Source organism: Lissotriton helveticus, chromosome 3_2, assembly GCF_964261635.1.
Source record: "Lissotriton helveticus chromosome 3_2, aLisHel1.1, whole genome shotgun sequence".
In the NCBI taxonomy this organism is placed as follows: Eukaryota; Metazoa; Chordata; class Amphibia; order Caudata; family Salamandridae; genus Lissotriton; species Lissotriton helveticus.
This window is the reverse complement of record NC_136062.1, coordinates 151543440-151615528: the sequence shown is the minus strand read 5'-3', so window position 1 is coordinate 151615528 and position 72089 is coordinate 151543440.

Below are 72089 nucleotides of genomic sequence, written 5' to 3'. Positions count from 1 at the left end.
TTCATAGGGGATAAGGGTGGGTAGTATTTTAAAAATATTATTTTTAATTTATTAAATGTAAACAATTTCTAAATATTTTGAGAGCGGGATGTTGGGTTTTTAGGGGATAAAGGTGGGTAGTAATTGAAAAATGTTGCGTTAAAATTTTAATAATAATAATGTATTTTAGAAAAAATGTACTTTAAAATTAGAAATGTATAATTTAAAAATATAAATTATAAATTTTGTGAAAATGTGATTTTAAATTGCAAATGATAATTCCTTATTAAAAAAATATTCAAATTTGTAAATTGTGTATAAGATGTTAAAATATTTTACATTTTTTGGAGGAGGAGCTTAGCGCGCAACCAAGATGGCCGCGTGAGCTTAGGGCTCCTGAGACCCTCGCAACCTCCCACATCTATCCTGTCGTTTATCCTGTCCCTTATTGATGTCTTCTAGAAGGCGAACCACGACTGAGGTGAAATCTGTTTTCAGATTTTGAATCACACCCTGGGAGCCGGAGTTACGGCGATTTGAAGATTGCGGCCTACATCTCAGTGATGCCCGGCTGTGGAATAGCCATGGTGCCCGGGTCAACATCGGCTTGAAGGGGCTGGGACGTCCGGTCCGGTTGCTTTCATTTTCAGTTTCGCTTTCGGGTGAGGCTGTGACTGGAACCAAGCTCACCTCTGAGCCTGAAGACGGCCGCCCAGCGACACCCACAAGTGTGATTTCTCATCGACCTGCCGAATCCGGAGGACATTTGGCCTGTGCCCCCTGGCTGGGGCTGCCACCGCCCGAGGGACCCAGGGGCCGCCATCTTCCTTACTCGTCTCTCCTATTTAAGTTAACTTATCTCCTGCAATGACGGGGAAACCGGAGGGCGAAAAACAGAAACTTAAGACCACTCGGCGGGGTGGCTATACCCAGACTAACATCATGGATCGCTATGCCCAGGCTAAGGGATCCCCCGGTGGATCTGGTAGGTCGCAGGAGGACGCTAGAGACCCATCTACTCCGGCCAATGAACTGACCCTGAAAGATTTCATGGCCGCCATTGACGGGATTAAATCCTCATTAGGGCAACAAATGGAGACTCTCGCCCATAAGCTTGATACTGTGGCGATCGATGTCAACCTGATTCGCACGGACCTGGCAAAAACGAATGAGAAGGTCAAATCACTGGATATCAAGACTTCTAGTCTGACGGGTGATGTCGCTGACCTACAGACGGAGGTCTGTCACCTAAAGACCACTAGTGATCTTCTCACACGTCGTCTGGAGGATTATGAAGGAAGGGCGTAACAGTGTTCGTATTATTGGTGTCCCAGAGAAAGCGGAGGATCCTTCAGCTGACCTCTTTGTTGAGAACCTTATTGTTAGACACCTCGCACCTAAAGGATTGAGTAAGTTCTTTACAGTGGAACGGGCTCACAGAGTTCCGGGTGGCAAACCGAAATTGGGTGCCCCGCCGCGGCCTATTATTGCGAAAATTTTTAATTTTCGTGATAGAGACGCTATCCTGCAGGCCTCACGGTTGGGTGGACCTACGAAGTTCGAAAACACGAATATTAGCTTTTACCCGGACTTCACCCAATCTGTTCAGAAACAGCGACTCGGTTTCCTGGGGGTGAAACGAAGACTGCGTGATATGGGACTCAAATATGCCATGCTGTTCCCGGCCAAGTTGATTGAACATGCTGAGCGAACTTATTGTTTTGTTCGACCAGAGGTGGAGGCCAACTGGCTGTACACTCTACCTAATCAACATCCATCGGAGGAGCGATCTGGCGGAGCAGAGGGCGGACAGGCGGAACAAGAATAGTCGCCGGCTGCTTGGTTCCTGGGATATTTCGTGGACCTTGGACTGTGGTTCGATAATCCTGATATGTGATTTAATGTACATTTGGGGGGTTGCGGGGCTAGTGGTGAGTCCTTTTTCCTCCTCTGCGGGTCTTTCTGTAGTTTAGTTCAATGTGGGGGCGACAGGCACACTGCAAGTTTGGGTGGCTTTTTAGTCTAACGCAGGGGTGCAGGGTGGGGGGCTTTGTAACGGGATGTTGGGGGGGATGGGAGGGTTTGTTGGGGTGGGTGTATGTTTTCTTGCAAGCTACTGTATCCTTAAATCGTTTCATCAGGGTGTTGAGTTCCTATTGGGGTTGGATTTCTTTCTTCTTCGGGATGGGGGTAGAGGGCTGAAACTAATGAGTTGGAATGTGAATGGGCTGGGGGATAGGATAAAACGCGGGGTGGTGTTGCAATTGTTGAACCGTCTCTCCCCTGATGTGGTCCTTCTTCAAGAGACGCACTTGATTGGTAATACTTGTCATGCTATGAATAGGAGGGGTTATCGTCTGGTTGCACATGCTGGGTTTTCCTCCGGCTCTAGAGGGGTTGGAACCCTCATTAAGAATTCTCTCCCACTGGAGATAGACTCAGTTGTTCTTGATGATAGAGGGCGCTATGTCGCTCTTACGGGAAGATGGGAGGGCCGCACCCTCTCTCTGGTCTCGGTTTATGTCCCCCCTGGCCTGCAATCAACTACGCGGACCTGGGGCGGATCGTCCTGGCTCTCCCTGAGGGGCCACTGATTCTGGGTGGTGATTTTAACGCTGTAGTTTCCGGGATGGTCGATCGACACCCGCCCAGGGATCTAAAGTAATCACAGAACTGGCTCCATGGATTCCTTAACACCTTGAGTCTAGTAGATTGTTGGAGGTTGTTACATCCTACTCAACGGCAGTATACGTTTCATTCGGGCGTCCACGGTAGCCTCTCCAGGATCGACTGTGTTCTGGTACTGGCGGCATAGGCTCCTTCTGTCACTGAGGTCAAGCATTTGGCTTGGGGAATTTCAGATCATTCATTAATATGGCTGCGGATGGATTACCCCGAGGGACGGGTTACCCCGATTAATCCTTGGTGTTTCCGAAACCCTACAACTTGTGCTGCCCTGGTTAAATCTCTTGAACTGTATTTTTTGGAAAATGAGGGTTCTGTTTCATCAGCGATATCGCTTTGGGAGGCTTTCAAGACCGTCCTTAGGGGTCAGGCCCTGTCGTTGATAGCGGGTGCTAAGAAACGGAGAGATGAGGAGGTGGTTATTCTTGAAACAGAGATCGCTGACATGGAGCTTGACCTGGAGCGGGGGGGTCACCTGTGCTAAGACCCATGTTTTGCGACTCAAACAACTTGAGTATAGGACATTGGTTACCGACGCGGCTAAGGCCATAAGTAGGGAGCAGCAGGGACGTTTGTATGACGTGGGCGACAAAGCTGGTAAATTGATTGCATGGCTGGATAAGAAAGATCGGGCCAATCGGGTGGTGCCTGTGATAGAGACAGATGCTGGTGTTCGGATCTCTGACCCTAAGGAGATAGTTCAGTGTTTTGCAGATCACTTCAAATCTGTGTACTCCTCGGTGTCTGACAGACCAGAGGAGGACTCACACCTATTATTGCGAGATATTGCATTACCGCGTGTCTCTGACATTGATAGAGATCAAATGGATGCCGCTATAACACCTGATGAAGTGGCGCTTGCGATTCGCTCCTTACGTTCGGGAAAGGCAATGGGTCCCAATGGCCTGCCTATTGAACTTTACAAGTTGCGCCCTGACAAGATGGCCCCCTATCTCCGGGATATGTTTTTGGAGTCTCGGGAATGTGGCTCTCTTCCCCATGATCAGCGTTTAGCGACTATTGTAGTGATTCATAAGGAAGGGAAGCCGAGAGATAAGTGTGCGTCGTATCGACCTATATCCCTTTTAAATGCGGAACCTAAGATCCTTGCAAAAGTATTGGCGAACCGACTGATTACGGTAATTAGCGACTTGATACATCCGGATCAATCCGGTTTTATCCCGCATAGAAATACTGCCCTGAATCTTAGGCGACTGCACGGTGTTCTCGCGAGAGCTGCGACGCTGCGTGAGCCGGCCATCTTGGTGTCGTTGGATGCCACGATGGCTTTCGATACTGTGGAGTGTCCGTATTTATGGGCCGCGTTGGCTAAGTTTGGGTTTGGACCCGGTTTTATCGGCTGGGTGCGGCTGCTCTACGAGGACCCCCTCGCGCAAATTGTTGTGAATGGCCGTGCCTCGGCTCCGTTTAGTCTTGGGAGGGGAACTCATCAGGGTTGTCCTTTGTCACCACTCTTATTCGCTCTAGCTCTTGAACCCCTCGCAGCGTGGATCCGGTGGGAGCCCTCGATGAAGGGTATTCGGTGGGCCCCGGAGTTCGAAGACCGCATCTCGCTTTATGCAGATGATATCTTATTGTATTTGACTTCGCCCCGGAAATCCCTGATAGTTTTGTGCGATGTTTTGAATTAATTCGGAAGAAACTCAGGTCTAATCATTAATTGGACCAAATCCTATTATGTCCTTTCAGGCGATGTCCCTCTTCTCCCAAATAATTGTCCCATCCAGATAGCACACACGGGGTTTAAATACCTCGGTATCTACATTTCATTGGACCCCATGACTCGGTTTGAGCATAACCTCCTCCCTCCCTTGTCTAGATTGAAACAAGATGTCGCAGGTTGGCGTAAGCTTCCGCTTTAACCGTTGGGTCTGCGGCTCTTTTTAAAATGATGTCTTTGCCTCGTTTTCTCTATGCACTCCAAAACACTCTTGATGTCGTTCCAGCTAGCTATTTCCGTGGAAGCTGATTTGGGATGGTAGACCTCGTATTGCACTTGCTAAACTGACGCTCCCATGGTATGATGGGGGGATCGCTCTCCCTCATATAAAACGTTACTATTGGGCGTCTCAATCGGGAGCCATCAATCATGCTACGTATGGTTCCGAATTGAACCCCGCCTTTGCAATGGATAGATGGCTGTTACCTGGGGGTAACTACTACAGGGTACTATATTCTGGATCAGTGATCAGGGACTTGTCGGGACCTACCAAGACGGCAGTGCGTCTGTGGCGGGATGCAACTAGTTCTATGGGGTGGAGAGACCGCTTGACTCGGGCGACCCCGCTCTTTGGCTCTGATAAACTGGGTAAACTGTGAAAGACCAAGGGATTTGATAAGTGGGATCTCATCGGTATCAGTAAGGTGGGAGACCTCTGGGTGAAGGGCCAGATTAAATCGTTTGACCTGCTCAAGAAGGAGTATGAACTAGCTGATTCAGAGTACTTCCGTTACGCACAAGTTCGACATGCTTTGAGGTCGGTTTTTCCAGTGGGGGAGATAATTCCGGAGTCGTCCCCGCTGTTGGACGATCATGTGCCCGATAGTACAATTTCCTTAGTCTATAAAAAACTAATAAATTATAGCTCAGATCTCCTTTTGTATCTTGGTGACTTGTGGACCCGTAACGGCCTTGAACTGGATGACGAGGACTGGCAATCTGCGATCTCCTCTCCCAAGGAGGTTGCGATACCGGCTCGACTCAGACTGGTTCAACTTAACATTCTTCACAGGGTATACGTCACGGGCCCACTATTGGTACACATGGGCCTTTCTGAAGAAGGTTTGTGCAGGCGAGGATGCGGCCAGGTGGGGACATTTCTTCATATTATCTGGGAATGTCGTGAGGTTGCCGCCTACTGGAGTGGGGTACATGATGTGATGAAGGACGTAACGGGGATTGCCCTTTTACCAGAGGCTAGGCGATGTCTATTGAATGTCTGGGAACGCACGGATTATGATGCAGCCCAGATACAATGGGCGACCCTGGGGGCCATGATCGCCAAACGCGATATTGCTCAAGTGTGGGGATTCCAAAAGCCACCTACTGTTGCATTATGGAAGGAAAATATGGATTGGTGCATGTTCCGAGAAAAAACAGTCTATTTGGCCCGGGGCCGGCCCCGGAAGTGGTGTAGAATATGGGGACCCTGGAATACCTACCGTGGAGATATTTGTACACCGCCTATTGCAAATAACACTGATGTCCCACCTTCCCCCTGACCACGCATTCTGACTGTTTCTTTACATGTGTATTGATTTTCTTTTTTCCCTCCCCCCTTCCCCCCTTTCATATATAGATTGTTGATTTTAGTTGTAATGACTTTTCCTTCCCCATTTGAATTGACACTTTGTGTAATATATTCTTTACCTTGCTGTTCTTATATTTTCAATGAAAAGAAATATAAAAATATATATATTTTACATTTTTAAAATAAATAAAATGCATTTTGAAAAATATGGTAATTAATTATATTTGAAATTTACAAATGTAATTCTGGAATATATGAACATATTATATATTTGTTAGAAGTTCAAATATATTAATGTAAATTTTATAGTGAATTTGATAAAAAATTTAATGTAAATGTAGATAGGTATATATTTGTAATATTTAGAAACATTTTGTACATATTATAATTTTTTAATATTTATTTAATTAGTAATGAAATGTTTTCATATAAAATAATATTTATATTTTGAATTTCTAAAAATACTAATAAAGATTTTTATATTTGTTTTTTCATTTAATTTGTTTTTAATTTAAAGAACATTTCAATTCATTTCCTATATGTAGTTTTAAGGATATGTATTTTTAAATAATGTAAATGAGAGAGTGTATATTAAATATTTATTGCTTATACGTTATATGGATTTTGAATTAGAATAGTAAAAGATTAAGACTTAGGGGCCGATTAGAAGGGCGGGCGGACTTTAGTCCACCTGCCACCCTAGCGGTTCTGAGACCGGCCGCCAGTGGTGCGGCGGTCCAGCACCTGCAATTAGGATGCCACTGCCACAGTGGCGGTGGTATCCTCTATTACCAGCATTGTGGCGGGTGGTGCACACAGCACCGCCTGCCACAATGCTGGGAATGCACTGTGTGCATTGTCATGCACAAGGTGACAGGCATCGCATGGTGAATGCCACCTTGTCCATGACAATGTAGGGGGTACCATAGGTACCCCCTATGTGCACCCCCAACCTGCCATTAACCTGGGGTCTCGCAACGGGCCCCCGACAGCAAAATCCACATGCCTTTCCATGGCGGCTGCTCGCCACAACAATGCTAATATGGATGACGGTGTCAAGCAGACACCACCACCGTGTCTAGCCCCTTTTCCGCCCGGTCGACCAGCGGAAAACCAGTGGACGGTCTTTCCATCCGCCGGGGTCCCCCACCATATTAATATGGTGATGGGGAAATGGGTGGTCGACGGAGGGAAATGTAGGGCGGGTCCACACCGGCATGCGGGAGGTGGCGATCCGCCCTACATCATAATCAGCCCCCTAATATCCCAAATTTTCCCTGAGTTTCATTGGATTTGGAGTTAGAATAGTAAATTATAATGGTTTAATATCCAGGAATTTCGCTGAGTTTCATTGGATTTGGAGTTAGAATAGTAAATTATTATGGTTTATTATCCAGCACTTTCCCTGAGTTTCATTGGATTTGGATTTAGAATAGTAAATTATTATGGTTTAGTAGCCAGCACTTTCCCTGAGTTTCATTGGATTTGGAGTTAACATAGTAAACTATTATGGTTTAATATCCAGCACTTTCCACTGAGTTTTATTGGATTTGAGTTAGATTAGTAAATTATTATGGTTTAATATCCAGCACTTTCCCTGAGTTTCATTGGATTTGGAGTTAGAATATTAAGTTATTATGGTTTACCATCCAGTACTTTCTCTGAGTTTTATTGGATTTGGAGTTAGAATAGTAAATTATTATGGTTTAATATCCAGTACTTTCCCTGAATTTAAATGGATTTGGAGATAGAATAGTAAAGTATTATGTTTTACCATCTGGCACTTTCTCTTAGTTTCATTGGATTTGGAGTTAGAATAGTAAACTATTATGGTTTAATATCCAGCACTTTCCACTGAGTTTTATTGGATTCGGAGTTAGATTAGTACATTATTGTGGTTTAATATTCAGCACTTTCCCTGAGTTTCATTGGATATGGAGTTAGAAAATTAAGTTATTATGGTTTACCATCCAGCACTTTCTCTGAGTTCCATTGTATTTGGAGTTAGAATAGTAAATTATTATGGTTTACCATTCAGCACTTTCTCTGAGTTCCATTGTATTTGGAGTTAGAATACTACATTATTATGGTTTAATATCCAACACTTTCCTTGAGTTTCATTGGATTTAGAGTTTGAATAGTAAATTATTATGGTCTACCAACCAGCACTTTCCCTGAGTTCAATTGGATTTGGAGTTAGAATAGTAAATTATTATAGTATACCATCCAGCACTTTCTCTTAGTTTCATTGGATTTGGAGTTAGAATAGTAAACTATTATGGTTTAATATCCAGCACTTTCCACTGAGTTTTATTGGATTCGGAGTTAGATTAGTACATTATTATGGTTTAATATTCAGCACTTTCCCTGAGTTTCATTGGATATGGAGTTAGAAAATTAAGTTATTATGGTTTACCATCCAGCACTTTCTCTGAGTTCCATTGTATTTGGAGTTAGAATAGTAAATTATTATGGTTTACCATTCGGCACTTTCTCTGAGTTCCATTGTATTTGGAGTTAGAATACTACATTATTATGGTTTAATATCCAACACTTTCCTTGAGTTTCATTGGATTTAGAGTTTGAATAGTAAATTATTATGGTTTACCAACCAGCACTTTCCCTGAGTTCAATTGGATTTGGAGTTAGAATAGTAAATTATTATAGTATACCATCCAGCACTTTCTCTGAGTTTTATTGGCTAAGGAGTTAGAATAGTAAATTATTATGGTTTCCATCCAGCATTTTCCTAAATGTTTTTTTGGGAGTTGCAGTTAGAATAGTATATTATGACGTTTAAAATATTTTTACAGTGTATTACAATATTGAAAATATAATACACCTTGTTATGTTTTTTCATATTTTATTGGGATATTGTAACACTTATTTAGACATGCTTAACAAAGTATATTTTATTACATTGATATACAAATGTAATTGACAGTTCTTAAACATTTTACTACTTTTTTTGGTATACATATATAATGGTAAAGTAAAATAGTATAATTTTTAATATTAATATGCAGTATGGTTTGTATTGTTTAATATTTTTTATTGAAAAAAATTAAATATTTGTAATCAACTTTTATTACATTTGTATATCATGATTTATAAAAGTGCAGTAGTAGGAATATATATACATTGTACATTTATTACATTATGTTTTATTTTATAGCATATTATATTTTATTTTAATAAAATAAAATGCAGTATGTCAAATAGTTTTTACATTCATATTTTGAAAAGTACAGATATAGTTTTTTAACATTTGTAATATATTAGGAAATAAAGAGTGTATGTAATAAACATATTTTTTAATATACATTAATTATATTATAATTTTTAGTAATAAAAGAATGTATAATGTATTATTATTTATGAAAGTTAAGTGTTGTTTACGTAGGGTAGTGATATAGGGCCATATGTAGGTTGCCAAATACCGGTCAGTAAAGCCGAAATTCGGTAAATTTTGGCTTTACCGACCGGTAGTTAGCCCTGTGAATGCCATCGATAATAACGAATCGGTAAATAATTACAGATTCCTTATGTACCAATCAGTGAACACCGAAACAAACAATACCGAATCGGTAAATAAGGAATCGGTAAAAATCCCAAAATGCGATGTAGTAAAATGCAGTGATACCGAATTTGACCAAAATTCGGTATTAACGATTCGGTATATACCACTGATCCTGAGCAGGTGCTAATCAGGTGCCGTGCTTAAAACCAGCCCCAAAATGCAACAGTGTGAACACAATGGCGGGCCTCTACCTCATAGCAAGGCGGCTACGTTTGAGAGCAGCAGGAGTGAGGATTTGGAGACGGGAAGAGCAGGTGTAAAGACTGCGTGTCACATTGTTCCAATTGACTGAACCAGAAATCCATGAGAGGTACAGGCTGCACCCACATACCATCCTTGACATAATACGGGACCTGAAACGATATTTGAGCATCAGACACCAAGGGCGCATGCAATACCCACCCATGTACAGGTGCTCTGTTGCCTGCACCTCCTGGCCTCAGGAAGTTACCAGGGTGTGATAGCTGCAGTAGGTGGTGTGTCACAGAGCTGCCTATCCAGATTTTTCAACACCTTCCTGGACGCCATGATGGACCGAATGCAACATTACATAACCTTCCCCAGTACACAGACGGAGCTGCAGAAGACCAAGCTGGATTTCTACCAAGTGGCGCAGTTCCCACACGTCATTGGCTGCGTCGATGAGACCCACATACCAATCTGCCCACCTGCAGCAACAGAATACATTTACCGCAACCGCAAATCCACTCACTTCATAAATGTGCAGGTGATATGTGATGCAAAATTCATCATAACTGACATTGCGGCAAAATTCCCAGGGAGTACCCACGACTCGTACATATTTAGGAACAGTGGTATCCATACACGTCTGGCTGCTGGTGAATTCGGAGAAGGATACCTACTAAGTAAATCAATGTGACACACCCTGATGTATTCCTTGGCTCAACTTATTGGTTTCACAAATTAATGGCACTTTCATTTGCATTTCGGTGACAGCGCATATGCCCTCCGGTCCTACCTACTCACACCATACCTCAACCCAACCACACCAAGGGAGAGGAGATACAATGTGGCACATAAGAGCACACGCAACATAGTGGAGCGCACCTTTGGACTGTTTAAAAGCAGATTCCGTTGCCTCCACAAAAGTGGAGGTGCATGTTAGTACTGCCCCATCAAATGCTGCAAAATAATTGCAACATGTGCAATGCTCCATAATCTAGTCACAAAAAAAGGAACTGCAGTGGAACTAACTGACTCTGAGGACGAGGGCGAGGACAATCCCCAGCCAGAGCCCTGCACAGCTGGTGTTGCAGTAGAACAGGATGGGAGACACAGACGGGCAGAGATAACGTCCAACTATTTCTGAGTGAGTAATGAGACAGAGGCAGTAACAGTTTCTGTGCAATGGTGTTTAATCAGCACACCACCAGGATTGAAAGCAGTGTCCATAAAGACATGGGTTACATCACCCATCTAATGATTGCCAAATAGCAGTAGGACCTATTTTCTGCGCCCACGTGCTGCATGTCCATGTTCCCTGGCCACACTGTCTGTAGTGTCAGATTGTTCCTGGGCAGCGCTGTGGTGTTCGCTGCACCTCCTGCCCTCCGTGGAAGAGGGCGTAAAGCTACCACGGCTGGTAGCCTCCTCACTGTCCCCCCCTTCCATTGTGGACGCCTTCATGTTCTGCAGCAGTTCCAATGCCGAGGTCATCGAGACCATGCCCCTGGCCACGTCCCTGCTACAATGCGCCATCTCCTCCTGCATGGCGATAGACCTGCGACATATGAGGAAGGTAGCAGTGGCCAGCCGGTTCACTACCTTGGAATAGGCCTGGAGTCTCTGCCTCTCCCTGCGCCTACAATGACATTCCTGCTCCAACTGGCTGCATGGGTTGCTACAGAGGTTACAATTGCCATCATGCCCTCACACATGTTGTCACCCATTAAACTTATGCCCTTTTCAATCCTGCACATGTGTTTGTTCATGTGGGCCACCTCTCTGTTCAATGTTCGCAGCTCCCTCCATTGCAGACACTGTACCTTGAGCATGTTGCCTACCAGTCCAGAAAAGACACGTTCTTCCTGTTCAGAACCTTGAGGACTGGCTGGCCTTGCCCTGCGGCGTCTTGACGAAGTGTGGGCGACCTCAGATGGAGTACCAGCCCTCACTATGTTGCCCTCCTCATGGACTGGAGACTGTTGGCCCCCTGCGCCCTCCTCCTCCTCCATCTGCTGGAGGGTGGCCATGGCATGCCTCCTGCCTGACTGTGGTGGTGATTGTTGCAGTGGTGATTGCGTATGAGGAGATGGCAGCGTTCCCTGTCGCTGTGGTGATGTCTGTGAAGGAGTAGTTGGTGTTGTGCGGAGCTTGTGTGCCCTGCAGGCAAACTCTCTTCATCATGTTGCCTCCCCTCTGGCCTGGCTCTCTTTGTTCTGATCCCCTCTGCAGCACTGCGAGATGTCTCGCCTTTAATGACAGAATGTAGATGTACTCACTTATCTGGCTGCATTTGCATTGCATTAAACATCATGGCTAAAGATCTCAGTGACTGTCCTGAGCTTGCCAATTACTTTCACATGCTATTGTTTTTGCTAGGCTGACTGTCCTATACATCAGTTCGCTAGGACTACATCTCCCACAATGCATAGCAGGTAATGAGTAAGACATGAAGTGGAGTGGGAGCCCCTATGCCACTATGGGGATTGGGGTTGGGGAGGGGGATAGCACCGCATGCTGGGCAGGCATCTTACCTTGTTTCCTTGCAGCTCTGGCAGAGTTGTCTGCGTCTCCCACGCCACTCACACTCTCCGGCTGGAGGGTGGACTCTGCCACCAGTTCCAGTGGTGTTGGTGCAGGTGCTTTGTTCTTCCCTCTGCCAGTCTTGCCAGCCTGCCTCTGCCTCTCAGCCATCCTTGCCTTCGCCATCTTCCTGAGGTCGTACCACCTCTTCTTGATGTCCTCAATGGAACGCTGGGTGACACCAATTGCATTAATCTTGCTCTGTATCCCACTCCAGATCTGTCTCTTCTGAGGCTCGGGCACATGGAGGGACTGCTTCCCAAAAAGCTTGTCATGGTCCTGACTCACATCCAGAATTAGCACCTCCAGCTCCTTCTCGCTGAACTTCATCTTCCTTTTCCTTTCAGTTGCATCCTTCTCTCCCTCCTGGATTGCCATTTCAAAAGTTTTTTTTGTTTTTTTTGTAGTTGTTAGGCTATGTAGCTCATGGATCCTCAGCTCACCTGCCTGCCTCAGTGCAGCTGCCTGGGTGTGGCCACTTCCTGTTTGGGAGGTAATTGGATGACACAGGATTGGCTGATTCATCAAATTATGAATTTTTGAATTACCGAATCGGTATTTACCGAATCGGTAATGGATTCGTTAATTCCGATTCGGTATTGCTGTTTCGTTTTTTTTTTTTACTGATTCCTTCCGATTCGGTATTTTTTACCGAATTTTAGCGAATCGGTAAATTTTACCGATTTTTTACATACATCGCATTTTCCGATTCCTTAATACCGAATCGGTAATATTCGGTATTAAGGAATCGGTATTCATAGTTTACCTACATATGGCCCTTAGTGATTTATTTATGATCGAATGTTTTTACAATGCAATGTTATTTTACCAATTATTTTACTATGGGGTCGATTCCGATTCGGGAAAAACCACTCCGAACAGCCGTTCGGAGCGTTTTTCCCTTACGAATCGTACCCTGCAACGTCCCCCGTACGTACGACGGAGTACGATTCGTACCAGGAGCTGGACTCCGTGCGAATCGTACAGAGACCGTACGACGCAAATCTCCGTACAATTCTCCCTCGGAACCCACTGTACGCGACATCTGTACCATTCGCGGCTGGTTTTTATGACCCAGCAAGTACGATACGTGTCGGGTACGCACCGTACGACCTTCTGAAAACAGCCGTAAAAGCAGAGTTCACGCTGAAACAGGTACGCAACGGCCCCCCGGGTACGGTGCATACCCCCCATGATCGCAGGGGTATGCACCGTACCCCTGCGATCATGGGGGGTATGCACCGTACCCCGCGATCATGGGGTGTACGCACCGTACCCCATGTTCGCTGGGTGTACGGTGCGTACACCCCATTATCGCGGTGTACGGTGTGTACTCCCCATGATCGCAGGGATACGGTGCGTACCCCTGCGACCATGGGGGGTACGCACCATACGGTGTGTATGTGAATGTGTGCTTTTCCATACGAATCGCACTTACCTGACGTGGACCGTGCGAATCGCGTCCTGATACCCCGGTCCAGATCGTACTCATCGGGTCGTACAGCATGTGTACGAGTCGTACGGTTCACTGTTTCAGCCTTGCAATACGTATGGATTGCGACGATTCGGACGGATTGACGGAATACGGATCGTACTACGTGACTCGGACGGACGGGTACGAATTGTATGGTGATGGCTCTGGATGAAAATCGTACGGACGTTTATTTTCCAGGATCGGAATCGGCCCCTATGTGTGTTTATGTTTATTATATGTTGTTATTGCTATTTGTGGGTTAATATATTTGTTATGGGTGGGTGTTGTTTGCTTTTATTTACAGGTTCCGGCTTTGGTGAACAAATGGAATTGTCCACATGTTTTTTTTTTTAGATAAATGAAATTATTGTTTCTTGTTTTAAAACAAGTTGCTATACATTTCCTTTTTATTTATCGGGTTGTTGGAGCATTTTTTACAGTTAAATAGTTTTGGGGTTTCCTGGTTTAGTTATCGAGAGGATTGCTGGTTGGATTTTTTTTCTACAGTAGTATTTTTCCATTTTTTTGGGGTATTTTGTTACTACATGGATTATTTTTGCCTTGGATTGTTTTTCTTTTCATCTATTTCGTGGATATTCTACAGCTACACAACCGTAAGTTATTTTTAACATTATTGAGGGTGGGCAATGTCTATTTGTGAATTACATTTTTTTATTAGTTATATTATGTCATATTATATTGAGTTGTATAGAAAATGCATGACATAATTTAACTAATATAAAAATAAAAATACTTTGTTTTTGTGTTTGATGTGTTTTTAATGTTTGCTATTTGTTTTATATTAAAGTATAGATTTTGCTATTAGGCCTATGTATTCTAGACCTTGGATATTTTGATACATCCTTGCTTTTTGGTCGAGGTATTCGTACATATTAATTGTTTGTTTACCCAATTTTAGTCCTATTTTGGTTAGAGCTCTTGGTAACTTTGTTCTTTTTTATTGATTATATAAATGTGTGTAGTGTTGATTGTCCTCTCCCTATTGTGGCAGGAAGGCATTATGCCATCCTTCTAAAGTGTTATTAGTTTTTGCTTTTTGTGCAATAGTGCTGGCATAGACATTCCACCAGGGAATTTGACATTTTGGTTGTCTACGGTGACCTGAATGATGCAACCTCCCCACCCAGGTGTTCTCAAAGTAATCCAACTAGGGAGTTAATTTTTTTTCATAAATGCGTTAGAAAGGACTGTCTATTAACAAGCTATAATAATTTGCTACTTCTGTTGTTGGCACGCATGCTAGTGTAAATAATTGCTGTTAGTAGAGTACTAAATACTAAAAGAAGATTTTTGGAATTGTCTCCACATACTTTTATTAAAGTGGTAGGAACACCCTTGAATTGCAGTATGTGGTTACATTTTTAGAATAGCTTGTATCATAGCTAGTTCAAAATCTATTATCCTTTGGAGATAATAATTATCAGTTAATTCTTTTATTGTTGTTAATAGTTCAATATAGGTGGGATTATTTTTATTTGGCAGCAATGCATAAATGAAGGGAACGCTGTTTTCCTAAAATTCACCATGAATTGTGTAAAGTTGGTAAAATGGTTTTGGGCTCACTTTAAAAGTTCCGTCCATCATCCATGTTTCACAGTGTTTCAATGTTTGCAAGTTATTATTAGTTGCAAAAACAAGAAATATTTTATCATTACTTTGGTTGTCATACATTAAGAATTTGTCCTCTTTGTGGGTAATAGTATATTCAGGTAGTATTTCAATTTCTTGAAAGGTTTGGGGGGTGGGTAGAGTTGGATCGGAAGCTCTTTTAGTTTTAGCTATTAATCGTTTCAGGTTGGGGATAGAGGGCAATTGTCCTGTGACATGGTCTGGTACTTTTCTCAACACATTATTCAAGATTTCAGTGCTTGCTTTTGGGAGCATGTGCTTGCTTCTTACATTGTTTCTAAGACTACTCTTACTTCTAATTCTGTCACATTGTGTGGATGGTTGTGCTCTATCACATTCACAACGTTGTTATCTATAGTTGTCATAACATACAGTTGAACAGTATTTGCTACATTTTCAATGTGTTTTATTATCTATCACCTTTTCCTGGGTGTAGGTATAACCCATGTAGCTAAGCATTAATTTTCCATTTTGCGATGTAATAAAGCTTGCTCCTTCAGCCATTTCAAGGGTATATCTGTGAAGACATATACATATGTGTTGAGTAAATATGCTTTGGTTATATATAAATGTGTTTTATTAGTAATTTAAAGAAAATACTCACATTATTGTTCTTTCTGTTTTGTTGATGGCTTTATTTGTTGTTTTATGAGTTTCACAGTTGCATTTTCTGTAGATGGGGTAGAACACTGTTTATGTTAATTATTTTGGAGATTATTTTTAGTTTCTTTATCTTAATAATTTCTTTACAGTGAAAGTATACTTACGTTTTGTAGTAGATTAATTTTATTTGGTGGATGTTCTTTGGGAGATGCAGTTTGTGGAAGCTGTGATGAAAAATGTATAAATTAATTTTGTATTATCTTTGTAAGCTTGTAACAAAATTAGACAATATTTTATTTCTAGGTAAAGTTTGTTTTTAAATAGTTCATGTTTTCTATCATGTAGAATTAAATAAGGTACTTAATCACATTTGCATTTTATTTTATTTGCTGTTGTGGGTAGGAAGTTTTGTTTTAATCTAAAAAGAAGAGAACATTTACTTAATGTAGGGAGTTAAGTAAAGCATGTTGAGGAATTTATATTAATTAAAAAATGCTTTTTCTTACCTAGGTTGTTGTACAATCTGTTATAGTAATTTTTGTAGATCTTGTTTCTCTCTCTCTCTCCAGCAAAGTAATGCTCTTTCTCCCTGTTTGGCCAATAAATGGTAATTTTCTTTAAGATAGGTGTTAGTTTTTATAGTAGTTAGTTAAGAACTTCTTAATTTTAATTGGTTTGTGGTCTTTTAGTTTAAATTCATTGGTTGAGATAAGTTTTTTGAATTAGTTAGCAGTTACTTTTTAATTAGATAATTATATGTGTTGGTTGTTAGATGTTTATAACATATTTTTTGTTGTAATTATTTAAAAATATTTGCTAAAACGTTTATTTTATAATTTGAATAATTGTTGTATTGGATATGTAGATGTGAATAAATATGTGTTAGTGAGTATATGTATTTTTTGTGTGAATGTATATGATATTTTTAAATATTATTTGTATTGATATATTAAATTATTATATCATTGTGTTTATTTAATGTTGAATAGTATTGTCGATATTTTTTGTATAAGTTATACATATATGTGTAAGTCGATATTAGTGTTATCGATATTTTTGTTGTGTTTCTTTTTAATTTAACATTTTTGATGTTTTTGTTTTCGATATGTTTGTAGTCTATATTTTTGTTAACGATATTTATTAAGGCGATAATTAAATATAGATATTTGTGTAAAAACTTGTTTATGTATAGGATGGCGATATTTTTATATGATATTTTCAACTCGATGTTTATGTACGTCGGTGTTTTTGTGATCGATAATTTAACAGTAATCCATGGTTCTGTACTGAGGCAACAAATGAGTGCAAAGGTAATGTGTTTTATTTACATGGGAAGGCCACCATGTAAATGCGGGGATGCTCACATCAGAATGCAAGTGCACACACGTTGTGCATGCACATTCAACATTACATAAGAAGCAGTTCAACTAGATGCAGCCCCTTCAGAATCATATGTAAGCAACCCAGTATCTTCACCTTACCAGTCAACCCAATCCGAAGATCCTTAATCCCTACTTTTTGCCTACAAACCCATGATGGAGGAGGATGTTTCAAATGTAGACCACAAAAGACTAGTTTGCCACTGAAACCATAATTATTGGCACAGTCTCTTATGCGATGAAACACATATACATCACCCACTCTTGAAACCATCAATGGGCCCTCAGCTTGTCTTTAATTACTGATGGAGTGGGGTTTCTTAAATCTCAATCTCTAATTCATCAAAGAGAATCCCCCATTGGTCGTATAGACCTTTGATTGTTGAGTGAAGTGTAAGAAAGTAGCTAACATTGGCAGAACATTTATAACACAGTGAAACCAATGTGTCTCCACAAGAATGACAGAGAGGATGGTGTCCAAACCTTAATAGTGAAATAACAACTTAGTTCAGGTTACAATTTCAATTAATCAGCAAAACAGGAGGAAAAACAGTGCAAGAATATACATATTTAAATGATCAGTGTTAGATCGGTCAGCCTTAAGGATGTCTTCTTCCCAAACCTTTTGCCATCACACCTCCTATTTGTTTGCCTTAGGACTCTGCACACTTTGCTCTGCTAACCAGTGCTAAAGTGCTTGTGCTCTCTCCTTTAAACAGGGCGAAATTGCTTTACACCCAATTAGCATATTTAATTTACTTATAATTCCCTGGTTAAGTTGTACTATAGGTTCCCAGGGATGTAAATTAAATGCTACTAATGGGCCTGCATCACTTATTGTTCCATCTATTTAAGCAGCCTTTTAAAACATGTCTCAGGCCTGTCATTGCAGCCTGTGTGTGCACTTTTAAACTGCCATTTCGACCTGGCAAAATAAACCTTTTGTCAGGCCTAAACTTTTCTTTTTAATACATATAAGTCAGCCCTAGAGTAGGCCCTACACAGCCTTTTGGGGCAGGGTTCATTGTATATGAACATTTGGACATGTACTGTTTAGTTTTAAATTTGTACGTAAATGCGTTTTCAACTGCTCCAAGGCCTTCGTCTCCCATAAGTTAATATTGGGTTATCTTATTACATTTAATACTTCATAACTTTTATTTGGGAGCAGGTAGGAATATCATGTTTGATGTTTAAGGGATTGTATTTGAAAACCCTCCGTAATGATCAAGCCAGATTTAAAATCACAATTCTAAAAATGTCACTTTTAGAAAGTACACAAGCAACGTGAAATTAGAGGATCTCTAGTTTCATCCCTGTGCAGGCACACTTGTCTTTGTCTTATTTGGAGAATAAAGACTTCCAATCAGAAAGGTTTTTTAAACTTTGCTTTATATTTCAGTTCATATTAGATTTAAGTTCCCAAATGTATTGTATAATAAGTTCAAATTCATGATGGAAAATTTTACTTCAGGCAATGTCTTTGTAAACGTGTCCAATGCATTTCGGGCATTGCTTTCATGCCCTTCGTCAGGGATTAGACACTGGAAAAATAATATGAGGAACTGTTAGTGTGTATCCTAACAGTGTCGTTCTACATTACACATTATATCAACAAACGATGTGATTAAACATGAACATAATACATTATAAAGTTCATAGTGCTAATACATGTACGGTGGTTCAAAGTAACAAATAATGTGCTCCGATGGTATGATTCTGAATGGACATGGGCTACTACGGGTAAACAAAAAAGGTAACGTGTCACTTACGTGCCTGTCTTGGAAAAATAAATCGGGTTCTGTAAAAAAGTGAAAGTGACGCGGTCAGTACTTGCTACTGGAGTCTAATGGCAGAGCATTCGAAATTAGCGGTAGTCGAGTTCAGTAACTGACCTGAAGATAGATGTAGCGTAGTTTTGAATCGGGTGTTCGTCTTCACGGGACGCCGGTGCAGCTGGTCCTGCCCGCGTTTGAATATTTAGAGAATGGCTAATCATGTGACTTGACACGTGTAAACATGATAAAAAGACTATGCCGGTCTGTACCGTGTGCGAAGAAATATTGTGAGAACGTATAGGGTTATCACAAAAAGTGTGATAAAGTTGTGATAAAGTTATCCGGAACTTGCAAAAAGTACAGGGTAATGAAGGCTTACTGAAGGGTGAAAAATTAAATAAATGGAGGTGGATAAGGTGCTCGGTGAAAAAAACGAGGGGTTTGAGGTGGATTCGAACAGGGGTAGGGCGATGACGGATAGACTAAATGCTAACGTGATGTGCTAACAAGGTGTGCTAATGCTGTGGTGACGAGGACAGGGGTCAAAGCGGGGATATGTAGAGGTGTCTAGATGTTTAATGGACAAACACAGTATTCACGAGTTGCGGTCTGTGGAGCAAATAATTAAAGATAACAAGACAGTTCAATTCTTTCATTGAGGCCCATCGGTTTTTGAGTTGACAATTTTTGGATCCAAAAGTTCTCTCTTCTGAGGAGGTATTTGTTGTTGTCTCTGCCCTCCATTTTTTGTACAGTTTCCAGGACGATGTATTTAATTTGGGAGACGTTATGTTGCTCCTTAACATAATGAGATGATAATGATGACTTCACGTTTTTGAGTCTGATGTTCGACTTGTGTTCAGTAAGACGCACTTTGATGCGTCGTTCGGTCTTTCCGATGTACATCTTGCCACAGGGGCATTTGATCCCATAGATCAGGTTACTCGTGTAACAGGTGGCGTTCACTCTAAGTTTGATTGCGTTACCTTGCATTGGATGATGGATGATGTTCCCTTTAATTATGCTGTTACAATTCCCACAATTCAGGCAGGGTTTGGTTCCGGAAAATGTTACAGACGGCATTGGTTTGTGCTGTAAGATTTCTCCCAAGTTCTTGGCCCTTGTGAACGCAAATAATGGTGGTTGCCTAAAGGATTGTTTAAAATCAGGTTCCATGTTTAATATTGGCCAATGTTTTAATATTGCGTGTTTGAATTTGTTGCTGGCTGTTGAGTATTTGGAGACGGCCACAATTCTAGTTTGCTCTGGTTTTGTTTTGGGGGTCAGAAGTTCCTGTCTATCGATGTGCATGACCCTTGTTTTCATGAATTTGAACTTATTATACAATACATTTGGGAACTTAAATCTAATATGAACTGAAATTATAATGCAAAGTTTAAAAAACCTTTCTGATTGGAAGTCTTTATTCTCCAAATAAGACAAAGACAAGTGTGCCTGCACAGGGATGAAACTAGAGATCCTCTAATTTCACGTTGCTTGTGTATCCACTGACGCCGTTGGGCCCTCGGCGCCACCTGGCGGAGCACCTTAAAATTTCTCTACACAAACAAGCATTTTCAAGAAACACTGGTCAAACAGCTGTGCATCTATCCAATTCCTATTTTCGTTATCCTACTTTTAGAAAGTAGGCACTTTCTTGTCCTAACCATTTGTTGAATGTAACCTGTTCCTGGTTCACATGACTAGGTACTTGGCACTTGGGTTTTGTGTATTCTTCCCACACAGTATCACATTGGAGGGTCTGGGTGTTGACAGGATGGGGCATCCTATCTTGAAGGAGGGGAGCTGTCACCTACCACACTTGCACTTCAAAAGCACTGGCCTAGCTCACACACAAAGGAATTTACACTAGTCTATTCTCCTGACCCCAGGCTGACTGGGACCAGGATAGAGAGGCAGGAAATTCCAGATACTTCTGTAAGGGAAAAACTCCAGACGTTTCTCCCACTTTAAACAGAGCACAAGGTATAAAGATGAGACCCTCAAACCCCTTCTTTAGTAAACTCCTGGACTTGTGGGTACTGCAGAAGTAGGACTGCCTTGCTGCCAGATGATTACCCTGCTGCTTGAGACCTGCCATGCTGTCTGAGCGGGAAGACTTAACTTGCACCCTTCATCCCAGGATGAAGGGTCAGCTTACTGACTTATTGTTCTGAGCTACAGGGACACAACCCACTCCAGAGGTCTCTACAACTGCCCAGATGACCTGCTGTATTGGACCTGCCTAAACTGGCAACTGGTCCTGCCTTATCCCTGCTGGCCCCTACTGAAGTGAGTTCCTGATCCCCAAGTGGTGCCGCTTGTGTATTGGACCCTTGATATGGCATCAGTTGAGCTCATCCTAAACGAAAATGAGAAATCCCAATGTTTTGGGCACTTCATGACCACAAACTGACTAGCTTGTGCCAAGATCTTGCTGCCCATGCAGACCACCAAGACAAAGCTCCGGTGAATCCCCTGTGGACCCATATACTGAGCAGATAGTAAAAGTACATTTAACATTATAACATTCCACGATCACCCCCTGTCCATATTTATTTGTCAGACTCCTTTTAAAGTTAATATCTCTCCTCCGGGCTAAGATGGCCACCCCTCTTGGTCTCGTTCCTTGCGTATTAAAGGCTATAAGATTATACCCAAGCTGTTCTTAGCAGCCTCAACATGGGTCTCCTTCTGGCAGCAATGTAGCGTTATTCCAAACGAGAGTAACGTCCCCAAATGCACTCAGAAAACAAATTCCTTAGTTTTTTTTGTTCTTGTAAATAAAGTTTTATTGAACAGTTCATAGAGACGTTTCTATGAACTTTTCAATAAAACTTTATTTACAAGAACAAAAAAACTAAGGAACGTTACTCTCATTTGGAATAACGCTACATTGCTCATTTCTTCTCCCGCTACTCAGAAGGGAGTACTCAATAGCACCACCATACTTACAAAAAAGTGGATTACTCTGAACTCACACAAGAGTACAACCGTTCTTTCTGTTTCTATTTCTCCTTCTGGCAGAAAATATTTGCACGCAGGGCTTTTAGGTCCTCTGCTACCTTGAGCATTTTAACATGATCATTTAAGCCATATATACTCAATTTTGCACTTTGCAATTTCATCATTTTGCCATATTTGCTATTTTCAAGGCTCAAGTGCCCTCATCTTAGCCATTTGAATACAGCTGAAACAGTCAGCTCCTCTTTCCTTCCATAAAATCTTTTGAATCTCCTCAGGCACCACTCTGCCTTCTCCCCTCCCTGAGCCCAACTGCCCCTCTACACCCTTCCACCCCCCAAATTTAGAGGCAAACAGACCAAGGATGGTCTGGGTGATGAATTCTGTGCTCAGACCTCCCACGTTGCTCAGAGCCACAAAACTGCAAATACCCTTATGCAAGAAAAGCAACCCTCAAAAATAACCTATGTTCATCATGGTCCCTCCTAGTGCATACCCAAAATTTTACCATACTGATCATAGGCTACAAAAATCTCTATTGCACCATTTCGTCCATGTATTCTTTAGCCTCAATCTTCGAGCTGAAAAACTCTTGTTTCATTATTAAAACTAATTTTCAAGCAAGCTGGATTCATTAGACGAACTTCAGCACCGAGTGTCGGACATGGTTGAATCAGCTGTCTTAACCTCCATCGTCTTTCTACCATTACATGGCAGACGTCGGCCTTGAAAAAAAAAGAATGTGCTTCAAAAGTACGCTTTGAATCTGGACAAGCTTTTGCGAACACTGCTTCATGAAGCAAATAGTTCACAAAGTAAACGATTATGGCTCTTCATGGATTCTCCTAACTGCGGTTGTCCTGTCTTTTTCAACATAAATGGATAGTGGTGTACTTGTTGAATTTCCATTTCCCAGTTCCATTGCTGAAGCTCAGGGAAGGCCCACTTCATCAAATTCAATATGTAGGTCCGGATATCATTCGCTTTAGCCCATTCTTCAAAACCTAAAATTCTCAAGTTGTTATGTCGTTGCCTGTTTTCATAGCCTTCTACCTGTCATTGTAGGGCGATGATTTGTGAGCCTTGTGCCCTTGTCTGGGTTTGAGCCTCAGTAACTTATTTTTCCAGCAGCTGTCCATTCTTCATTAGAGGTTAGTCTCTCTCACTTTTCTACACAAGCTTTGGTCACTTTCCTGACTGCCTATTGCAATTTTTTCATGGACAGACTGGTTTTCTTGCCATCTGCCCGGGTCTCTTCTTGATGTTGTTTTATAGATTCATAAATCAGCTTTAGAGATGGCTCCTCAGCTCGCACTACCATTTGTGCATCATTATCCTTCATATCGATATGTTCCTGGCTTTACTAGTCCACATACATTTTCTGTGCACCTGAATAATTCAATTTTAAGGCAGCGCCTGGTTCTTGTCTTTTTGATCCTTCCGTGGAATGCCCTTGCTGTGCCCCTTCCTTGCTCTATCTGGAGAGCTTTTTCCTTCTCACAGCAGTACCAGGGCCATTTTATTGGCTGCCTGGGCTTGAGCTAGAGGTCAATAGGATAATCCCACCCTCTGATTCTGCTGAACTGGGGTCAGAATCGTCAGTAGTGAGAAAAATGTATCCCTAAGTCTTGGGAATCTTCTGGCCCTCTAAAGCCCACTGCCCTCTCTACCAATGCTATGTTATGTTATGTTATGTTACACATATTTGTATTGCGCACAGCTGCCCCAGCTAAGGGGCGTCCTGGCGCATGGCAGGAAATATGCAACACCTACAGGGAACACAACAGATAAAGACAAGGGAGTTTATTAAAACAGAAAAGTTTTTAAAGCTTTGCGAAAAGCTAAAAGGTCATCTAATAACCGCAATTCAACAGGAAGGGAATTCCAAAGCGCAGCTGCTCTGACCCGGAAGGATCGGCCACCAGCCCGGCACAGCCTGTATCGAGGGGTCACGGCAAGAGCTTGGCCTTCAGATCTCAAGGAACGGGTAGGTACATACCAGGACAGAAGATCTGCAAGGATTTGAGGACCCCCTCCCCTCAAAATCTTGAACGCCAAACACAGCACTTTAAACTGAATTCTTGCCCTGATAGGCAGCCAGTGCAATGATCTCAGTGTGCCGGAGGCAGAACTCGTTCGGGGTAGGCCAACAATGGCTCTCGCCGCAGCATTCTGAACGCGTTGGAGGCGGGTGACCTCAGCCAAGTTGGTCCCTACCAGGAGAGAGCTTGCATAGTCCAGGCGAGATAACACAGTAGCCTGGACTATCAGCTGCCTGGTACGATGGTCAAAGAACTTCAGAATGGGACGCAGCGACCGCAAAATGCCGAAGCAGCAGGCCGCGATTTTCTTCGAATGGCCCACAAAACTAAGAGCAGGATCCATCCATACTCCCAAATTCTTTAGTTCAGTGACCGGACAAGGGTCCGGCCCCAGTTCAGCCGGCCACCACCTGTCCCCCCACAGTTCCGCCCCCCTACCGACGATCATGATCTCTGTTTTTTTAGCGTTGAGCTGGAGACAGTTGTTCTTCATCCAGCTTGCCACCGCCCTGAGTCCACTCTGAAACCTGGGGGCATCCCGGTCCGCATCCCCGCTGATCGTAACCGCTAGCTGAGTATCGTCGGCATATGAGACCATGGTCATGTCCCATTGCTTGACGACCTCAGCCAGCGGTCTCACGTATAGATTGAACAACGTGGGACTCAGCGAGGAGCCTTGCGGGACCTCCTGTTTCAGAGGATGGAATTGGGACTGGAACGGAGGCAAGGCAACGCTAAAGAAACGATCGTCAAGGAAGGACCGGAACCACTGGAGGGCAGGACCGCCCAGCCCAATTTCCTCCAGGCGATGCAACAGGATGGGATGAGAGACAGTATCAAACGCGGCGCTCAGGTCTAATAAAACGAGCGCCGCAGTCTGCCCCACATCCATCACCGTGCGAAGATGTTCCGCCATGGAGAGAAGGGCGGTCTCCGTGCTGTGACCAGCACGGAAGCCGTTCTGGGTGGGGTCCAAGATGTTAGCCTGGGTAAGGTGGGTCGACAGAACTTTGTTGACGTGGGCCTCCAACACTTTGGTTGGCCAAGGAAGCAGGGAGATAGGCCGATAATTTTCTGGCTTATCTGGGTCAAGTGAGGGTTTCTTTAAGATGGGAGAAACCACTGCCCGCTTCCAGCTAAGAGGAACCGTGCCGGACTCCAACGAGATGTTAATCAAGGAGTGTACCACGGTCCGTCCCACGAACGACTGATCTCTAAAAAGAGTCGAACTAAGCGGGTCAGCGGGGGACCCCGATTTAATCTGCTTAGCCAAGATGTCGAACCCTTCAGATGTCAACGGAGGCAACGCGTGCAAAACGGTATCTCCATAGATGTTGATCGGAGACTCCACTGGAGGCCCTGTAGAAGGGAAGGTCTTATAGATGTTATGGACCTTATCCTGAAAAAACAAAGCAAGGGCCTCACAGTGAGCGATGGAACCAGTTGTCGGGGCACAGGGTCATTTAACTAAAAGATCCTTCATCAATTTAAAGATGGTTTTAGAGGGATTGGAGCTGTTGCCTACTTCGGCAGTATAGTAAATTGCCCGAACTCGGCAAACAGCCCGATGGTAAGATTTGACGGAGGCGAGATAAATAGCTTTTTCACAATATCGTACGCCTTCCGCCAAGCCCTCTCTGCTCGCCTACAGATACCCTTGAGTGCACGTAAGGCGCCATCGTACCACGGACTAGAGTCCCTAGAACTGATCTTACAAGCGGTAAGAGGAATAAGGGTGTCAAGCGCCTTGGAGATCCAAGCACAGAACCCATCGTAACCTGTGTCAATAGTTACAAAAGGATCTAATGGCTCCGCGGCGAGGACACGATGAAAGTCCTCCAGCCGTAATTTACTGCAATGCCGCCTTACGACCAGTTTTGCAGGGGGGATAATGATCCTTCCCGGCAAGGGGGTACAAATGGCAACCAAAGAATGGTCTGACCAGCCAAGGGGTGAGACGGCAGTGACAGAAGCATCTGCCAAGTTGGTGAAAAAAGGGTCTAAATTGTGGCCACCAGTGTGAGTGGACTGACGAACCAATTGCACCAACTGAAGGGCCTCCAAGTCCGCAAGAATGCCACTGACCGTAGGGATGTTAGGTTTATCGAAATGTAGGTTAAGGTCCCCCAAGATAGAAAAATTGGGACAGCCTACCACCAAGGAGCTAACCACATCAGGGAAGGCCGCTCTAAACGCCACTTCGCTCCCAGGGGGACGATAAACCACCATCCCCGAGAGTGAAAAATGTGGGGTGACTAGAATCTTAAACACCGCACTTTCGCATCCCGCAATGGTCAGGGCCGACCAGCTGCAAGTAAAGCTGGATCGAATAGCAAGAGCAATACCCCCTCCCCTAGTAGATCGATTAAGGGTGAAGACAGAAAAGTCGGAGGGGAATGCCAGATTGATAATGGCCGCATCGTCATCCTTCAGCCACGTCTCTGTGATGGCCACGATGTCCGGGGCCTCTTCCTGTAACAGGCCATACACGGCCTGATGGTGTAGCACCAGAGACCTGGCATTGAGACTGAAGATGCGGAGGGCATGCTCAGGGCGATTGCTACCAAGATCCACCACCTGGTTAGTAAGTAAAATGGGGGTAGGAAGATCCAAAGTCCACCGGCAGCAGGCACAGTGGTAGGGGCCAGCTAAAGGATGTAAAGGAGGAAGGCTGCAACTTACAGTCCGACGTCCCAAGTCCCGCAGAGTTTCGCTGGAATATACCAACATGGCTGGGATCGACAGCCCCCACCCCGCACTAGCAGGGCCTAGCCCGAGTCCTGCGCGTCCTAAGCGCGGACGGGCGCAGACGGGCAGGACTCAGGCACGACTCCGGCTAAGCGACGGCGTCCCACTGCGCGTTCCCGCTGCGCGGTGAGGACGACTTTAAATAGGCGTACCCTGGAGCCGAGCGAGCGTCAATACGCTCCAAGATGGCGCCCGCCAAAAGCGCCAAAGCCCCAATCCAAGATGGCGCCTAAATCCGAAGAGCTGGACCACCCTCGGGACCCGGACCCGCCAAAGCGGCGGTGCGTTTTGCTTTTAAATGCGGTAAGAGGGAGGTGGGAACTCTTTACCCAGGTCCTGCCGAAAGCAGAGAGAAAATAAAGATTAACGCTGGTATACACCAACAAAAATAGGAAATTTAAAAACACAGCGCTCGTACAACGCGCTAAAACCAGAAGGTAGAAGCAGTACCTGACCGCCGTAGAAGTGACCGAGTCCGCCTTAAATAGGCGTACCCTGGAGCCGAGCGAGCGTCAATACGCTCCAAGATGGCGCCCGCCAAAAGCGCCAAAGCCCCAATCCAAGATGGCGCCTAAATCCGAAGAGCTGGACCACCCTCGGGACCCGGACCCGCCAAAGCGGCGGTGCGTTTTGCTTTTAAATGCGGTGAGAGGGAGGTGGGAACTCTTTACCCAGGTCCTGCCGAAAGCAGAGAGAAAATAAAGATTAACGCTGGTATACACCAACAAAAATAGGAAATTGCGTTGATATTGGGATTAATCCAGCCTGGGGGCTGCAATGCTAGTGCCATCTGTTTAGTTTCTGTACTGTCTACAGCCTGCTCTCCTTCCTCTGGTAACATACACCCCTGGAAAAGCAAAGTGTCAGTCTGTTTAGAAATGTCGCTATTTCCTGTCCCCTGAGCTATCTCTCGAAATGGGGTGTCTATCAATCGTGGGGGCCCACTTCACCCACCACTGGCAAAACAAGCATGTTTGGGAGCCCTTCCTTTCCCTGGGTTATGCACACAAATTCACTGAGCTGGGTATTAACCAGTAGATTATCTCCCTTCATATCCAACAGCTTTCTCCCGGGCTCATCCAAAGTTCCTGCCTTCAGATTTTCAGCAGCTGCTGCCAGAGACTGGAAGAATTCCATAATTGTCAGTTGCTGTTGATAATCTGATTTCTGTCCCGGCACACCTTGGTCAGTGCTCTCTGTATCCGTAGGAATTACAGCTTCTGAGTCCTTTCTGTTTTTTAGTGTGGTTTTACCGAGAGACACTGCCTTCCCAGTCTTAGAGCGCTGAATGTGAGAGGAGCTCACATTTGCCAGTACCACTGGTGCAGTCTCAGGGATCTGATTCGCATCACACAAGCCCCTTTGAGTGGTATCCTGGTTCTAGAGCCGATCGAAGCTTTGATCCTCTCGGGTCTCACAGCCTGCACGCCCAGGAGTTAGGCAGTCGCCGAGAATGCTCATTTTGCTCCGCCGGCGAGCTGGGCTCCTGCTGCAGTTACACCTGGGCTTTAAAGGATTTGACTGGATACATTGTGGGAATTGTAGTCTCAAACCTCCAAGATGCAAATCAGAGCTTCTGATCCCTTGGCTGGTGTTGTGGAACCTCAAAGATCCACAAAGAAACATCTGGAGAAGAAGGACTGCCCTGCTGCACCCTTAGAGCAGTAGCGTAACATAAGCCCCCGCAGCCGCTGTGGGGGTGGGGGGGCAGAGCTCCAGGGAGCCCACTCAACAAAAGTGGTAAGTGGTGGGCCGGGGAGGTGGGCCTCGTCCATGTACTTTGCAGGGTGCCCCTCAAGTTTCATTACACCACTGCCTTGGACTTCACAAGTGAGTACTTCACTCATATGGACTGTACCTGTTGCGCTCACAAGGCTTCACAACAAAAGGGCTTTCCCTGTCTTAAAGAATAAGGAGTGGACTCCCTGATCAGCAACCCATAACACCAACAATAATAATAACTCCAACTGACATGCTTCACCTGGATTTTACTTGGAATGACCATGTGCATTGTGAGAAGTGTAGTCCTAGAACCCAAGAGGTAAACCAGAGCTTCTGATCCACTTTCCTGAAACAAGAAACACTCCTGGAAGTCAGTGTAAAATCTTATATCATGGGCGGCCTGAACTCTTGACGTTGTCCCGGTACAGCATGACGTTATTTAACTCTTTGAGTGATATTTGCTTCTAAGCGCTAGTTTTACTTTTAATCTCTCAAAATTAATATTTCCAGTTCCCTACATCCAGTTTCTGGCATTATTGTTTCATTTTAATCATGCATAAATATTTACTATTTTTATAAATTAGTGCTGGATTTTTATTGGATATTGTTTCTTACTTATTTACTGGTTTGGTGATATTAAATGCTTTACACACTTGTGTCCTAAATTAAGCCTGCCTGCTCATGAGCCAAACTACTATGGGTTATGCAAGGATTAATTCAATGAGACTTGACTGGGCCTTATTTGCTATATTGGTGTTATTACTAGCTGTAGGTACCTACCTGTACCTACTAATAAACCACATTTTAACACTTATGTACAAGATTAAAAAACAAAACAGAGACAAAAAACTACAAGAGTCCTGAAAAGCTGGGCCTGGTTGATGGTTTTGCACAAGGTAATGGGCCACCAGGCAAGTATGTAACAAGTTTAAAAAAAAGTTTTGGTTGGTGATTTTCAGTCTTAATTCATGGACTCAATCAAAGGGTTAGTCAGTAAAGTGGTGAAAGAGTGGAGAATGCATTTCATGTGCAGATGTTAAAATTGAGCCTAGTTGAACTGAGAAGACAAAATGAGGCATCACTGTAGGATCTTTTCTTCCCATGCAAGCACAAGCATTGAAGCACTTTCCTAGGTCCCTCAGGTGAACTATTGCTTCAGCTTGAGCTCAGTGTCCTTGGGAAATTTGCACCCATAATAATAAAAATAACTGAAATAGAGGTACTTCCACTAGCCAAACGCTCTGTAGGCACAGCTATTACACTACCAAAAGAGGGGGGAAGAACAGACCCTCACCACAGGCCATCCATGAAGATAATAAATATACTTGAACATCAGTCCTTCACAAGAGACTACTACGGAGACACTGGTCACAGTGGGAGGCGGTTCCATTACATCAAATAGGCAGCGGCACCGGACATCGGGGGCTTTTTTACTCAGGTGGTGGATAATGAAAGGAGTACTGAACCTATGATGTAGTTCAAGTTCAGGAATTTGTATAGCGCGCTACTCACCCAGAGGGTCTCAAGGCGCTTGAGTGAAGGTGGGTGCATTACTTATCGAATAGCCAGGTTTTTAGTTGTTTTCTGAAGGAGAGGTGGTTCTGTGTGAGTCGGAGGTGAGTGGGGAGAGAATTCCAGGTTTTGGCCGCTAAGTTGGAGAAGGATCTTCCTCCCATGGTGGATCTGTGGATGCGTGGAATTGCGGCGAGGGCTTGATTGGATGATCGTAGTTGGCGGGTGGGTGTGTAGAAGGACAGTCGTGTGTTGAGGCATTCGGGTCCTAGGTCGTAAAGGGCCTTGTGTGCGTGGGTGAGGAGACGGAACGTTATTCTCTTGTTGACGGGGAGCCAGTGGAGATCCCTCAGGTGACCTGAGATGTGAGCATGGCGGGGGATGTCCAGTATGAGTCTGGCTGAGGCGTTTTGGATGCGTTGGAGTTTTTTCTGTAGTTTGGCTGTGGTCCCGGCGTATAGGGTGTTTCCATAGTCCAGTCGGCTGGTGACCAGGGCGTGGGTGACTGTCTTTCTTGTTTTGGTGGGGATCCAGCGGAAGATTTTTTTAAGCATGCGTAGTATGTTGAAGCATGAAGATGAGACGGCGTTGACTTGTCTGGTCATCAAGAGGGAGGAGTCTAGGATGAAGCCCAGGTTACGTGCGTGATCTGTAGGTATGGGTGCTGTGCCCAGGGCCGGTGGCCACCATGAGTCGTCCCAGGCAGAGGGGGATGATCCTAAGATGAGGACTTCCGTTTTGTCCGAGTTAAGTTTTAAACGGCTGTTCTTCATCCATTCGGCTACTTCTTTCATTCCTTCGTGTAGATTGGTTTTGGCGGTGTTTGGGTCTTCGGTGAGGGAGAGGATCAGTTGGGTGTCGTCTGCGTAGGATATGATGTTGAGGTTGTGTTTGCGTGCGATGGATGCGAGGGGACTCATGTATACGTTGAAGAGGGTGGGGCTGAGTAAAGATCCTTGTGGTACACCACAAATGATTTCGGTGGTCTCTGATTTGAATGGGGGGAGGCGGACTCTCTGGGTTCTTCCGGCGAGGAACGAGATGATCCAATCCAAAGCTTTTCCTTGTATTCCAACGTTGTTGAGGTGTTGTATGAGTGTGCTATGACATACTGTGTCGAAGGCGGCTGAGAGGTCGAGTAGGATGAGGGCAACTGTTTCTCCGCTGTCCAGTAGTGTTCGGATGTCGTCTGTGGCTGCGATGAGGGCGGTTTCGGTGCTGTGTTTGGCTCGGAAGCCGGACTGTGAGGGGTCGAGGGAATTGTTGGATTCGAGGAAGGCGGCGAGCTGATTATTGACGGCTTTCTCGATGACTTTGGCCGGGAAGGGGAGGAGTGAGATGGGGCAGTAGTTTTTGAGTTCAGAGGGGTCCGCTGTGGGTTTCTTCAGAAGGGCGCTGAGTTCGGCATGTTTCCAGCTTTCTGGGAAGGTAGCGTAGTTGAAGGAGCAGTTGATGACATCGCGGAGATGGGGTGCGATGATGGAGTCTGCTTTGTTGAAAATGTGGTGAGGGCAAGGGTCAGTTGGTGAGCCTGAGTGGATGGAGTTCATCAGACGGATGGTGTCTTCAGTAGTGATTGGGTTCCAGGCGCAAAGGTTTTGGGAGTGCTGTTTTGGTTCGGAGGTGAGTGGTGTGGGTTGTTCTTCGGACCGCTTTTCAAAGCTGTTATGAATGTCGGCGATTTTGTTGTGGAAGAAAGAGGATAGAGAATCGCAGAGGTTTTGGGAGGGAGTGATGTCGTTGGTGCCGGCGGTGGGGTTGGTAAATTCTTTGACGATGTTGAATAGTTCTTTGCTGTTTTGGGCGTTGTTGTCAAGTCGATCCTTGAAAGCTGATTTCTTGGTGGATCGGATCAATTGGTGGTGTTTGCGGGTGGCGTCTTTAAAGGTGGTCAGGTTGTCAGTGGTTGGGTTTTTTTTCCAGGTTTTCTCGAGGGCACGACATAACTTTTTGGATTTCTTAAGGTCATCATTGAACCAGGGGGCTTTTTTGTTACCTTGTTTGATCTGGTGGTTTTTCAAGGGTGCTAATTCGTCAGCGCTGTGGGTGATCCATTGTGTGAGTTTGGTGGCAGCTTGGTTTGGGTCCGATGATATGGTGGGGGGGTTTTGGTTAAGTGATGTGAAGAGTTGGTTGGTAATGATTTTGTTCCAGTTCCTTCTAGGAATAGGTTGTGGTGGGATGTGGGACGTGGTCTTATTGTAGCTGAAGTGAACGTAACTGTGGTCCGTCCAATGGAGAGCTGTGGTGTGATCGAAGGAGATGTGTTTGCTGGAGGTGAAGATGGGGTCGAGCGTGTGTCCGGCTAAGTGAGTGGGGGTGTCAACAAGTTTTTTGAGTCCGAGGTTGGCCAGGTTATCTAGGAGGGTGGTGGTGTTATTGTCATTATTCTTTTCTAGGTGGAAGTTGAGGTCTCCCAGTAGAATGTAATTCTCGGAGGTGAGGGCATGTGGGCTGATAAAGTCGGCGATATCTTCATTGAATTGTGTGCGGGTTCCTGGTGGTCTGTAGATGAGGGTGCCTCTAAGTGTGGTCCTGGGGTCGGTGTGGATCTGGAAGTGAAGGTGTTCGGCGGTCGCGAGATTATCGTCGGAGCTGGTCGTGATTCGGATGGTGTTCTTATGGGCGATGGTGATGCCTCCTCCTGTTTGGTTGGTGCGGACTTTTCGGATGATCTTGTAAGTGTCCGGGATGGCTATGGCAATGTCGGGCGCTGAAGAGGCGTTCATCCAGGTTTCTGTAAGGAAGGCGACGTCCGGCGATGTGGTGTCGAGTAAGTCCCAGAGTTCAGTGGCGTGTTTGTGTACCGAACGGGTGTTCAGCAGGATGCATTTCAGGTGGTTAGAGTCGGAGTTGTGTTTGGAGGAGGGGGATTTGGCGTGCGTCCTGATGCAGGCGAACTTGCAGGAGTGGCAGGCGATTGGTCCATGGGTGTGTCCTGGGGTAGCTACGCAGCATTGTGTGGTGCGACCGGGGTTAAGGGCAAGGAGAGTAGCAGCGTCATACGTTATGCGGGAGGGGAGGGGTTTGCGGGGGCCAGGGGGTCTGGCGCTGGGCGCGGTCCAGGCGCGGACGGGCATAGACGGGCTTACCTTTGGCGCACCTTCGGCGCGCATGGGGCGCGACCGCTGCGCGTGAACGCTGCGCGCAAAAGCATCTGTCATAAATGTATAGTGGGGGGGAGGGGCGAGGGAGGGTCAGCTGGGAGGCGGGTTTGGGGCGGAGGGGCGGGCTGGAAGGCACAGCAACAACAAGATGGAACAAGATGGCAGCAATAATAAATAAATGGAGACCGGACGAGGTTGGGGTGGGCAGGGGCGCAGGCACAGTTACAACAAGGTTACAGCACACAATGCTACAAAGTAAAAGCTCTACTCGGCACACAAAAGCTCCTATATTCAAATGCAGTAGCGTCTATGAAGCGCTACGATACCAGCCCCAGTAATCGCCACAATAGGAAGGACAATAGCGTAAATGGAGCGCAAACGATACCAGCACCAATCCGTTTAGCTGATGAAGCGCTACGATCACAGTAGGAGCCAGGGAGCCAGGAGAGCGAGGGGAGCGACCGCAACTGACGGAGTCAGGACGGTCACAGCGCTGTGCTCAAAGGGATTGGCCTAACCTTTGCTGTGGGAGGGAGGGTCAGCTGGGAGGCGGGTTTGGGGCGGAGGGGCGGGCTGGAAGGCACAGCAACAACAAGATGGAACAAGATGGCAGCAATAATAAATAAATGGAGACCAGACGAGGTTGGGGTGGGCAGGGGCGCAGGCACAGTTACAACAAGGTTACAGCACACAATGCGACCAGTAAAAGCGCTACTCGGCACACAAACGCTCCTATATGCAAATGCAGTAGCGTCTATGAAGCGCTACGATGCCAGCCCCAGTAATCGCCACAATAGGAAGGACAATAGCGTAAATGGAGTGCAAACGATACCAGCACCAATCCGTTTAGCTGATGAAGCGCTACGATCACAGTAGGAGCCAGGGAGCCAGGAGAGTGAGGGGAGCGACCGCAACTGACGGAGTCAGGACGGTAAAGCTCTGAAGGTCAATAGCTCATTTTGTTTGCAGACAAATCCTTTGTCACGTTCAAACGTGCACTGATAGCGAGGACCCCAAATGAGAGATACTACTGAATCACCATATGCTGATTGAGTCTGTCACAAGCTACCATGGGGATGTGTTTCATTCCAGCTGCTGCTCACAATGGTGATGTGTTTCATTCACACTTCCATGTTAAAGTTAGAGGGCTACCTAGAGTCGGCCGACACTCTTTAATGACAGGGGTAGGTGGGGGGATGTGTGTATGTGTGTGCGTGTGCCCTCTTGCCAGTGGTATGTAGGAGGGTTGGATGATAGCATCGGCTGGGCTCCTCTTTACTGGTGGTTGTTACATCTGATTGCTGTTATGTTTTCTCTAATCAGAAACAGAAGGATGGAGGCACTGTACACTTAAGGTAAAACCAATCACTTATGTAACAGTTTGCGGCACTGCCCCTGCTCATGTTTCCAGGAGCGTTGTTAGGCTGCTAGTTCCAAGAGTGACATACATAAAAGGAAATGGGATGCTGCCGCCTGTACATGACCGTGTCAATTACATGCATTGTAATATAGAATATTAGTGCTGCATGCACAGGACCATTTCCATTCAGTTCACTTCATGAAACAACCATTTTTGGAAATATGTATGTAGTGTCCATGAGAGGTAAACATTGGTCTATTATGCATTCCCTCCTCTTCCCACTTTAGCTGCATGGACTATCTCATATATGCCTAGTGCTAAGCATAGATGTAAAGGGTATATTCACTCATCTCCTTTACTACTTTTGTGTACCCTGAGCGCAGATTCGCTCAATCTAGGCAAGGCACCTCGATTGACCAAGGCAGGAGCAATGTTTCCATCACCACAGTGTACACTCTGCACACTGGAAGGGGTAGGGGAAGCTGGGAAGAGGATGCTCTTCTTTTTGTAAGCTATTTAAAGGTGCAGCATGGGCCCATCTTCTCAACCAATGTTTCCCCATTGTTGAGATCTTTGTGGAGTCTTTGCAGTAGTCTCTATGAGGAGTCTTTGTGCAATCACTATTGCTTACAGTACCTTAAAAATTGCAGACCCTTTTCATAATGCACTCTGCTGTGAATATTACTAACTTTGGTAAAGTGGTTTCGAAGGTGCAAAGCAAGCTATAGCAAAGTAAGAGTAGAGACCAATAGAGAAACAGTGCTCCATCATTTACCATAGCTGCCTTCAGGATGAGACTAGAGATAATGCCTGGGTCACCAGAAGCAAGGGAGGGCGTAGGGTAAGGGAATAGATCACTACTACAAGGTTACATGTTGCCTCATGTTGGCGAGGAAGTGAAGCAGAAAATGCCCCTTCACCTAAAACGACAAAATCCCTTGCAAATCTGACTGCCCTTGGAGATGGAATGACAACCATTTTGCTTGTTTTCTTCACTATGACAGAACAGAACCTCTCTACTTCCATGAGTGAATGAATGAAAGCTGTGTGTAAAGCTCGCTGATACCCTAAGCAGAGTGCCATGACACAAGAGCACCAAAGGAGCTTAGTTGTCTGAGGATTACCAGGTTTTGATTTTTTTTCCAAACTTGGTGTGATATGACATGGCATACATCTCAGGGGCAAAAGCATTCCAATGTTTAGTCAGCTGCAATGTCTGAGAATGATCCTCTACCCTCTCTTGCCTTTCTGCATCTTGGAAATTGAAGAAAGTTAGCAGGAGCCAAACATAAGCATCCAAAAAGAACAAGGCATATCAAGTGATGCACAAGACCAATGTCATGAATGGTCTATTACAAAGGGTCAGAGCCTTAGAAAATGCTTAGCCACAGGAAGCCAGTGCAATAATACTACCTGTAATTGGTGAACATGGAGGGAGCCCAAGAGTGAGGTGAGCCACATCATTCTGTACCCACTTCTGTCCCAATCTATGCTCCGTACCGTAGTCTCGGCCACCATACTTTCGAGACTGGACTACGGGTATGTTCTTTACCTGGGCCTACCAAAGACACTAACTAACAGACTGCAGGTGGTTCAAAATGATGCAGCACGACTTATTTTCAAACTCCCACGGAATTCTCATGCTTCTCCGTTGCTCCAGAACCTGCACTGGCTGCCAGTGATACAAAGGTCTGTTTTTAAAAGTCTCTGCATAGCCCATAAATCTATCTATGGTCAAGCCCCTGCATATGTTAAGGAAAGGTTGGAGATCTATCGGCCTGAAAGAAGACTAAGGTCTTCGGAGGCTCAACTGCTGGTGTGTCCTCGGTTCAAATTAGCCACAAAAGGTGGCAGAGCCTTTTCAGTCTTGTTGCCGAGGATTTGGAACAAATTACCTGAAGCCCTGCGTAGGGATGGTAACAGGCTCCATTTTAGAAAAACCCTAAAGACCATTCTGTTTAGGGCAGCGCTGAATTTAGTTTAGTCTTTCCCTTTCATGATGCTGAGTGGGCTGTTATGTTTTTATGGTCAAAGCGCCTTGAGACCTGTCGGTGAGTTGGCGCTATACAAGCACATATTAACAATAACAATAACAATAACAACATCATTCTGTACCAGCAAAGAATGAAGTAATACAAAATGGCCAGATAAAAAGAATAACAATAATCTAAGTTGAACATGATAAATATTTTGAATGACAGTTCCACAGCAAACAGTTGGCTTAAGGGTAATACGTTAGAAATTATTAGAGATGAAAAACGCAAGTAGAATCAACCAAACTAACCTGACCACAAAATAATAGAGATTTGGCAAAAATTATTCAAGATTACAAACCAAACAGAAGTTGAAGGAGGAGAACATAACTCAAGAGGCCATGAAGCAAAAGTCCAAACTAATGAGGGATACCCAAGCTGAGTACTTCTGTCTTAGGAGTGTTCAGTATTGTGGAATTGAGTTTCATCCAGGTAGCAACTGTAAACATGCAAGATTGAAAATTCTCATGGACAACATCCAGTTAATCATTAAAGGATATTGTAATCTGGGTGTTATCAGCATAAGACATGAAAAAGAAGCCAAAACATCAAATGAGTCAAGAGCAAACATGCTCACTGACGGAGATGGGTAAGTGAATCTATTCACTCTCACCAGTTTCAGAGTGTTAAAAAATTGAGATCACTCAGTTACTCTTAGGTCCTGATGAAGGCCACCTGACCCGTATGTGCAATTGTTGGCCGAAACATGTCGAGCCCCTATGAGGTGCAGTGGACCAGTAACTAATTCACCTTAGCACCAGCATTTTTTTTAAACCATATCCCACTCCTGATCAATACAGCATTTTTCAGAGGAAAGGAGATATTTTAATCACAACCTAGACAGTCTGTCTCCTGGTGGAGAATGGTTAATCACTTGGAGAACCGAACCCTGCAAGTGATGAAGACCCAATGATGATACTATCCACCTGACCAAATGAGCAGAGAACAAATATATACCGTGCACTGTGGATGTGTGGTTGAGGGTTTACGATACAATTCTTGGAGGCTCTGATACATTGATAAAAGTGATTAATTCCTTTTTGATTATAAGATTGTCATTTTTGGAAGTTGAATGAATCTCTGCTCCTACCTTCATCCTATTTCTTGAAGCCATATGATGTTGACAAACGAGGGCAGATTGAGTGAAGGTAGCACAGATAGCAGCAAGCATACAGAAAGTGGGTCACAAGAATTCTGTGAGGGAATAATAATAAGGTGATAGATCCTTAACAATTTTTTAAAATGTCCATGTTGAATTTCAAACGGACTCAATTTTAGTTGAATAGAGTCGAGCTCCAGATCATCTACTAAAGGATATGTACTTACTAATAACTGCTCTGTAAGTAATTTGTCAAAGTCTTTGTAAACTAATTCCCATCTACTTCCTAATACATTGCATTGGTGATTGCTCATTGTGAGCTCCTCAGTAAATCAAACTACAAATGGAGTCCATCTATGAGCCCTATTGTCTTGAGAGGAGCAATGTAATTTTGAAATGCTGTAATGAAATCATTAATGGAACTGACATCATTACGAATCTCACCATTTAAGCCCAGATTGGAAATATTAGAAACCATGCAAGATTTAGGTTGTATGGGGTTACGTTAGTCTATAATCTAGACAATTTTGGGTAGGATTTGTCAAGAAGATGTGGCACAAAAGGTGCAAAGGTAAAGGAGAATGTAATTCCATAGTGATCTGTCCTATTGTAGAGAACAGGTTAAGCTACTGTTAAATTGTAATATATACAAAAGACTGAGTCAAGAGTATGTCCTGCAATATCCGTGGTAGATGCTAATAGTTCTTTCATGTCAGAAAGTGCTAATCTTGTGTCCGGATCCAATATTTCCAAAACATCTCCATATTCATGGTTAACCACACACAATACAATATGTTGGTTAGCCATACACCCGGAAAATGGTATCTGGGAGAAGAGAGAAAACAGAGATACTGAACATTACTCTCTGACTCAGCATTCTGCTGGACACTGATATCTACATAGTGTATATTGAAAAACAAGAGGAATTTCTTTAGTACCTGCTCACTATGTTGAATCATCTGTTTTTGCTTTAGCAATGATATTCTTTCAAAGTGTCTCCATGTACCAGACTCTTTGTGTTTAGTGGAAATGCTGATGTTCCTAAAACTAGAGCACACATAATGATCGGTTAATTGAATGTTTCAAACATTTGATACAGCTCTAACATTTCCTGCAGATAAAGCAACCCCCTTCTGTGGAATGGTGTGGCTCACTGGTTAGAGGCGGCAGACCCGGAAACAGAGAACGGCCCTGGACGAGGGTTCAATTCCCGACACGGCAGGGTTGTGGACCAGGGTCAGCGGACTCAACAATTCTCGCCTCGGTGCCTACTCTAGCCAGGGATCACACTCGGCAGTTCTGGGCATTAAGCTTGCCTCATCTCTACAACGGCCCCCCACAGACGCCGGGGATGCCTGGTTTCACCTTGGAGATACCCAGAAGGGACCATCTCACAGGAACGCCAGGACGTGTTCCCCAGCGGTCTTCAGCGCCGGGACGCTTACGGGCAGCTGTGCGCTTTACAAGTCCCACACATTTACATTTACATTTACATTTACTTCTGGTTCACCGTGGTGTTATCACTGTGGTCATAATACATGTTAAACTAAAGGTTGTCTTTTCACAAAGTATACATTAACGAACATTCAAGAGAATTATAGAACTTACACTGATAGCACTCCTCACTCACATTTCTCTACTTTCAAGAATAAATATATTTATTGCACATATCAAATTTAAAAGGAAAATGAGAATGATTCTGCACCGGCACACCACCACCAAAGCCGCACCAAGACCGCCCTCCTGATTACGAGTTGAACTCATGAAGGCGGACGGTTCTGTTGTCGTTCACACAGTGGTGACCACCGCAATGGGAACAGCAAAGAATTTTGACGACATGGCATGCAAAGGCTATGCTGTGCTGGGACAGGGGGCACATATTGTGCCCCTCTGAATGCATCCTAAGGTGGGCGGGGAGGGGGCCCTCTAGGTCACCCTTTGTGTCCCTACCACCAGCATTTTTGCGGCAGGCTCACCGCTATGAAAAGGTTGGCGGTGGAGGAACTCGAAATATGCTTGTTGGGACTTGCCCCTCAGCCACACCACTGCCAAGGAATGGTAGTTCCATGGTGCAACTGGTGTTCCATCATGGGAACAATGCAGAAAGTCGTAATCCGGCAGTTGGACCACTGCCACCGCGATTCTGGCAATCCATGGACCACCAGACTCGTAATGAGCCCCTAAGATCCCCAAATATGTAATGTTCACTATTTAAAAAAAAAATCTGAATTAGTACTTCAGGCATTAAATTCACATAATAGCATGAATTAAATCTGTAGAATATAGCATTCAAATTCGGGTTTTTTTCAATTGTTTTGCAGCAAACTCCCAGCCTCCGAAGATTTCAAAGTCAAGGTCCTGGATGCAGCAACAAAGTATCACAAGTGCCTAGCACGTACACTGTGCATTATGAGGAAACTATACCCAATGAGTTCAAGATGATGGTCACCATTTTCAGCAATGTAAGAGTTCCGCAGATTCGTGGAATTTGTAGTTTGCTATCAGTTACCCGTGTGTCCACCAGGGATGGGAAACAGTGCTCATCTAGTGTCAGCATCACTGACAGGCCGTTCCCTCCCCCCATCTCTCCCCCAAAACAATTCAATGTGAGTTTGGAACATTGGGCTCATGTGCCTGCTGAGTGTTACTGGAAGAAAAACCACAGATCACGACAAGGGAGGACTAATCATGGCATCAATCAAGGAAGCACATTCTGTTATGCTAGGCTCTTCCAATCACAAATTGAAATCACCTAGTAAAGTATAATTGGATTAGTGCATAACCATGGTGCTATTACAGATGCCTTGATAATCCAGAATTTAGAAATGGAACCAGGAGGGTGAAAAACATGAGTCCCAACAAAAGAAATTGAAAAAGAAGCACCGATGCAAATGGGAAGACTTTTTGCCCTGATAACAGGTTGGTGGGAAATGTTTACAGCATTGTGAAGCTATAGATGATGGCAAATCCACTTCCAGGATTAGGAATATGGTCCTGCCACATGATTTTGTTTCCAGGTGGAATTGCAAAGGCATATCGTGTTTTTGTGTCTTGTATCATTGTAAAAGGTGAAGAATCTGATCTAGAGGAGTTGGCCTAATGAGAATAAGGTTTAAACCCAGAAAACTGATGATGATGCAGTGTTTCAGTAACCTTAGCTATACAGACAGGCTCAAACTTGTGGGTCTATCTAAGAAAAAGGGATAGCAAATCATCACTCAAGAAATAGATATGCATCCAACAAAGGCAGCAATTAAATAATCTGTGAAAGCTGGACACATGACACGGCAAACTTCTTAATAAAGGCTAGAACATTTATTGGCCTCACAACCTGCTCTTCATGCAGGGGTGCAATATGGTATCAGATTCAAAGAGATGGAGGATCCCCTGTTTTATTTTCAGGGTAGGGGAAATTCAAACATACAAAAAAGCAAATCCCTGTTAAGATAGTCGCAGGCTAGGATTGCTGTGGGAGTGCTGAACAGGGGTATAGGACTAATCTAATACTAAGCTAGAATATCTGCTGGACACAAAAGACAATGATACGGGGCTTCAACTTATTAACTTCACACAACATATAAAGTAAAAAACGCTAGTGCTGGAATAATTAAAAGTTTGTACACAATTTATTAGAAAACCTCCCACCTGGGTTACAATCTAAAACAATTTTATTTGTAGCAGCATATACAGAGATAAAAAACAATTTTAAAATTTGGCAAATTTGTACAGTCAAAGTATTGTAAAAAAGTCGACGCGGCGTTTCGGTGTAATTGGTCTTGACACCTTCTTCAGGACACAAACATTTGACTTCTTTATCTATGAACAGATAACAAGATTTAACATCACAGTCTATTGTCATTACGTTTTTCTGCAAGCCCTGTCTCTTATTTATATACACAATCTCGATTAGGCACTTTTCTCAAAATTACTATGCTACCCCATTTTTTTAAAAAAATAATCAGCCTCTCAGTTACTTCCAATACGGTGAGTCAAAAACATACATGGTTTAGATTTTAAATATAACCCATGCCCTATGGGTGGTAAATGAAAAAGAGCAAGAACTGATCTACCTTTTATCTTGATTTGAGGAGGCTTTTCAATTGCCTTCACTCTTATATGGTGGTCATATCACCAAGGAATCTTCATAGTATTCCATACATGAACAAACGATCTAAGTGCAAACAGTGCAAAAAATGGACGGTGCCACTCATTAATAATAATAATACTCATGTTCCACTTGCCTCAATTCATTCGGCAAACAATATGTTAATTTACCTTATGTTGCGGACCGGGGATTGTCTATGCACGGAGGAACCACCGAATTTAATACAGGGTGCTCAATATAGCTCATCCCCTTAGGTTCTTTGTCTATAAGGACTCGTCCTGAACAGGAAAATAATTGAATTAGGGGACTCCTGTGTTAGAACGATCGCACACATACATATGTCAGGTCCTAATTATGTTACTCACCCCATAAATGCGGGTAGGAGTTCTGGTTCGAACTGTCTGAGAATTCTCAATTATTCTGGTCTTCTCTCTTGTATAGCCCGGAAGACATGTACACTGCAGACATAAACATTAAGAAGGGATATTTAGCTCTCATTCTGAAGAACACCTGGGGTTGATGTTCCTATCTCATCCTCCATTAGTCATGCTCCTATTGTCTGCATGTCGCAAATCTGTTTACATTTGTAAGGCATTATGACCATATTATGTTAGCTTAAAGCATGACACTCGTTTTATATAAAGAGCGTTCTATATGGGCAAGCTGTCCTGGATCCCAGATTGTCCTCTTCTCCCTCTCATGCTTACACAACGCTAAGTTTAAATCAAAAGTTTAACTCAAGAAGTTTAAATCAAAAAGATGGCATAATTTTCACATGTAGTGAAAAGCCAGCGGGGCTGCCGCCTACTCCGTGTCATAAATGCGATCTATTTCCTTTGATGTTAATCATTTAAATTACGACCCAAGGATGTGGCGCCGAAGGAATTTCGGCTCCAGTAGTTTATATCGACACTGGTTGAAGCAATGTTAAGATTTAGTGGTGTTGGTAGCCCCTCTATTATTGAACATTGCAAAAGACCAAATCGGCCTGTGTTTATTATTTATGGCTGGTTATCTATTGTAGAGCATCAAAGGAAATAGATCGCATTTATGACTCGATCCTAATTCGAACGAGGGCAGTATATTATATCAAAAAATTGTATCTTTCGATCCGCCCGTAGAGTAATTGAACACATCACAACTACTTCCGGGTGAGCCCGATCCGGAACTGAATAAGAGTGCTCCGTAGGTTTCTGCTCCATTCCTTTCGATTGATGCGAGGGAGCAGGACACGGAGGAACAGGGAGGCCGACCAGAACAATTGAGGTATGTGTACAGACGAGCCCTTAGGTTCTGACACGCAGACACGGAGTAGGCGGCAGCCCCGCTGGCTTTTCACTACATGTGAAAATTATGCCATCTTTTTGATTTAAACTTCTTGAGTTAAACTTTTGATTTAAACTTAGCGTTGTGTAAGCATGAGAGGGAGAAGAGGACAATCTGGGATCCAGGACAGCTTGCCCATATAGAACGCTCTTTATATAAAACGAGTGTCATGCTTTAAGCTAACATAATATGGTCATAATGCCTTACAAATGTAAACAGATTTGCGACATGCAGACAATAGGAGCATGACTAATGGAGGATGAGATAGGAACATCAACCCCAGGTGTTCTTCAGAATGAGAGCTAAATATCCCTTCTTAATGTTTATGTCTGCAGTGTACATGTCTTCCGGGCTATACAAGAGAGAAGACCAGAATAATTGAGAATTCTCAGACAGTTCGAACCAGAACTCCTACCCGCATTTATGGGGTGAGTAACATAATTAGGACCTGACATATGTATGTGTGCGATCGTTCTAACACAGGAGTCCCCTAATTCAATTATTTTCCTGTTCAGGACGAGTCCTTATAGACAAAGAACCTAAGGGGATGAGCTATATTGAGCACCCTGTATTAAATTCGGTGGTTCCTCCGTGCATAGACAATCCCCGGTCCGCAACATAAGGTAAATTAACATATTGTTTGCCGAATGAATTGAGGCAAGTGGAACATGAGTATTATTATTATTAATGAGTGGCACCGTCCATTTTTTGCACTGTTTGCACTTAGATCGTTTGTTCATGTATGGAATACTATGAAGATTCCTTGGTGATATGACCACCATATAAGAGTGAAGGCAATTGAAAAGCCTCCTCAAATCAAGATAAAAGGTAGATCAGTTCTTGCTCTTTTTCATTTACCACCCATAGGGCATGGGTTATATTTAAAATCTAAACCATGTATGTTTTTGACTCACCGTATTGGAAGTAACTGAGAGGCTGATTATTTTTTTTAAAAAATGGGGTAGCATAGTAATTTTGAGAAAAGTGCCTAATCGAGATTGTGTATATAAATAAGAGACAGGGCTTGCAGAAAAACGTAATGACAATAGACTGTGATGTTAAATCTTGTTATCTGTTCATAGATAAAGAAGTCAAATGTTTGTGTCCTGAAGAAGGTGTCAAGACCAATTACACCGAAACGCCGCGTCGACTTTTTTACAATACTTTGACTGTACAAATTTGCCAAATTTTAAAATTGTTTTTTATCTCTGTATATGCTGCTACAAATAAAATTGTTTTAGATTGTAACCCAGGTGGGAGGTTTTCTAATAAATTGTGTACAAACTTTTAATTATTCCAGCACTAGCGTTTTTTACTTTATATGTTGTGTGAAGTTAATAAGTTGAAGCCCCGTATCATTGTCTTTTGTGTCCAGCAGATATTCTAGCTTAGTATTAGATTAGTCCTATACCCCTGTTCAGCACTCCCACAGCAATCCTAGCCTGCGACTATCTTAACAGGGATTTGCTTTTTTGTATGGTTGCAATATGGTATCACCTGCAAATACCTGGAAAAGCAACCAGGTTGCATTCTTAACCCAGATTCGGCATGAAAGGAATCAGAGTAAAGGAATAATGTCAGAAAAACGCAATAAAGTAGAAGTAGAGTAAAATAAACGAAATCTATTTCATTAAAAATTAAAGTGCCCTAAGCAACAAGCTAAGAGATCCTACAATGGACAGAGGTCGAATTAAAGGCCCGACAGAAGTTTAAAAGTAAAATTCCCGCTACATACAGCAACTTGCCATACAGAACAATAAAAGATATGCAGAAGGTCAAAGCGCACAGCCAAGATTTCTACCTTTCAGTTGCAGAGGGAATAACTACATTTCCTATCCTAGCTCTTCTCAGGGAGCCCCTAAGTGTGTCTACTACATCAAATGTGTTAATCTTGAATGGTTGCACGGTCCATATATCCCTAGAGATAGTGGGCATCCTTTATGAGGTTTTGTTGTAGGACAGCGCCACATGGATTCTATTTGCGCTGTCCTACGTCAAAACCGTATCTATGAGATATGGTGCATTCCTGTCCATTTCCTCTGAGCTGGTGCACAATAGACTGCCATGCCCCAATGCAGGCATCCTTGCACCATGGTGCAGGGATGATTAATTTTGTGATGGAAGGAAGGTGAAAAGCCTTGTAAATATGCCCAGGCGCATTGCGCTACCAGAATGTAAAAAAGGTGACGTCCCAGCGCAAAAGAGCTCATAAATGAGGCTCAGTGTTTGAAGCTAATGCGTTATCCTATTTAGAAAGCATCCAAGTACGTAAAGGTCCGGCCTCCCACCTAACACTCTAAAGGTATCTCTCATACAGTGCAATTTCTGTCATAAAGTACTTCCATTCCTCGTAAATATTCGTATGCGCTTGCTTACATCATGTTATAGAGATTGTCTTTGTTAGTGCTAATGCAGCATTTGTGTGACTTTTTTGCAACCTTCCTGTTCCCCTCTTCATACTCCAATAGGGCTAACCTTTCCAAACTCTTTTGTTTCCAATTTGCGGCAGCCCCATTCCACAAGTCTAAAAGTCCCACCTTTTCGACACTTTCGCCAGAACTATAAACTATCTTCTAGGCTTAGTGAGGATTCCAATACAAGTGATCTGTATATTGTAGAAGATTAATTTTAACTTTGCGCCTCTGGCGCTCTTGTGCAACATGTCAAGGATCTCTTTCCAGTCCTACTTCCTGCAGAGCTTTATTTTCATTTTGCTCTTAGGGGGGTCATTAGATTTTCTACTTCTTACTACAAAATTGTATAAGCCCTTGATTTGCTCTTCCTCAGCCTCCCAAACCTTCATACATAACTTCTAAAGGGGAATGTATTTGCTATGCCAGCTTCATGTTGTATAGCCTTCGGTGGCAATTGAAGTCTTTTCCAAAATTCCCTTTGAGATTCAGTTTTCAGTTCCTCATATTTTGTTATCTACCCCCTTTCATGGAGCGTAGCTCAATTTCATACTGTTCCTTCCAGTATTATTAGCTACTGTCTTACTGAAAATTGGCATCTATCCGTATTCTAATATTTGTTTGTTTGGTGCGGTATTTATTTATTTAAGTATGTATGCATGTATGTATTTACTTATTTCATTTGTAGTGCAGAAAAAGATACTTTTTACAGCAAATGCTGTACATTACAATAGCATCACAGAACTTAAGACATTGCCAGGTTTAGCTCAATACATAGAAGAGTCCATAGATTTGGTTTGATGATGGATGATGAGCAATCACAGGACAGTGCACACATGTATCATATGAACATAATTACAATGACAGATTCGTGTGCAGTGAATCTGGAGACAGGTTAGTTAGGGACATTGTTGTAGGATGAAGAGTTCCATGAGACAAATGTTTTATGTTGTAAGCAGTGAGACAATACATTTCATCAAGATGAGATAGGCAGAGTATGCTTTTTTCAATTTTAACGACGTTTATAGGGTTATTCCTATACTGATGACACACCTGTGCAGTGAACTTGTTAGAAATAGGGGTTTCTAGTTGGCAGAGGTATGCACCTTGTCCAAGTAGGGACCTTTCCGACAAGCCAGGGTAAGAGGATTACACTTCTGAAATAACCCTTGCTCACCCCCTTGGTAGTTTGCCGCGAGCAGTCAGGCTTATCTAAGAGGCAATGTGTAAAGCATTTGCACATAACACACAGTAATACAGTGAAAATACTACAAAGGACAACACACCAGTCTTAGAAAAATAGACAATGTTTATCTATGTAAAAAAAGACCAAAACGATAAAACTTCAACATAAAGTAATCAAAATACGGATATTGCAAGAATTACCTTAAAATACAGTTCCTTGAAGTCAGTAGCTCTGTCTGAGGCTATCACAGTGGTGTTAACAAACAAATCCTAGAGTTCAGGCTGGCTACAGCGTCACAGACCAACTATGGTGTCAGGAAGCCCTGCACACATTACCTTGGAAATGCAGGGCATCATGGCCCTTGCAATGAGATCGGAAGAAGCGGCGTTAGGAGGTGTCAACTTCGGTGGTCGGTGCAGGAGTCGTGGGGCCCTTGAAGTCACAAGCGTTGCAGATCGAACTCCATAAGGTTGAAATCAGGAGAGCTGATGTCGTCAGGCATTGGGACTGTGGTGTGAAGTTCTCCCGGTGCAGTGTGAGGTACCCTCAGGTCACCGGGCAGGCAGTAGCTCATTGACGGCATCCAGTGGCATCGGTGAGACCAGGGCTGCAGTGTGAAGTGAAATGGTGCTTGTCGCAATGCTGGTAGGTCATGGTCCAAGCAGCGTCGTTGTTGCTAAAGTGCTGTTGTTGGCAGACGGTCTGGAGTCGATGGTACCGGCATCCGTAGGCCAAGGCTGGGGTGTGGGCCCGGGAGTTGAGCTGCGTAACTTACAAGCAGTGCTCTCAGGTCATGGTGCAGGCAGTGGTGTCGATTTCAGCGTGGAGAATCATCGTCAGGAATACCAGAGCAGTGATGTGAATCGAAGCAGTGTGAAGTGCGGTGCCCCCAGGTTACGGTCCAAGTTGCAGCTCGGTGACGGTGTCAACTGAAGTCGTCTGTGATACCAGGATTGCGGTGTGAAGCGGCACAGTGCTCTCTGGGTACCTGACTGTGGCACTTTAGAGAACTCCTACGCTTTACCTCTGTCCCTCCACCCTTCTGCTGGGGAACCTGACTACCTTTGGTGTTGTTTCCCTCTCCCACTTGCTTTGGAGGCAGACCGCTGGATGAGTACCACGGTCCTCACCCATGGGTCCACCTCCATTGTAAGCTTCCGTAAATGAAACAATTTTGTTTGGATCTCCAAGTGTTTTAAGTATACTGGGGCAATTTCTCTTGCATCTTAACTCTGTCGGGACTGTGATAATACTACTATTAAGGTTTTGTTTGTATTTAAAGGGTCTTCTACTCAGATACTAACCTTGGCACTTTTTCCTGATGATGATCTCATGTACTTATTAGACAACAGGAGACCGAAACATCGATTGATTTTAACCACCACAATCACTAACTATAAGTATTCATAAATTTCTCTTTAAAGAAAACGTTCAAAAAACAAGGAGGACATAACGATTGGGTGATTCACTGTCTGTCTTGGATCACTGTCGGTGGTACTGCAATATTTTGGTGATCCTCATCTGGATCCCCTGTCTGTCTTGGATCACTGTCGGTGGTACTACAATATTTTGGTGATCCTCATCTGGCAGCAGGGTAGGGTGATCTGTTTGACCCTGTCTTCATGATTTTAGTGCATTAAGTATTAAATAAATTGTGACTTTTTGTTATTGTCAAACAAGTACAACAATTTTTACAATTATTGTGAACTCTTGGGGCCCGATTCACAAAGATAAACTGAGATGAAAGTCTAACTTTACGCCTTTCAGTATTCACAAAGGGCATTTACGAGTATTAAAGTTAGTGTTTTGTCTCAGTTTTGATCTCAGAAAAACTTAAGACCAAAACTTAAGTTTATCTGAGACAAAAGTCTAACTTTACTACTGGTAAATGCCCTTTGTGAATACCGGAAGTTGTAAAGTTAGACTTTCGCCTCAGTTTACCTTTGTCAATCGGGCCCTTGATTATTATTTACTGCATTGACTGGTGTAGAGCAGATATTTCTACTGTAGCTTGAGACCAGAAACCCGAGTTTTAAGTTACTCATTCAGGAGGCATTGTGTGCTACATATATTAACCCTAATGATAAACAGTCTAAATATCGACTTTTTTATTTTGACAAGCAATAATATTGAGTCCAAAATTTTGGAGGGACAGAATATGGAAATCAAGAATATCGACGACCAGAATATCGAACTGAAGGTAAGAAATATCGTTTTTGTTAATATCAAAGTTAATAATATCGATAGCAAAAATATCGATGTCACTAATATCGATATTAATATTAGTGTTATATATTTTATTTTATCTCTTCATTTTCATAATTTTTGTGAAGTATTGAACTAGTTTTAAAATATATGTATTACATTTTTGAAGTTAGTGATAATTTATTTAAGTAAATTATGCGTTTTAGTACCGTAGCGGGTTGTGGGTTTATAGGGGAATATGGTGGGGAGTAATTTAATTATAGTAAATTAATTAAAGATTTTTTAGGAATTATTAAATATTTTTAAATAAATTTAGTGTTTTAGTTCTGTAGCGGGTTTTGGGTTTATGGGGGAATAGGGTGGGAAGTAATGTAATTGTAATTAAGTAAATATGTAATTTTTTTATTGGTATTGAGAAATATTATGTTTATTATTAATTGGTAATTAATTTTTATTAAATGGTGAATAATTTTGATTAATTGATTAATTGGTAATTATATTAAGTGTATTAATGTATTATTGACGTGTGTTGTGAGGTTATAGGGTAATAAGGTGGGAAGTAATTTATTTGTAATTAAGTAAATATTTTTTTAGTGTTGAGTATTGATAAATAAATTATTGTTAATCAATTATTAATTGGTAATACATTTTTACTAATTATTTAATTTTTTTAATAATTATTGATTAATTATTAATTGGCAATTAAATTGTATTTTTATAATGTAATAGTATTTATCAATTATGTATTGTTAATTCATTATTTATTGCTAAATGTTTATTAATAGTTATTGTTTTTTGGTTTAGATTTTTTTATTATTTATTTATTATTTTTAAGACATTTTTAATAATCATTATTTAATTGTAATTATTCTAATTGTTAATTAATTTTTAATTGGTAATTATTTTTAAATAATCATTTATTGGTATTGTCTATTAATTTGTTGTAATTTATTAATTAAATTGTTATTTTTTTCAAAAAGAAAATATTATTTTAATTATTAGTAAATAGTTTTGACCCCTATGCTATCCAACACCTTTCCTACTGTTCCACCCTCTGGAGTTGGAATAGTAATTTTTACCCCTAAGCTATCCAACACTTTCCCTACAGTTGCACCCTCTGGAGTTGGAATAGTAATTTTTACCCCGACGCTATCCAACACTTTCCCTACTGTTGTACCCTCTGAGTTGGAATAGTAATTTTTACCCCTATGCTATCCAACACTTTCCCTACAGTTGCACCCTCTGGAGTTGGAATAGTAATTTTTACCCCTACGCTATCCAACACTTTTCCTACTGTTGCACCCTCTGGAGTTGGAATAGTAATTTTAATCTCTACGCTATCCAACACTTTCCCTACTGTTGCACCCTCTGGAGTTGGAATAGTAATATTTACCCCTACACTATCCACCACTTTCCCTACTGTTGCACCCTCTGCAGTTGGAATAGTAATTTTAGCCCCTACGCTATCCAGCACTTTCCCTACTGTTGCACCCTTTGGAGTTAGAATAGTAATTTTTACCCCTACGCTATCCCAGATTTTCCCTACTGTTGCACCTTCTGGAGTTGGAATAGTAATTTTAATCCCTACTCAATCCAACAGTTTCCCTACTGTTGCACCCTCCGTAGTTGGAATAGTAATTTTAATCTCTACGCTATCCAACACTTTCCCTACTGTTGCACCCTCTGAAGTTGGAATAGTAATTTTAATCCCTAGACTATCCAACACTTTCCCTACTGTTGCACCCTCTGAAGTTGGAATAGTAATTTTTACCCCTACGCTATCCAATATTTTTTGTTTTAGTTAATGCAGTGTCTTATTTATTTAAAATTAGTTTTTAAAATGTATTATATATAGTTTTGATATTTTTATTTATATTATTGTTGTATGTGTATGTATGTATTTATAATTTATAATTTTTTTTTTACAATTTATAAGTTATTAAAGTAATTAATTGTAAATAGTATTAAGTAAGTATATATATTATATTTTATTCCACACAAAGTCTTCTGAAAGAAGGGCTCGCACTCGGAGGTATAAACCTGTGTTGTTTATTCGTAACGCGTTTCGTCAGTGAAACTGACTTGATGACACGAGAATCTCATGTTAAAGGAGAGCTTACATAGCTAATACCACAGAAAACGGACTGTAATCAGAAGTCATTGCAACTTTGGCGGTCATTGCTGAGTGTACATATTATTCACAATATTTTATCAATTACTGCAACATCATGAATGAATTCAACAAAGTAAAATTCTCATGCCTTGCCTGAAGTGTGCGCCCTTGTACACCTTTGAAAGTATTCCCAAGTGGTGAATTGGAAATGCGCAAAGGCCAAGACAGATCTATGAGGAAGCACTGACTATTGTGTGACTACTTAGTTGCCCGAGGCGTAGTGCCCTAAGTGTAATAGCAATAAAATTGGCAACAAAGTACATGCCTGCATGGACAATAAAGTTTTCAACGAAATGAAAACAGATGAGGTTCGCATGCGCAATGTGCACAATTATCGGCACACGTGAAAGTAAAACCTAATGGCTAAGACCAAGACAGCTCTATGGGGGCATGAGCAGGCAATACACATTGGAAGTGCACACAGATGCATTTCTAGCGGCATAGTGCCCTGAAACTTGACGACATAAATAGCATTATAGTGTATACCATTTACATACACTCCTCAGGGTATACCTGTCTAGGCAATACAGACAATTGTAAATGTACAGATATCCTTCTATGCAATCACCATAGTGGTGTAAGCATTAACAGATACCTCATAATTTGGCAGTTGACCGGATTGCAGATTTAAGATGCCGAAAATTAGCATCCAAGACTCTCCCATGTGAAGAAAGTGCCAAAAGTGAAAAATAACAGTGCCATAGAATAAAGATAGAGATGTATCTTACCTGAAAATAGACCCACAGGACGGGGAAGAAAAGGGTAGGGTGACCGGAATGGATGAGACAGTCCGCTTTGAAGGTAACCCTTCCTTTCCTCCAGTGGAAAAAGAGAAAAGAAAAGCGATGTTAAAACCTGAGGTGGTGGTACTATTACATCATAGTGTTTGCCACATAGATAAAAACAAATCAGTCGGTATGAAAAATATACATTTACAGCAGAGACACATTAGGCATATAGAAAGACATAGTTCAATCGTTACGTAAATGTGTACTCAGTTCCTCGTCCAAATTATGACCTTTAGGATATTTAGTTTCAAGTTCTAATATCCATCTTGATTCTCGTTTACGAAGTAGTAAGGTTATGTTTCCACTCTCAGTCCAGTATGGACTTGTTCCAGAACAAAATAACTCAGCAGTGAACTATTAGATAGATGAAACAGTTCAAAATGTCTGGCAATAGGGTAGTTTTTATTCTTCCTGTTGATGGCACGCATGTGCTCAATCACTCTCTTCTTGGCCATGCAGGTGGTGCTGCCTACATACTACTTTTTGCAGGGACATATAAGCACAAAAACACAATGTGTCGTGCTACATTTAAGAAATTGATTGATATCTTTTGGCGTGTTATATCCTGGAATAGTCACCGTTCTTGTCATAGTGCTATTCCGACAGGCTTTACAATGGCCACATGGATGAAAACCTTTAAGGTTGGTGGCATTGGTGATAGACTTGGGTGTTATAACATTCCGGACAGGAATGTCCTTAAGATTGTGTCTCTTCCTGTATGTTATTAATGGTCTGCATCGGAAAGTATGGCCAATAATGGGATCACTAGTGAGTATATCCCATTTGTTTGCTAGTATTTTATGTATCTGTCCTGAGTTCCCACTGTAAGTAAGAATGACTCTGTTGGATTCTTCAGTGGTAGTGGTGTTGTGAGTGCTAGTGTCTGGCAAAGTGGTCAATGTTTGGGCATGATCTATTTTGTTGACTCTGTCAATGGCTCTGTGGAGGACCCAATTAGGGTAGCCTCTTTCTCTGAACCTTTGGATCATGATTTCCTTTTCTAATTCAAACGCTGTTTCAGTACTGCAGTTCCTTCGTGCTCTCAGCAGCTCCCCATAAGGGACACTCCACTTGAGTGGCTGCTGACAGCATGAAGCAAGGTGTTCACTGCTGTGGTTTTACGAAAAAAGCTGGTTTGGAGGGTATCTCCTTGAGGTCGAATCAGGAGATCAAGGAATTCTATGGTATGCCTAATCATGTTACTGGTCAGAGTGATGTTATATTTGTTGTTGTTCAACTTCTGTATAAATTCAGTGGCCATGTCCTATGTATCAGTCCAGATTATGAAAAGATCATTGATATAGCGAAGCCAAATCTTGACTTTGCCAGAAGATGAAGTAAGGGTACTGTCAGCTCTGATATCCTCCTCCCGTTTTCCCAGGAATAGGTTGGCAAAGCTACGGGCAAAACATGTGCCCATAGCTGTGCCAAGGGTCTGCTTATAAATGGTACCATCAAACATAGAGATGTTATTAGTCAGGCAGTGGTGCATCATTTCTAAGAGCGTTTTGGTGTGTTCTAAATACTCAAAAGGTATATTCTTAAGGCAGTGGTGACATGCCTCAATGCCCTGTATGTGATCAATGATCTTATGCAGGGAATTTACATTGAGTGTCTTCATGAGGTCTTTGGCTTCCCATTTTATCTCTTTTAGTTTAGTTAGAAAATCTTCACTGTCCTTTACATGCCAGTCCTACAACATACTCTCGAAGAAAGTGGTCTACATACTTTGACACATACTCTAGGACACTTCCTATGGATGAGACAATAGGTTTCCAAGGTGGATTGGTGTCATTCTTATGAATCTTCGGTAATAAGTACAATATGGACAATTTGGGGTGATCACGTTTGAGAAAGCAATACTCTTCCCACGTTATGTACCCTTTTTCCTCCCATTCTTTAAGTTTATTCCAAGTATCAACAATACTGTTATTATAGGTGTCATCTTCATGTGACTGTAGTCTAGATTTATTCTCTGTTATATAATTGTTAACAATTTCTTGCTCTCTGCAGTTGGACAGTTGATCTTCCAGTGCTCCTATTTCAGACAGGATAAGTTTCCTGTCTTCCGATGCATATTTAATTAGTATATTCAACATTTTTCTCGAACTGTTGGGTGAGTTTTCTTGCCAATCCTGTAGCATGCCTGGGTTCTGGGATTCGTATGAGGGCATAATATAAATACGGAGTCCCCTTGGTACCATTGACTTATCTACATAATCTTGTAACAATACTGCTTCCCACCACTTTGCCGTTTCAGATTTTTTCAGTTTTTCCAAGCGCTTTAATTCGGGTTTGAGAGATGTATCTGTATTGTGGCTGGGTTTCACTGTGCTTGTTCCTATGCCTGGTGACCGTGCTAGCATCGTCGCTGCCACTGCACGGCGGTCTGCTTCTGTGTTCATACTGGAAAATATTTTGAGAGTCAAGGTGCACTATTGACTGCAAGTGTACTAACAAGGTTTGCACCCAGCGGGAGGCAGTTTCTCAACGCAATCGTCTGGTTTTCGTCCCCTCTATAGATTAGAGGTTCCTGTTGCCGCTTAGTTGTATATTTGGATATGGTGGAACTATTATCTGTAGGCTCACTCGCACATCGATTTCCACTATCTCATATCCACATTAACGAGGCGGTTGATAACATAAGATGATCTGCATACTGAATTAATAGATGGAAGCAAAATTGCAGTATGATTTACTGAATGCTCATCCAATAGAATAGTATCCGTGATGTAGTGACGCTAACTGACTAGGCTGTGTCTCCCAAAGCAATGAGGCAAAATGGGGCCGGACAGGACATGTCTGCACCCAAACGATTACCTCCCCTCTCGCGCCACACGCTCCCCAACTGGGAAAAAGAGACACCTACCTTCGGCAGCACGTGGAGATCGTTCTAATCCTGAGCCGTTGTCTGTACTCGTCTGCAGATAACTTCCATAGATCAGCAGCCGGCCGATTGACTCCTCAATGAAATGTCCACAATCGACCAGATTCCTGGAGTCACTGCCCGGTAGACTCGCCACCTGTCTACGGGCCACTGACTCCAGGAATCTGGTCGATTGGGGACATATTATATTTTATATGTATATGTTTCTTTTTTTTACATTATATGTATTACTTATAATTTTACATTTATTTTTATCTATGTTTATTTTAGTTATATGTATTATTTATTTAATTTTATATTCTTTTTATATGTTTTTAAAAAACGATATTTTTTACAACAATATTTTTTTTCTCGATTTTTTTGTACTTTTCTAAATGTAGTTAAGACTTCAATATTTTGATGTCGATAGTCCACCTCCGATATTTTTTACGTCGATATTTTCGATGTTGATATTCTGTTAGTGATTGAACCCTGATGATATTACAATAATTAATATCAGCGAGGTTCAGTATAACTGGACAATTAATAACAGCACAGCACAGCACAGAAAAATGTCTATTTTAGATATCCCCTATTTCAGGGTGCTCACATGGTAGGCCAACTGGCCATTTGCCTGAATTGTAGTGAGCAACAGAGCTGGTGAGTCGTCAATCTGCTTTTTTAAACGTCTTATAAAGGTGGGTTACAATAGTGCATTTTAAAGCACAACTTACATATAAATTTGAGGGAAAAGCTATAACTCTGTAAAGACATTCATTAAGTATTCAGGTCCTTTGATGATTTTCAAGCCAATGAAATGGGATGGTCCTCGTGAGCTGGCCTTTAAAAATGTGCTATGGGAGCCTCCATATGTCAAACATTACTTCCATAGCCAGTAACATCATTGTATCACAACATGCTCCTTTAGAATAAAAATGGCGTCCAATTTGAACATGCAAGAGTTATGCCATTGTTGCCGTCCATATAATATGGGTGACCAATGTGTCCAAACTTACCTCTAGTATGCCAGGGACAGCATTCTGCCATGAATACCCTCCTCCCACATGCAACTGTTGTGCTACCAAATGCCAAGAATTATCTCCAAACAGCATTTTGCCATGGGTGACACATATGGCAAGAATTTCTTCCAATATGCCAGTCAGCATTTTCCATAGCTGCCCCATGCCATTATTTAATTCAATTGTACCAGCAATTCTCCATTGGTATCGCATATGCAAATATTGCCTCCCACGTACCAGTGCGCATTTGGCCGTGAGTGCCTCTATAAACTAAAAATCACCTTGAGTGTACCAGGTTAACAGCAGACTCGCAATCATAGCAACACATTCACACTCACTTACATTCACTTATTCATACTTATCATCACTCACACACACTCACTCTCACTCACTCATTCTTACTAACTTGCACTCATTCCTTTACACTGACTTTCTTGCAGTTGCTCTTACTCCCACTCTCTCATTCACACGCACTCCTACTCTGACTCATCATATTGTCTCACTTGAACTCACTTTTAGCCTCACGCATTCTCAATTATTCCCATTCACTCTAACTCTCTTTCTCGCTTAGTTACAATCACTCACCAACACTCACTCTTATCCTCATTCCCCCCTCACGATCGCTAACACTCCCTCAGAGAGTCATTTGTATTCAATCTCACATACGCTGACTTGCAGTACCCCTAACTCAATCATTACCTCCTCATCCTATCTTCCTCGCCACAGTAATTACCCATGAGCCTCCGGCTCCACACAGAACTCCAAGCATAAAAACAGCGCTCTAGTCTCCCTCTCACTCCTCCAAAATGGCCCCCATTGGCTCCAGCCAATCCCATTAAGGGACACATAACACACAGCACGACCTGTTCTTTTTCTCTGCACTTGTCCAAGTGCTGTGTTCCCTGCTGGTCAGGTGAGTGGGGCTGGGGTCCTGCTTGAGCAGTCCCCTTATGTCCTGGGTATTAAGTTTGGGGGATGTAGTTTAATTGGGTGTTATGTTTTAATGTTTCTTTTCCCCCTTCTTCTGCCTCCATGCCTCTTGTCCTGCTTAGTGGACTTTCATGGCATTTTATTCTTTTTTGGCCTTAGTCATTGTGTTATGACGTACGGAACGCCTGGAGTCCTGTTTTGCCGGTTGTTTGGGAGGTGAGTTTTCCTTCCTGGCCGCGCGTCCTGCTCAGCGGACGTAGCGCGGCCGGATACGCTTGCTGTGGGGGCCGGAGGCTCCCGGTCTCTTGCCTACCTGTTTCCGGGCCGGATGCGCTTGTTGTGGGGACCGGAGGCTCCCAGTAGCGTTCTTGACCGCTGCCGGCTTTCGGCATTTTTTCACTGGATGAAGGGGGAGCGCCTTTGGGTCTCCGTTGCTTCTGCCCCCGCGACGGTCTGTGGCTGCGTTGCGCGTGCGCGTGGCTCTGCATACGGCATTTATGGTATTTTGTATTTGCCATGGGCTGGTTTATTGGTTGCCTAGCAACCTTGGGTCCTTTTTATACCGGGCGTGTTGTCTCTTTCACTGCCTGTGTTTGTTCCACTCATCCCTCGTGTGTGGCTGTGATGGAGCGCGATTCTCTGAATGTTCCTGCTCCTGGTTCCTACGATGGGGCTTCTGGTTCTGGGGTGGCGATTCCTTCTATGGAATTGTTGCAGCAGATGATTAATTCTGCGGTGGCTGCTGTATTACAGGGTCTGGTGCCTGTTCCTCCTGATAAACGGGCGAAAGTTAATGGGGCTGCTGCTTCTGATTCTGACGCTGAGGAGGACATTGATGACCGGGGTCGCTTTGTGCAAGGTGCCGACCTGAAGGAGGTGCTGGGTCACATTCGCGAGAACTTGGTGTTTCCTGCCTCTGTAGTGCCTCTGGATGACGATCTGTTTTCGCAATGTCGGCGCCCTGAGCCTGATACATTGTCTTTACATTCTTCTGTTTTGAAAGTCTTGGGTAATGAATGGAAGGATGTGGACAAGGGTTAATTTCCGCATTTTTTGAGTAAAAGGTACCCGCTGCAGGATTTTGCTGTGCAGTACCCTTCCTCGGTGAAGGTGGATTCTTTGATGGCCAGCATGTCTTCTCATGGGGCTGTTGTTTCAGAGGGTTCTTCTCCTGCTGACCCGGTTGACCGTAAAGTGGATAGTGCGGTGAAGCGCACTTTTGCGGCTGCAAAGTTTTCTATCCGGCCTGCTGCCTATTCATCTTACGCGATCCAATATTTGCTGAAGGATTTTCAATCTGTCACTGAATTGTTGGATCCAGGGGAAGATGTTTCTTCTACTCTGGCGATGATGGAACAACGGGTGCCCTGCCATCTGATGTTTCCTTTGATTCGTTGGGGGCGGCGGCGTCAGCGGCTGGGTCGTCTGTGGCTGCGAGGCGTCAGTTGTGGCTTCGCTCCTGGAAAGCCGATGCTGCACAGAAGAGTCTCCTGATGAAGATCCCTTTTTTGGGGTTCAGCTTTTGGTTCCCCTTTAGATGGGATGGTGAAGGAGACGGCGGTGGACCGTGTACTCCTTGCTCCTGAACGGACAGGTCGCTTCCGTGCCTTGGGTTCGCAGGGGGCTTTTGCTCCTTCTAGGAGGTGTCGGGCTGGTCAGCCCTTTCGTGGTGGGGAGGCGTGGCTGGGATGCTCCTTCCTTTGGTGAATCCCGGTTCTCCGGTGCTTCTGCCTCCTCCTCCTCTCATGCTTCGAAGTAATGTCTGGTTCGCTCCTGGTGTGGGTCCAGTTGGGGGTCTCCTCACTTGCTTCGTGGAGTCTTGGCACGAGACTGTGTCAGACCTGGGGATGCTTCAGGTGGTTTTGGAAAGTTTGCGTCTTGGGTTTACCCGGACTCCCCCGGACTGTTTTGGCTCCGCTCCTTGTCCCAGTGTCCCTCTATGACGGATGGCGCTTTTGGAAGGCATCAATTCCCTGGTGGTCAATAATGCAGTGATTCCTGTGCCCTACGATCAGTTGGGGTTGGGCGTGTATTCCATTCTGTTTCTGGTGTCCAAACACATTGAGGTTCTCAGGCCTGTGATGGACTTTTAGTGGGTCAATACTTCCATTCCTCACCAGACGTTCAATATGGTTTTGCTACTGTTGTTCCTTCCTCTGGTGTCTCGGGGTGGTTTCCTGGCCTCGTTTGCCTTGAGGGATTCTTGTCTGCATGTACCGGTTCGCCCCGGCTCTCCGAGGTTTCTGCGGTTCTGCGTCCTGGGTCGTCACTACAGGTTCCTGGTTTTACCTTTTGGACTCTGCTCTTCTCCCGGGATTTTTACTGAAGTTCTGGCTCCTCACATGGGGAGGGCATTAGTGTTTTTCCTTGTCTGGATGATCTTTTGGTTTCTGCTTCTTCTTTTTCTGGGGCGGAGTTGCAGGTCCAGAGAGTGTACCTTGTCCTGGAGCGTCACAGATTCCTAATGAATGTGCCGATGTCCTCCCTGATTCCTGCGCAAAAATTGGTTTTCATTGGGGCTCTGTTCAGAACTCAGTTGGGGATGGTGTTCCTGCCCCCTGCTCGGATTCTGTCGCTGATGTCGGCTGTGCGGTCCCTGTTGTCGGGGCCTTCTCGTCCTGTGGCCCTGTGGTTACGGGTTCAGGGGCTGATGTCTGCGTCCTTGTTGACCGTTCCATGGGCTCGCCTTCACATGTATCCCTTTGTGTCCCACGTATTGTTGCTTGGGTCCCCTGTTCCATAGGTATGGGTGTTTTGGTCCCTGTGTCCCCGGAGGTTCGGGTGGTCCTGGAGTGGTGGTTGGACGAGGGTCATCTGTCCGGGGGCCGCCCGTTTCTGATTGTTCCCTCCCGGGTTCTCACTACCGGTGCCTGTCTACTGGGGTGAGGTGCTGCTCTGGGGGATTCAACGTCTCTAGTGATTTGGCCTCGGTTGGTGTTGTCTTCCACCTACACGGAGCTGAAGGCTGTCCTGTTGGTTCTGTTGGAATTTTTCAGTTCTTCTTCAGGGTCGCCTTGTGCGGGTCCGGACGGACGATCAGGTGGTGATGTCTTTTGTGAACCATCATGGGGGGTGCAGGGTTCACTCCCTGAGTTGCCTCTGCCGTCGAATTTGCTGTTGGGCGGAGGTGAACCTGGAATCCCTATCTGCCGTTTACCTGCCTGTTGCGGTGAACACTGTGAAGGTTTGTCTGGACCGGGTGTTTTCCTTCCATGGAGTCTTTGTCCCTCACGCGGTTGATGTTCGGGAGCTTGCAGGAGATGTTTGGCTGTCCGATTGTGGACCTGTTTGCCTCCCGGTACAATGCCAGGATCCGCTGCTTTTGCGCAATTATGCCTTGCCGTGATGCCTAGAGGGTGGACGCACTTTCGTTCCTTTGGCTGAGAGGCCTGTTGTATGCCTTTCCTCCTATTCCCCTGATTCCGAAGGTCTTGCAGAAGATCAAGAGGGAGGGGTCGTTTGTCCTTCTGGTTGCTCCGGGGTGGTGCCGTCGTCCTTGGTATCCCCTATTGCTGGAATTGGCTGTGTCTCCGGGCTGGACGTTACCGTTCGTGCCTTATCCTCTGTTGGGTCCTCTTCTACCTCTGCCTGTGTTCCGGTCCCTGGGTCTGCGGGCCTGGCTCTTGGGAGGGGATTGCTGATGCGGGCAGGTTGTTCTTTTGCGGTTGCTGGCGTCATTCGGCAATCTCGGAGGCCTTCTCCTCTTGAGTCCTACGCTACGCATTGGGATTACTTTGCCTCTTGGTGTGTGTGTCACGAGCTATCATTAGGTTCTTTGGACCCTGCTCGAATTCTGGATTTTTTGAATGATGGTTTCCTTTTGGGCTTGGCCATTTCCACTCTCATGGCTCAATGGGCCGCAGTTCGGGCGTTTCATGTCCTGCCTTTGGTTCAAATTTCTCCTTTGGTGGCTCGACTTTTTAAGTCGCTTTCTTTGCAACGTCCCCGTCCTGTCTTCTGTTCTCCTCCTTGGGACCTTCCTCTGGTGTTGCGTTCCTTCGAGTCGGCTCCTTTCGAGCCTTTTGAGTCGGTGGACCTGAAGTTCTTGACACTCAAAGTGGTGTTTCTTGTCGCTATTGCATCTGCCAGGCGTATTGATGAGCTGGGTGCCTACCTGCGGTCTGCTCCGTTTTTGGTAATTTTCTCTGATCGTGTGGTTTTGCGCCCTCATCCTACGTTTATTCCTAAGGTGGATTCTTGTTTTCACCGGTCTGCTGCAGTGGTTCTTCCGGTTCTTTGTCCTGATCCTTCCTCGGCTGAGGATTGCCTTCTCCACCTGTTGGATGTGTGTCGTGCTTTGTCGGTTAATTTCTCACGCACTTCTTCCTTTTGTAAGGTTGACAATTTGTTTATCAATTTTGGTTTGTCTCGTCGGGCCTGAAGCCCCCCCTGTCCACTGTCAGTCGTTGGATTACGGAGGCCATACTGTTGGCTTATGGTTCTGTTTCTGAACTTCCCCCTCTTCCTGTTCAGGGTCGGTACACCAGATCTGTTTCTGTATCGTGGGCCGCTTTTAGGGGGTTTCCATGGAGGATGTTTGCTGGGCTGCCACTTGGTCGTCCCCACATACTTTCATGTACCATTATCACCTTCAGATTGGGGGTGGGGGTTCTGTTTCCTTTGCCTCTTCTGTACTGTCGGCTGGGATTCCTTGAGGTGTATGTTTCTGTGGAATATATGTACCTCTTGTGATTGCAACATGTTTCTCTGCATGATTTCTGTGGAGTGTTTTCCTTGCATGAAGCTGATTGCTTTGGTATCGGCTCATGGGTAATTACTGTGGCGAGGAAGACAGGACGAGGAGGTAATGCCCCGGTTACTTACCGGTAATCTTCATTACTCCGCGTCCATGTCTTCCTCGCCACAGTATAGTTTCCCTTCCCTCCCGGCCCTGGTGGTGGCTTCATGTCTGCGGCTTGGTTTTTCAGGTCGTGCTGTGTGTTATGTGTCCCTTTATGGGATTGGCTAGAGCCACTGGGGGCCATCTTGGAGGAGGGAGAGGGAGACTAGAGCGCTGTTTTTATGCTTGGAGTTCTGTGTGGAGCCAGAGGCTCATGGGTAATTACTGTGGCGAGGAAGACATGGACTCGGAGTAATGAAGATTACTGGTAAGTAACTGGGGCATTCTCACTTATGCTCATTTACTGAGGATTCATTCTTACGCACTACGTGCACTCAGTCTCACTTACACTCATATATGCTCTCACACAAACATTCTCTCATTCGCATGCAGCTGCCAGTGAAGGTCCCATTGTTACATTCTCCTATTTCTTCCCAGCTCTCTGCCTTTGTCACTATTCTCCTCTATTTCTCTCCCCCTTTTCCCTCTCATCTGCCGTTCTCTCTCAAACAATGGAAACAATGGTTCACAATATCTCTCCTTCCCACGTTAGCACCAGTGCCCGCCACAAGCACCTGCCGGTCCGACGAAGGCACTTTCTCACCATAAACAGCCTCGTAACCCTGGAGCTGTTAATTGTGACACAAAGTACCTGCAACTGCATGGGGAACACATATGGGAAGGAGGTGTTTTCAGAGACGAGGCTCCCTGAGCCGCCTCTCCACGGGCTGGGATTAGGTGATCCCAATTAACGCCAAACTAGAGAAATCCTGAATCCCCAATTCACCAGGACAATTACAGTCGGCTTTAAACTGCTACAAAAGACTTCAGCCTCCTGAGTCCACGGAGAACAATCCAATGCCGACAGGATATCACCAGAGGCGAGTGATGTGCTTAGAACGGGAACAAAGACTTCCGGAAAACAGCTGCCCCGACTGCAGTAATGGCTACACACACGTGTGTTCTTTTCATTAAAGCAGACACTGTCACATTACAAAACTAGTGCGGCTTTTATCTGATCCCATGCAGGATTCTATATTTAACATAAATAAAATAAAAAGATGGGGATTGCATGTTCAGCATAGGAGACAACAAGAATATAGGTAAGTGGGTTCCCTCAAATATGGAAAATAGCAGCGCTAAGAGTCAACTTAAAATCACTGCAATATCCAAGTGAATGATGCCAGGGAAGCAAGGGATTGTCTAAAAAGCCAAGAGGGCCAGCTAGCACTCTCCCCCATCTTTATGTGTATCGTTCATAACGAGTGCAGGAAAACAGTGAAGAGAGGGAAATGTAAGCAATTCTGATGAGGAGAACCGGAGAGGCGCAAAAACAGCAGATACATAAGCTAGGAGCCTATCTGAAAAATACTGTATTTTAAGGCTAAAAGGAGGATTTAGCCAGGGCTCGAGTCGGGGTACCACGCGCCCCCCCCCACACTTATTTTACCAGGAGCTCAATTACTGGAGCAGATGGAGCCACACATTCACTCTTTGGCCTCTCTGGCCCGAGATCGGAGCTCATTCAGAATGCTGCTCACGCTCTGGCTTCTCGGATGCAATCGCATCTTAGTGGTGAGCGAGGGGAGGCAATGAGCCTGATGTTGCAAGCTACCTTTTGTGACGTCACTTCCTGTCGTGACATCATCGTCCCCCCACTTCTTTTTAGGACTTGTGCCCTGGATTTAGTAAGAAGCACCAGCTGGCAGCTGCCCAAAAAAAGTGACTGAGGATTCTCTCATCAAACGCCATTGGCGGGATCTGCTTTTTTGATTGAACTAGATGTGATAGTTGACATGCATGCAATGTAACCTTTTTCACATGTATGAGAAATCGCCCATATATACACACGCGCGCGCGCACACACACACACACATACACACACATATATGTGAATATATGTGTTTTGTCTGGATCTAGGTGTGGGAATAGTCTCCTGAGAATCAAGTTGGCCGCACATTATTTTACGAAGTAACAATTTTTTGGGTGGCATATTGCGAGTCTAAATAAGAACTCTTGATAACTGACAAGTTCTTCTCAATTCTTATAGTCTGAAATAATACACATATCACACAACACATGTTACTACATAGAAAGGATCACATCCTATTCAGAGCCTCTTCTTAGTGTGACTCTTTCAAAAAGCTTTATCTATGTAAGTCTTGCGTATGTACAATTAACAAGCCTTAGTAATGTAATAAAGCAAGAAGGGTTATAACTGCGTGTGTCTAGCCATAGACTTAGATATGATCAAATGACTTTAACAAAATAGACAAATGATAAAATAGAATATTAAAAGATTACCTAGGGGAATCAGTAATATTTTACACACTGAGGGTCAATCAGTGATGGTGGTCTACCCACCACAGTGCCACCGCCTGTGATGCATCAGGAGGTGTGCTTTACAACTTACAGTGGTCCACTTCCTGCATTTATTCCATAACAAAACCGGGCAGAGAAAATAAACAATGACTCCCAAACCCTGTGAGAAAACTCCCCGTGTGTCATGTCCATTGGTGTTGAGGTTTATGTTTGGATAAGAAAAATAATACACAGGGCACCTTAACATACTTTCACCCTCATTTGTATTCAACTTTGCTGAAATACGCCCACCACACCAGTATATGCACTTACGGCAAACGGATTCCAGATATGCAGGTAGTGATATTTTAAATATTTTGGGCAGTCCACGGCCAAGGGGGGTAAGTGAGGGCTTTTGCATGGTGAATCACGTGATGGCCTATGAGTCTTGAACGCCTTATTAGAACCTTCCTAAAGTACCCATATCCCTCTCAAGTAGGGGTCAGATTTATTATACATAGTGTAATGCAGCACAGCAAACAAAGTTGACAAAAAATCAGAGGGCGATGCTGATAATGAGGTAATTGATCTACGTTCTTTTATTTGCTTGTGTCTGCATGGGTCTTTTATATTTTATGATTATTTGTATTTAATGGTTTTTATTGTCTTCTAATTGCAATTTGCCTGCTGTATGATTTTATTATCTGTATGGATTCAACGCTTTATACTTTCATGGTCTAGCTAAACCGAATAAAGTTGCTTGACTTTGACAGAAAAGCACAAAGCTTTATAGAACGGACTTTTCATAAAAAATAATGGGTGGTAGCGTTGGAATGCCTAAGTACTCTCAATGGAATGCCCCCTTCGGGCAAAGTAGTACAAAGAGCTATATGTATTATTTTAAAGGTAACTTTCCAGAGCATTTAAGTTTTGCTCTGTAAAGTAAATAGTTTAACAGAAGTAAATAGTTTAACAGGAATTTGTGCCACTTTATTGAAGCACAAAGTCTTGATAAATATGCTCCTATTATTTACTAGCACCAACTTGACTTGTAAAGATGCTACTAAAATAAACAATATCATCTCTGAAAGTTACCCATTTCTAGGTCTCACTGATGCAAGGTATAATGATGGTTCTCCTAATTCTTTAACAATCGCATGTCACCTGAATTCAAAATGATCGACAAACACAGAGAGATGGAAAAACGAAGGAGTGTAGCAGGGTCTAGTCTACCAATTGCTCAAAGAAATCTACTATCATATTCATCATTTGAATGTTTGGTAGCAAAGACCCCGTTTTATTAAGATTTTCTATCAGGGTTGTATCTCTTTTTTCGTGCAGCGTCAATGCAAAATCTATCTTGGGGTTTAAAAATCCATGCAAAGCCCGGTTTGTGTAGCGTCATGTGGAGTTGTAAAAAAAAAGAAAGTAAATGCAACACAGAGCATAGTTCTGCCTTGTCTTACAATGTACCAGGTAGGCATTGCATGGGTGGAGCATTGGCGTTCCTGTGCATCCACCTATGGATATATATATATATATATATATATATTCACTGAAAAAACCATAGGTTATAGACCATATATAGTTAGGAATTAGCATTTACAAAACCTTGAAAATTCACTGAAAAAACCATAGGTTATAGACCATATATAGTTAGGAATTAGCATTTAAAAAACCTTATTTTACTCACACAAAACCATTGAAATTCCATATATAGTTAGTTGCACTAACTATATATTGCGCACCCGCAATCCACTGCTGATCATGTCACATATTACATCATTCATGACATGGTCAGTGACATCACTGATGACATCACTGATGACAACATCCAGTGATTATGTGTTTCTGTAAAGTTTAAATATGTTTTACATATTGAAGAATGAGTGGATGTATAAGTGTCTGAATGAAGGTTTTAGTAGGTGCGTGATTGACTGTATGAGTGAGTGATTAAATGCGTCTTACTGAATGCACGGGTTAGTGACTAAACTGTCTGAAAGTGTGCATCAGTATGTCTGTTGTTGTGCAAGCTGCTTCATGTGTTGATCAGTAGCTATATAAGTAGCTATATGGGTTATTGATTGGTTGCACAAGTATTTGTATGGGAGACTGAGTGTGTGTATGGCTGGCTGGGAGGTGTGTGACTCTGTGCAGATCAATGTGTACTTGTATCAGTGATTCTATAAGAGAGTAAGTATGTGTTAGTATATGTTTAAAAAATGTAAGGTGTTCTGTGTTTAACTGTATAGATGAGAAAATGGAAGTGTGATTGATTCTTTTCAGGACTGACTAGGTGTGTGAGTAACTCCATGGATGAGTGGCAGAGTGTGAGTGTCTGTATAGGTGTATGAGTGCATATGATAGTGTTGTCAAGATGAGTGATTGTATGTATGAATGATTGTATGAGTGAATGTGTGTGTAGACATAGGAATCAGTGAGTGCGTATGTAGTAACTAGTATTGGTGTGTCAATGGTTTCAAAAATTATACTCTGTATTTAACACTGGGTGTAACGGAGGTTATATTAGAGTGTGAGGAGATGCATTGTATTATCACATGAATGATATCATCAGTGATGTGATCATTGATGTCAAGTGAGATGTCATCAGTGATGTCATTTGAGATGTCATCAGTGATGTCATCAGTGATGTCACTGACCATGTCATGAATGATGTAATATGTGACATGATCAGCAGTGGATTGCGGGTGCGCAATATATAGTTAGTGCAACTAACTATATATGGAATTTCAATGGTTTTGTGTGAGTAAAATAAGGTTTTTTAAATGCTAATTCCTAACTATATATGGTCTATAACCTATGGTTTTTTCAGTGAATTTTCAAGGTTTTGTAAATGCTAATTCCTAACTATATATGGTCTATAACCTATGGTTTTTTCAGTGAATTTCAATGGTTTTTTAATAGCAAATATCATAAGCTGTCGAATGTCAAGTACGTGGTAAGTGAAAACATTTTCGTGTTTATGCACACTGATCTGCTTTGAATGGTGCCCCCCCCCCCTCATTTCTATTAGGAGTACTCTCTCTTTGCAGATAGTGAAAGGTAGTTAACGCAGGCCTTTGCCCCCGTTGTAATCCGTCGTGCCTGCTTCTCTCTCCATTTGATTGATTGTTATCCAAGTATTTACTGTTTTAGAATTAGTTCTCTTTGGTTCATTCTCTATTTACAAACAAACACAGAGTCGCAATACTCTGTTTAGTCTTTGCAGATAACGAAAAATCGTGTAAAAAAAAAGAAAAGGAATCGAGCAAAATCAGTAGGCCACTAATGGGATCTCTTTTTGACCTCGCTAAAATAGAAACATTAGGAACAACCCCTCATGACAAATACAAAACTAGTGAGATGAACTGAACTCCACACAATGATGGCTGCAAAACAGCTCGGCTCCGCCACCCACCCCGCCCAAAATAACGATAAAGAGCGGCTGCCATGATTGGTTGCGGAATGGCCACGACGGAGCTACGAAATGATGCTGCTCTCATGCTAACCCCAGCTTCAGTCTGAAACATCCAGAAACACTGTAGACTACCAATTCGATCAGTTCCGGTAGCGCCCCAATGTAACCCGGTAGAGAAGAACTAGCCCTCCCCTCTTTCACTGATGGTTCTTGTTGCCTGTCCCTTCTGTTCTCATTTAACAGAACTATTTAGCCTGCTGAAAGGGGTTGTGTTCCGACCGCTGGTTGGTGGAGACATTTTGACTATATTCTGGACCTGCGTTGTCGCGTAATGCGTCATATGACGCGCCGCGTTAGCGCATCCGGAAGTCATCCGGGGCGCGCAGCGCGTAACGTAAGCATAACAAGTCATGTGACTTGTTAATAAAACTTTTCATTGGTTCATTTTACTTTTCTTATTGTAATGATGAAAGGCTTGGTCATATGACCTAAAAATTACGCTTTTCATTACTTCCGAACATTATTTTTTCTTAAATATATGTTATAATGTTCCAGGCTAATGTACTTTCCCGGAAATTTTACAACTGTCCTGCAAGTAAAATATATTCTTTTTTCGAGAAAAAGAGCGTTTCTTCGTCCCATGATGGAGCCGTTGAGCAAAAGAGGGTCGACCTGCTGTCTTAGTCGCCGATACGCCTGAATATGAGATTCTTATCGATCACTTTATGTTGCAGGAATAGAAAACACAACAGCCCTTGACCATTTATCTTTACTGCGTTCCTTCGTATTATACCTTTTACCCTTCATGTAATTGGTCTGCTTTATTTCACTTGCCTTTTAATGATTCTAAAACAGTGACTATTATTACAAACTTTACCAATGTATATACTACTACCATGTTTTCTTTTAAAAACCTTTATTGTGAAAATTTCATTTTACAAATACGAGCCTATAACCACGTGGGCCGGCCACGGAGCAAACTGTAATCGTATGTCATGAGTAGACATTTACACTGTAGAGGAACGTAACGGGCGGGCCATTAGGTTGCAAGAACTAAGGTGTCTAACAGTTACGGAATCGGTGGACGTACATTTTATAATTAAAATACGACAGGGCCAGTTACAATAAAATTATCTAGATATACATTTGCGGGCAAGTACCATGGGTGACGTTAATTCGAACTTTCAACAGTACAGTAATCAATAACACATCAGAACTTAATATCAATAGGGATGTCGAAATATTCAATCAATTCTCGTCCCCGCCCGCCATGTGCTTCAAAACTGCATACGTATCTCGTGATTTCAAGGTTCTGCAACCAGTACACAACAAGGAGTTACGAGTCCCATTTATTCCGGCGCCATTTTGGGCGAGGACGGGCAGGTCCAGGATATAGTCAAAATGTCTCTACCAACCATCGACTATGATGATGTTCATATGCTGTATTTATTAGAGTAACACTCATCTGTCCACATGAAATTAATTTGCCACAATCTAAACATGTCATTTTAATCTTTCCAAAGTTCTTCTAAATATTTGGGACCGTTTCCCTTGCCTCTGAAGCTCTCAGTGCCACTTCTTTGATGAATGTACTAGCAGGTCAGGGGTTCTCCTCCAAATCTCTCTTTTATGCAGCACTATAATTAATTGGTGCCACCTCTCCATATGACGATGCATGGTATAGTTACCACAACTATATTTTTTTTCGGTTCCTCTGGAGAGTTCATCGTGGCAGATGAAGCGTGTAACGTACCGGGCATTTACCTTTTTTTGCATGTACAGGAAAGGAAAAAAAAATCGAGCGTCCGAGTTCTAAGGTGTCCCAGGGCCATTTTAGTGGAGGACATGATACAGCGATAATGCCCTGGATAAGGACACTTCCTTCGGGCACCCCACGCCGTCTTTCGGCGCAGCATTGTAGGATGGCCACACCAGTGCGGCAACTTGCTAGACACCACCTCGGTGCCATCCGGATCTCGGCGCCCCACTGCAGATGAACTGCCTCCACATGGAGAAGCGGGAGAGGCTCGTTTGCGCCGCCTCCCCCCCCCCCTTCGGGCACCCCACGCCGACTTTCGGCGCAGCATTGTAGGATGGCCACACCAGTGCGGCAACTTGCTGGACACCACCTCGGTGCCAACCGAATCTCAGCGCCTTGTGTTGTCTTCCATTCCGAAAATATTGTTGGCAGCATTTTGAAAGGAAAGACAAACAGCCGTTTGTGGCCCTCACTACACCGTTCTCCTAGTGAGTCTCACATTGTTACATTTAGGAAGAATGTTGAAGAGTAGTATGTTGAAAATCTGAAGCCATTGTTATACAAACTCTCAACCAGCCTTGGATGGAAAAATCCTGAAGAATGTACAAACTGAAAACCAGTTTTTCTCTGTATAGCATCAGCAGCAACGCTTGAGTCAGCTTTGTGTGAAGCCGCCATTTTGATTCAATCAATAGCGTCCCCCTGCACACATTCAGGGACCTGGTCGTGTCTTCAGGTCAAACGGATTGTGGGACAAGATGCACAAAGGAAAAGGAAAAAAGTTCCGCCGGACCCCGGGAGGTGGCCGCCTATGTCATGGGCGATCTTAGGCCACACCAGGGCAATAGTGAAGCTGCAGCAGGTGCAAATAAGCTTCAGACAGTGTTACAAGCGCTGCTCAGAACTCTCAACTATGACACCACCTCGGTGCCATCCGGATCTTGGCGCCTTGTGCTGGTTCCGGCCTATTCACACATCGGTCCGCTACTGACGCCACCTCACAGGCCAACGGGGCACCCCACGCCGACTTTCGGCGCAGCATTGTAGGATGGCCACACCAGTGCGGCAAATTGCTGGCCACCACCTCGGTGCCATCCAGATCTCGGCGCGTTGTGCTGCCTTCGGCCTATTCGCCACAAGTGCGCACGCAACTCAGCTGCATAGCGAGTGAAACACCAAGGGGCGCCCCACTGCAGCCGAGGAACCTCCATCTTGGGGGCGACGCACAGCATCACATTGCTTTCCAATGCAGTCAGATCCTCAAACAGCCCCCACTGACTGACGCGAACTCACAGGCCAACGGGGCGCCCCACGCCGACTTTCGGCGCAGCATTGTAGGATGGCCACACCAGTGCGGCAAGTTGCTGGACACCACCTCGGTGCCATCCGGATCTTGGCGCGTTGTGCTGCCTTTGGCCCCATTCGCACATCAGTCCGCTACTGACGCCATCTCACAGGCTAATGGGGCGCCCCACGCCGACTTTCAGCATTGTAGGATGACCACACCAGTACAGCAACTTGCTAGACATCACCTCGGTGCCATCCGGATCTCGGCGCCCCACTGCAGATGAAGTGCCTCTCAACTATGAAACCACCACTGTGACATCCGGATCTTGGCGCGTTGTGCTGCCTTCGGCCTATTCGCACATCGGTCCGCTACTGACGCCATCTCACAGGCTAATGGGGCGACCCACGCCGAGTTTCAGCATTGTAGGATGACCACACCAGTGCAGCAACTTGCTAGACATCACCTCGGTGCCATCCGAATCTTGGCATCTCAACGCCTAGTGGTATCTTCCATACAGAAAATATTGTTACGCTACCTTTGGCCCCATTCGCACATCAGTCCGCAACTTAGACATCACCTCGGTGCCATCCGGATCTTGGCATCTCAGCGCCTTGTGGTGTCAGTCAGAAAATATTGTTGCGCTGCCTTTGGCCCCATTCGCACATCAGTCCGCTACTGACACCATCTCACAGGCCAACAGGGCGCCCCACGCCGACTTTCAGCATTGTAGGATGGCCACACCAGTGCGGCAACTTACTAGACACCACCTCGGTGCCATCCGGATCTTGGTGCGTTGTGCTGCCTTCGGCCTATTCGCACATCGGTCCGCTACTGACGCAAACTCACAGGCCAACGGGGCGCCCCACGCCGACTTTCAACATTGTAGGATGGCCACACCAGTGCTGCAACTTGCTGGACACCACCTCGGTGCCATCCGGATCTTGGCGCGCTGTGTTGCCTTCGGCCTATTCGCACATCGGTCCGCTACTGACGCCGCCTCACGTGCCAACGTATTTTCTCCGCATTTTATACCCTATGCCGCATAACAGGTCATGTGACTTGTTTATAAAACTTTTCATTGGTTCATTTTACTTTTGGTTTCCTAATGATGGAAGGCTTGATCATATGACCTAAAAACAACACTTTTCATTGGATGAAAACTTTTTTTTTTTCCAAACGATGAAAGCCCCACCTTGTTTCTGGATGTTTCAGACTGAAGCTGGCGTCAGCATGAGAGCACCACCATCTCGTAGCTCCGTCGTAGTCATTCCGCGAGCAATCATGGCAGCCGCTCCCCACCAGAAGCCTGCAGGAGTCGGGGCCCCCAAAACTTTTGATGAATTCTCAAGGCGGAGGGGACGCTTTCGAGAATGGGGTCCAAGACCTAGCAGACAAGCGTCCGATTTCCAAGGTGTCCCAGGGCCATTTCAGTGGACCAGGCCCAAAAAGGAAAGAGCCTGCCGCCATTTTGAGAGTCCTGTGACAGCCGCCTATCGCTGCACCGCAAGAGTGGGCGCAACTCAGCTGAATTGCGGCTTTTGACACAGTGGACCAAAAACGGACGGAATGGCAACTGAAACGGTAAAGGGGCGCCCCACTACAACAGATGACACTCCACCTGGAGAGGCCCGTTCACGCCGCCTCCCCCGGGGCGCCCCACGCCGTTATTCGGAGCAGCATTGTAGGATACCAAAACCAGTGCGGCAACTTACTGGACATCA